Consider the following 62651-nt stretch of genomic DNA (forward strand, 5'->3'; position numbering starts at 1 on the left):
TCCAATAAATCAAGCAAGGATATATTTCAGAAATTTTATATTTCATTTCAACATTTTACACAAATTCTGTATGATTCTAAACAATCTAGGTGATTTTTTTCCTTCCTTGTTAAAACTCACGAATTGATCTTTATGACAAAAACTGATATTACGATCGAGTTATTAATTTGAGAGATACAATTTGAAGTAATGTCCCTTGGGCTTAACAACAGTAAAATTAGCTATTATCGGATCCTAGCTGGTCATTTTTGTTGAATTTGATGTTTTCAATTGTTTGGGGGTACGAAAATATGGTGCATTTTAGCAACCTATAGTCTACTGATAGATTTTTTCTCGTTCTTTTCATTTGATACTACAAAAGGAACAATATGTCGTCGGTTTGAAAGTATCAATGCCCTGTTTATTTCTGCTACAATGAGAAAAATAAATACAGGCATAGCATTAAAAAAAATAAGCACTCAACTTGTCTTGATATTTCGACGAAAGAGCGATAAAGGGGTATATCAATATCCTGTTAAAATCACCCATGCACCCTATATGGGTACACGTCACCAGTTCGACACCCACAAGTAATACAGCCCATGAGCTCAGCATGCACAAAAGGCGAAAAATTAAGGCCCACGATAAAAATACATTTGAATTTCTACTTTCGTTGATTTGTTCATGTGTTTTAAGGGTTACTGTGATACAATGTCGTAACAATCTCCAAATTTCATTCGTTTGCTTCTTTGGTTCCTTTATAATAATGATAATATATCAATCTATAAAGCGTGAAACCTATAGACATATATTCTTCTGCGCTGCAAAAGCTTCTGATGTGCCTGATAATAATGAACAGTTAAATGAAAAGATGTGTTTTGAGCCGCGATCTAAAGACTGCTATACGGTTGGGGATTTCCGGACTTCTAATGGTAGATCATTCCAGAGTTTGGGAGCTGCACAGGCAAATGAATTTGTAAGAGAAGAGTGTCCTTAGAACTGCGCAAATTGTGAGTGTGTCTATGAGATTTAAATACTAATAATTCGGATATGTACCTGGGGGCTTGACCGATAAGTGACTTATATACAATCAACAAAAATCTTAAACAATATTCGTTTACGAATCGGAAGCCAGTGTAAATCTTTTAGAAGAGGAGTAATCCTTGAAAACCTGGGTTTGTTACAGATAAGCCTTGCACAGGAGTTTTGGACTCGCTGCAGGCGCCCAACTTGAGAATCAGGGAGTCCATATAATAACCCATTGCAATAATCCAATTTACTGACAATACATGCTTGGACGATCATTTTCATACTGTTCTCATCAAAATATTTCCTAATACGTCTAAGATTATATATCATATGGTATGATGATTTACACACATTTGTGATGTGTGCTTCCATGTTCAGATGTTTTTCCTTCAACTCATTATTTTCGACACATTTCCGCGGGCAGTCGCATCTTGAAAAAGACCCATTTTCCAAACAAAGGACATATCTTTTGGTTTCAAGTTTGTAACTGCTACGTGTTTTCTGATCTTTGGCACTGGGTCGACACCCCGTGGCAAGCGCGGGAGCAAGAAGCGGCCCAATGATTTCAGATGAATTTTAGCTCTTTGCAAGCAAAATCCTACGAACACATCCTCCCATGGAAACAGAGGTAAAGTGATTGCTATTCCATACACCTTTTCCGCCACGTCTGTGGTCATTAAGTAGGCTGGTCCATCCAAGTAATTTGGGTACCTTTCCTTGGGGTAGAACGTCTTAGAAATGTAAAATTTTCTTCTGATGTTGCGGACGACCTTTGGCGACACCCGAATTTTCCCGCCGGCGAAATTGGAGTACGGTGACAATCTTTCGAGGCTCTCGAGCAATCTCCTTTGATTGATCTCCGTGTCATCGTCGATCTTCATTACGAAGTGGGCGTGTCGGCAGTGGTTCGTCACCCACTTCAACCCCATGACCGTCTTACGTGTCAGGTTCATGTAGCTGTCGACGAAGTCCTCCTGTACGATGTCATGGTGGCGATCGAACTCGACGTCGATCTCCTCTTGCAAGCTGGCATTCGCCACTGAGCCGAGAAGAAACACGGCTCTTGTGCCCAGGTTACCAGCTGTTTCCCATTCGCTGGCATTGCCGTAAGTCCCACGAATAATCTGTCGCCGCTCAAAATTTTGCGGAGCCGAAAGTACGACAAAGACTATGGTGATGTTTGGCTCTCTGTCACTTTCAAAACAAATGCCTTCTGGATTGTGTTTTAATTCATATTCATGAGGATCGACTGCTTCTTGATGATAATCGCCTTTTGACGGCTCCATCAATTCTTGACCAGCCGCCCCTGAGTTGTGGCTTGGATTGATCTGCGGCGAACTAGAGTGTTTACCTCCGATAGCATGTGGGACAGGTCGCTTGATGGCGCCTCCTTCTCTAACCAGGGATCCTGGGTCGATTAATACGCTGGAGTTTTGAAAACAGCAAATCTCTCTCGAGGCGGGTCTCAGAGGTGATGTATAGCAGGCGAGGTGATCGCAGTATCGATCGATAATCCAGTTGTTCATCGTGCGAGCGTAGAGAACAATGAGGAGTAGAGTGGCCAAGACGAGGATGCACAGGCCAGAGTACTTAACTGATGGCACCTGTGTCATGGTACGTGTTCACGTGGTGTCCACGGAGGCATACAGGGTGCACCACCTGTTACAGATGCAATAACTTCTTCAGCTAACATTTCATATGGCAAGGTGAATTCATCTATAAGATTTGCTGTTTATTTTCTTATTCCTTGTTCACGTAGAGATGTCGAGAACGGTTGATGGAACTAGTTGTTCTGTGACAGACCTAGGCATATCCGCTGGACAAGTTCGAAGGGCCAGCGGGTAATCTGTGACGACTGAATGTATTGCAGGCAGTTCTTGTCAACGTATCTTCCCTCGTAAATATACGATACACTGAAGCAGTGCGATGGTTCTTTCTCCAAGAGTGAAGAGAGGATGGTGAAAATGGCTTTGGATGTTTTCAAATCGAACGCGCAGCAGAGGTGAAAGCCTCGACCCTTTCCTTGATGAAATACAGAACTCTACAATGACTTGTATGTTTGAGCTACACCCGACCCTTCCTCCTCCCGCTATTGATTGTTCAGTGTTGCATAAAAAAAAGAGAAAGAAAATAAACTTACTAGGCAATGTTAGTGATTATTCCCTCAGCCGTAAAGTACGCACACCATTTTTTCTGTATATCACAGTCACATTCACCGATCATAGTTATCTATAATAGCAATAATAAACTCTGGAGCCGTCCAGTTTGATTTGATCAGTATTGCTTATTTTCAATAATACAAAATTATAACAACGGAAATCAACTTTGACATGTTCAATACACAAACCTGCACTTTCATTTTGAATCTCAGTTTGCAACACGAACAAATTGCCCCACAGAAAGCAAGAACTGATTAAAGTTATCAGTATGTCAAATCGAGCCAAAAGCCATACAAGACATGATCATCACAGAGTGTTGATATGAACAGTACCGGCATATAGAACAGTCATCATCTAAATATTTCCTTGATGGGAATATAATATGAAAACGTTGACAGATTGCCATCTGGACAAGTTTAAGGGCCTCCGTTGAACCATATAATTTGGTAATATACACAAGACATTGACAATAAATTCGGGTGACGACCATACCGAAGGTTCGTTAATCCGAAAATACAATAACGTTCGTCATTCCGAAGGCTTGTTAATCCAAAGATGATAAGGTACATTCTTCCGAAGGTTATATACTAGCCTATCCGAAATGAATAAGGTTCGTTTGTCGGAAAATGGAAAGAAGGTGCGTACTTCGCTTTCGTATATGACTACAAAAAAAAAAAACTATCTGAGTCGCAACGAAAACGTACCTGAAATAAGCAAAATAAAATCATCTGGTTCCGCCAACCTTGCCATGAGCGCAACATAGCACTAATTAGATGAATGCTTGCATGTTATATCTCCGTTCCACAGGTATTTTTTTTTTCTCGTCGGTCATTCGTCGGAAGCAAAGTTTTTGTTTTGCTTTGTTTTGTTAATGTCGTTGTTGTTGTTGTTGCTTTGCTTTTTTTACGCTTCCAGCCGGAATGTATCGCATCTCAGTCTGATGAATCCGACTTGTCAAAGCTTGCAGTGTTGGTCAACGAGATCAGGGGGGGGGGGGGGGGCGTTTCATGAAGCGGTTTGTCAGATATTTCGTCTGACAAAATGAAGGGTTTGTTTGCAAAAACCGATAAGTCCATTTTTGAAGATTTTGAAGTACGATCTCTGTCATAAAGTACAAAATAATACCTTTTAAATGATATATTGGTCACTACATATAATGGTATATTTTGGAAGTTATGGTCAAAAGAAGCCAAATTTTTCTTATTATTCTCTTTATTTTTCTTGACCTTTAATTGCAAATATCTCCATTTGGCAAATATGGACTTATCGGTTTTTGCAAACAAACTCTTCAAATGTTAAAAGCTACTGAAATCCTTGCATCTGACTGAGAGCAAATTTGTCCGACAAGTTGTCGGATAAAAATGCTTCATGAAATGCCCCCCAGGTCAGTGTCAGACCCGTCGGGCGTGACCCAATGAGGCAAGATTGTCGGATGAAGGAACAAGACTCGATCAGAGCTTAGTTCGCCATCGGACGTCATTTCCAGTCGCAAGTCCAGTCAGTGTAGAATACAGTTGTCACGTCGCTCCGATAAAGTGCCGAGTCAATCCGATGTGTGTTAGACTGGTGTTGCGCGACTATCGGGCCTGTCCAGCCGACGTCCTATGACAGTCTGTTGAGTTTCCGACGATTAAACAGTCATCGTACAGGTTAACTTGAGCCTTGGTTCTATCTGGGATCTAATCTGTCGTTGGTATCACCCTCAGTGAGCCTTGGTACGAGTCTCTGGAGCTTGTCGGAGCAGATTTCATCTGAACTCATCCGAACGCCAAAATTTTTACATTATTTCAGTTGGGGGATCAGATGAAAATCCTATGGTCAATGGCATGGGGGCGTTATAGGCTTTCGTAATACTCCAGACAATAGAGAGACAGTGGAAAGAAAGAGCGAAACTTTGGTACATAACGAAGAGGATTATACAAGGAAGGAATTCATCGCATAGTAAACTCATCAGCTGATGCGTAGGCCCTATAGTGTTCTACTTTATGCATACCCTAAAGAGAAAAAGAAGAAAACGAAGAAGAAGAAGAAGAAGAAGAAGAAGAAGAAGAAGAAGAAGAAGAAGAAGAAGAAGTAGTAGTAGTAGTAGTAGTAGTAGTAGAAGTAGAAGGAAAATAAAGTTTCACGTACTGCCCAGTACTGCCTCGTACTGCTGGTGACTATTGACGACTTTGAATAAGGAACTAGATCATTATGGAGAGTTGATTACTGACGTAACTGTGAAAAAGTGACAACCTCGTACCTGCAACTTCAACTACGTCGAGGCACCATTTTTTCTTTCTACAAAGCAAAGTCCGTCATAATTATATAACACTTTTGTGAAGTAAACTTCGGGCTATTTAGAGACCAGCATTATGCTTGATGGGTTTGAAAGCCGTACGAGCACACCAAGCCAGATTCCACGCAATGATACTTATGATGGTAATTATTTGATTAAGGTTGCATGCGGCATCAATAAAATCAGACGAGCTTGCCCAGTGTCACAGTATAGAGAAAGTTAATCACAAAAATCGGAATATAAGCTTATTTCATAGAACGATGATATGTAACTGAGCATCACCATACCAACAAAAATTCGCCCCCTAATAATAATAATGATAACAGTGCTTTTATAGCGCATATCACTACGGTAGTGTCTCTATGAGAGGGATGAAAATAGGAAAAAAAAGAAGAAAAGAAATGTACTGTACAATGTATATACCGTAGATGCAAAGCAAAACTCATTCTTAATACTTTTTGAACAGAAATGTCTTAACGCCCTAATGTTGAGTTGTTCATATAGCATTGTTTCATGAAAAACTCAATAAGCAAAAAAAAAAAAAAAAAAAATGGAAAAAAAATCGAGATTATGTAGTTCTGCCAGATCACGGCCGCACAGGGACCTCACTACAGCTAATGAGGAATATAATACTTTTGTCGCAAGATGGCGCTCTTCAAAATTAGTAGCAATGCTTCGTTGACCAAGTACATAGACCGACCATTACTGGGCCAGCAAGCTAGCTACGTAGCTACACTGTAGCTGCCGCTGAAACGTATACTAGTACAACAAGCACGGTAACTAGCAAATTGTACAATTACAACCGACCGTGTAATCTTTGTACCATTTTTGCATTGTGTGGCGACCTGTACTGCTGTAGTCCCTGAAGTGCATGACTGTGTATCAAATTTTCTTCCACCATCTGCCTCCAGTTTACTTCACGTATTAGACTGAAGTGGCACAAACAGCTAGCCAGCCAGGAGTGGTATGATTGGCGTTCTAGCTTGGCAACCGATGCTGGTTTTGAGAACGGAAGGTATAATTTACTAACAATCTAACGCAGTTAAACACTGTTAACACTAACAGTCAATTGATGTGTGTTCTATACAGCCCAGTCGCTGTAAATCATGATGTGATGTCGACTCTGTAAAAACGTACAGAGTCTAACAGTGTTAGATTTCATATGATATGAGAGTGTAATGAATGTGTTTAGTAGACAACACATAACTAGATTAGAGTAGGGCCTATGCTTTCTACATTTACATACAATTGTAGATCTAGAGGCAGTAGATCTAGAGGTAGAGCTCTACACATTGTTGTACGTGATCAATGTCGACAATATATTGTCAATGATTAAAGTTGAACTGATAAAGAGGCTGAGTAAAATAGAACAGAAGACTCCTGCTGAGTGCTGGATCGACTGCATGGCTTGCGGTCATCTTCTAGATTCTAGTTCTATTTCTTGTCTCGTACTAAGACTATTAACGACTCGTAAGAGTAAGATGTTCCTAAAATTCTATGGTAGCCTTCAAAGGCAAAGTAGTGTCTGTAGTGTGATAGAAGCATACCAAGTTCAGTGAAACATGACGGTGTCCGTGATGACATGTCGGGCAAGTGACGTAACTGAACTACCATACTTAAAGAAATTAGAGTAGGCCTATAGGCCTATGTAATTGTTAAATGTTATAATAGGGGCTAACCCGGCCTGGGGCGCTCCTTAATTCACACAGTTCGCGTTCGAACTGGTCGCACGTAGTTAGGGGCCTGTCGTAATTCATATTCCATGGACTGTTAGTGGTGGTGGATGAAGGCTGTGTTGATTTATTTAGTAGGCCTAATGCTATTTGGATGCACCTTTTGCACCTGCCTGAGGTTGAGCTCATCACTCTCTTCAAAGTAACTAAATTGTCCTCTTATTTGATGGCCTGGCCTCTTGCTGACGTTATTGAAACTGTCGGTGAGTTGGTTGGCCCCTCATTTCTTATTTGTAGGCGGTAGGCCTCTTTTTATTGCACTGTTACAGTCTGGACTGAATGGCCATGGTCAGCCCCTCACTGTGAGGGGCCGACCGTATCACCGACTGTACAATTAGGCCCAGGAGCTAACCATATTATTACCAACTATATACTTTACTCGTGTAACAAGAGGCCACTGAACAAGAGGCAGATTTATTGGTCTAATCAAGGAGTTAATAACTCCTTGGTCTAATCCATAGACATACAGATAGAGGTTCATAGCAAGACCCTATTTTGGTCTGCACCAGCACCAGGATCACTCGTATGTTTCACATGGATCCGTATATTCACACTCACAGAATGCATCTCCCGGCCCGGTCTGTTTGCGATAGAAACATAATATGTTGCTGAAGTAATTGGCATTACAGATTCATGCCACAGCACAGGCCCCATATTGCCGTAATCCCAACAGGGTCTTACTTTACAAACATGAAGCTCATTCCAACATCATGTGGCCTAGACATTTGTATCTAGGGAGTCTTATATGTGTACAATGTAACACAATTTTGTTAATGTCCTTCTTTTGTATTCATCATCTCCTTCAATTTCACCCTACAGCTAATGTATGGACCACAAATTGTGTAGACTATTCAGTGGCGGATTGTACACTTTCTACTTAATTAACTCAACCCATTATTTGATTTACAAAACAGATAACATCATTTTGTCTTTGTTTACATTCATCTTGCCCCAATGTCTATTGTTTTTATAAATTGTATGAATACCATCAAGCACTAAATTATATGAATACCATCAAGCACCGGCTTTCATGGTTAATGATGGTAGCTGTAGACACACCAAAACAAAAAAAATATTTGTGAAATTTCTGTTCTATGCTTGTGAGCAGTTTGGAATACATCATAACAAGTCATTTAGTGAGACCAAGGAAGATACACATAATTGCTTGGGATACAGTACCTTATTGCAGCTGTTTGGAGGAGGAATGCAGAGATTTTTGAAGATTTTTGTCAGTTCTGAAAAAGGCTCTCTGAGCATGCATGAAGGGTTATAGTGTGCATCACTAGTCCTTGGTCCCATACCATGAGGATTGTATGTTGTGATGCAGGTCCACAAATTTTCACAAAAGGCAGACATGTCAAAGATCAGAATATCTCTAGAGGTAGTAGAATTCCAAAAAGAAAAAAAAAAAGGAAATGTACAGCCTCTAGAGGACATACATTTTCTGTTAAGAGTTTAGTTAGAGAGTGTTTTTTCTTTTCTTTTCTTCCTATTCAATTGCTGATACTGTCTATACAGTTTGATTTCTGACATTCCAACTGAACTACTTGTAGCCTATAGGAAAGATATTGACAGCCTACAGCTCTTGGAAAACAGGTACAGCTGTACACATTGAAGGAAATCACTCAAACAAGAGGAAGTTCAAAAAACCACATCACAGTCATTTAGCCACATACACAGCTTCCATTGGGATGCTACTGGGGGGTCACATTTTCATTCATTGTTATGAGTATGTGATTCTGCCCAACTTCTGTACCTCCTATATTGAAGCAAACCAAAACCTAAATATAAATGTGGATTGAGAGAAAGTAGTAATATTAGTAGAACAATTCAGTGAAAGTTTGGGGAAGATCAGACAACGGATATTAAAGTACCGGTACTGAATTTTTAAGTTTCAGTAATGTCATTGCTTGTTATGGAGACAACTACAGTTCATGACTTGATTACCTGGTATTGACAACAGTTACCATAGAAAATATAAAGACAATTCAATATATCTTCACTTTTTTAGCATAATGAAAGAACATGTGACTTCGTTTGTACTTCTGTCAGAAAGCAGGGGAAATAATGTCACCCATAACATAATATGTCAGTGACAAGTTGATGGAATGTGTACCTTTCATTAAAAGTGAAATTTTGTGGAATTCTCCCTATATATTTTCCTTGTATTATTGTCTGTAATGATGTCATGAGATGCAATAATCTTCTTATCCAGTTATGGAGGCACCAAAACTTTAAGAATTTGTAAAGTTTTGAATTGATTGTCCACTTTTCCTTCGAACTTATTTTCCTCACACCGATACATAATGTGTTCTACATTGCTGCTTCCACTCAATCCACTTTCATATTTGGGCTCTGGTTTCCTTTAACATGCCAGGTAGACAACTGAGTCATGTTCCCATCCCTTGTTGACTAAATCCCATGGGTGAAACAAATTTGGCCTGGGCCTGGTCTGTCTTGATTTCCGCTCCTCCTCTTGTAAACTGGATGAAGTTGTCAGATCTGCTCACTGATACATGAAGTGGCAGGAATTAATGGAAAGTTCTTTTTTTGCTCTGTTAAATCCCATGGTTGACTACCAAGAAGCAGATTAGAATTCAAAGTTTGAACCCTTGGAACCCCTCCTTCTTCCACCTTTGATGATTGATGTAAGATGATTGATCCGGATATGTCCTGATGTGCTAAGGACTCCTAAAAATACATCCATTATGTGTTAAAGGCAGAGACTCCAACTCTCCCGTTTTCGACGGGAGATCTCCCGCCGAAAACCCATTTTTGCAAAATCTCCCGTTCTCCCGCTTGAGATTTAATTTCTCCCGCCCTGGCTCTGTGTCTCCAGTTGGAAAAGATTTCTAAATACTTATTGCTATTGTACAGTATGTTGAAAAAATAAGCCTTAGATAGCACCAGAGAACATCTAGAACCCTAGACACTTGGCGCTTCGCACACATCAAGTTGGAGTCTCCCGTTTGCTAAGGGTTTCGGGCGGGAGAATCTCAAGATCAGAAGGTGCTTTGGGTTGGAGTCTCTGTAAAGGTACTGTTTACCATTGGGAGCAGTGATTTAAGAAATATTCAGGATATCATATTTTATGCATATGGGGAGGTCTGTTGTATCACATAACATCTTTACATGTATACGATGTAAAAAATTCGGAATAAAGCCTAAGATATAAGGAGAAATCACTATTTTTCTCACTAAACCATAACTGTAGATGGTTTAGTCTAGATGAACATTAATTCTACTGATTCAAATTTTTACATTGGTTGTTTCTATTCCTAACTCACATGTTCAAATTATTTTGAAGCACCAAATCTGGATTTTGTGAATAAAAACAAACTTTTATGATACACATGGACTGAAATTGGTTGAATTTGCTCAGGACCACTGCTGTGGTTTACTGTCAGTATCTTACTTATTCAGTTTGCCAATGAAAACACCAACAGTATGCAGGAAATGCATGTGATACAAAGAGTTTACCTTAGAGGTATTTCTTTGATTAAACAAGTGAATGCAAAAAAAAAAAATGCATTTTCAACGGAGAAGATGTACCGTGCAATTTTGATGGGCCTTATAATGATTCAAGCTTGTATGGAAGATCTGTCTATTTATATCTGATATAGTGTCTATGGCAAGTTCTGTTGTATGTAGTGGACACCATTTGGTCTGGCCAGGGGGGTTTAGCCGGATTAAAGGTTTAATGCAAGTATCAAGCTGTGATTAAGGGGATCAAAGTTTCAGCTCAGATTTGCTGTCGGCCGGAATTCTCTAATACCATTGGAAATAAGTTTGTGTACCTTTTGATGTTTTTACATATTTGTGCAGTGGTAGAAAATCTGACGATGGTTTCAAAAAGCACTGGAATGAAGATTTGAGAAATAGGAGAGGAGTTAAATTAAAGTCTCAATTTTACTATCAAGCTTGAATTGCCTTCTCAGTCTTCTTCTTCTTCTTCTTAGTGTCACAATAAAATTAGGCTTTTCTGGTAAGATGAAAGATACTATCATTTTGAATCAGACACTCATTGCATTTTTCCCAGTTTGATGATGGCTTTAGGTTTTAGTTGAGCAGTACCTTTCATTGAATTGAGCTGTTCACATTGCACCATAGCATTGGTTAACTTCGTGGTTTTAATCAGTCGTCATGATCACTCGCATGATGAGTACTGTTTTTTAATGGCAAGCAATATGCTGTAGGGATGAGGCCTACCATGGAATCATGGATCTACAACGAAAGGTTCATGGGCCTACTGAGGTTCCAGGGACATATGTGATAACTACAAATTTCATAGTAAATCTGATGTACATTGTACATTTGTACATAAGGCATTTTAGTGATATGTATTGTGACACACCTTATGTGCTGGATGCTGTAGATTTGTTTTCTTTTGCTTTGGTTTTTTTTTTTTGCATTTCCTTGTCATCTTACCTTTCTTTTGGGAGATCAAGTTTATTTGTTTGAATGTTTTCAGTATTGTACTGAATTAGAATACATAGGGGCCTACATGTAGTAGGCCATGATATCAGCATCCCATCCATTATAGATGACTCCCAATGAAATTCGGAATAATACACCCACGCCCACACACACACACACATACACAAAACACCATTAGTCATGCCTAGAGTGTGTAAACTCCCTGCCCAGCTTGATAGTGACACTCCCATGCCTCTTTTATTTGTAATTTATAGCAGTAGTTCAAGGTTTGCTTCTTTATTTTTTCATTGCTGAAAATTAACTACCAACTAGTAAAATTGACATGTGTTTATTAGTTACTCAGTATACATTGATACAGAATTGTGTATGTGTAGATAGTGCTCACGATATCAGCTAGCCATCTCTCTTTTTTCTTCTTTTTTTTGAGGGGGGGGGGGGGTGTGCTCCCAAGAACCATATTTCACTTGTCTCTGACTTAATCCTCATATGGCCCTAAACTTCAAGGGCAAGTTAGTCGCAATCACTGTAATGCAAACTGGAGGAAGTGTTGATGTCATCAGCTATACAAGTCTTCCATTGACCTATAGATCATAGTACACAAATCTTCCTTTGGAAACTTTCCTTTTTGTTCTGAAATCGTGAAAGATTTTTGTATCTTTCACATCAAATAACTGAAATCTTTATGAACTACATATGTACATGTAGCAGTTTGCTGTAGCTGGGATGACTTGCAAGGGAGAGGGATTGTAGTTGCTATTAAATTATCAATCATTTATCATTTTGGTATCTGCATTGTGTGGTTGGGTAAAGATATCACTATTTGGTGGCAAACATGTGAAGCTTTGCAAATCCATAACATTCTTCTGTTTTTGTCAGATTATGATAAATCATTGATATTCTGTATCATTGTAGCTAGCCATTTGAAATGCCACCAGAATGTGGGCTAAGTACAGGACTTGATATTACAATGTAGCTCTGTTATGGTTGAAAAGTTACATACTGAGTTTTATGTGCGTTCCTGTTCAGCAAACTTTGCTGCATGTGATATGTGGGCATAAATGTTTGTAGCCCAAGCATTGAGAGAATGCAGGAAACACCATTTTGATCTTTTTCAGTTCATTGAGTACCACCATTTGTACCTAATAATGAGTTTTCGTGTTTAAAAAACAAAAAACAAGGGGAAAATAATACTGCTTTTGTGTCATTTTCTATTTGAAATTTGACAAAGTGATTAAGATAAGAATCAGTAGAATGTGATGTTTTAAAGAGAAGATGCATTTGATAGTGGGGGGGGGGGGGGGATAATTTGTTTAGACTGGGCAAAGAAGAATTCTTGGGGATAATTGGACCAAAATGGGTGCAGTCCAAGGGACACACTGTATGCGTGCCAGTTTCCCATGCATTCTATTGAATAGGGATTTATCCTTCATGACTCAATTATAATCTCAACTGCCTTTTTAACTGTAGCAATGAAGCAACACTAATACCCCTGCTGGTATGGCAAATAAATGGGGAAAAATGCTTTTGGTATTTATTTCTGGGGGAATGATGGGTAGGGCTGCAGGAAAGAAAATAGAAACTATTTGAAGTGCCAGTCATTTATCATTGCTGATGACACTCGGCACACATGATTTGTGGCACCCTGGGTTTTCCTTGAATTTTTTGGGTGGAGGAGGGTAATCCCTTGATCCAACTAGGAGCAGAGTAAACCAGGGACCCCCCTCCCTCCTTCCCCCCCCCCCCCACACTCAAGTCTTTAGCCCATCCCCATTGATTAAACATTCTGCAGCCACTGTTGCGCAATGGAATGTAATTTTACGATAATTTCTTTCCTCGAATGTATGCAACATGCACAAAGTGAGTTTGTACGTCAGTGAATACTGCTATTTACAGTGTTTATCTCGTTAAGGCCAGCTTCAACCGTCGATATTCACATGCTGTATTCTGTCTGTTGATGGCAGGGTGAAGTTACAAGACCCTCTGGTAGTAGTTTAGCTCATATCCCCATCAGAGCCAAAAATAAGTACATGGGTTCGTATTGGGTAAAAAAGCACAAGCCTTGCTGGAAACTTGCATCTTGACAGAAAGAAGTCAGGCTGGTAGAACTTTATAAATCATCAAGGAGCTTGTTCTATCTAGTACAGGGGCCATTTCTTGGGGGGAAGGGGTAGGTCCACCTCGATAGTTATACACTATACAGTATCTCTCAAAGAAATTACCATCTGATTTCCGCATTGATAATTTTCATTATTATTCAACTGATTGAATGCTATTTCAGGGTCTAAAAACATATATTTTGCAGAAAACCCCATTCAATTTGGTTAAGTGGTCACAGAGAAATGTGGATTGTTGTAAAGCATGTCATGGGTCTGTTTCTTCCAAGTTTAGCACTTGGATGCTCTTGGAACTGCGTATAGCATGTGAACACAATGGACAGAACTTGGAGGGAAGGGATTCCTGTCATACTCTGCAAAGATCCTCATTTCTCTTTGACCACTGAAGCAAATCGGATAGGGGTTTCTGTAAGATGTGGGCAAGGAGTTATAGTTTCATACCCCGAAATTGTATTTGGATTGATTCACTATTTTTAATGTTAATTTATCGGTGCGGGGGGTCCTGTTGTAGTTGGGGACATACAGTACAACATGTAGCACCTTACTGCCTACTTCATTGCATACTACCAACATTTGGAAGATGTAGAATAAATGATACCCCCACAAATGTAATGATTAGAGTTAGGCTTTAATCAGTCTATCTTTGAGAGAAATCAGAAATCATTGGTGACATCAGACTTTTTTTTGTGTCTAGCTGCAAACTTTTGCTCCTGTCGACCTCCATGAAGTGTTGAGGTATTACAGCATTCCTTGAGATAAATTTTTGCACAAGATCTTTCAGAGAGTTGTTTTGTTTGTGTAGAATGTGTGTTGCGCTGTGCTTTGCATGACATTAATTTGGTAATAACCCAAAGAATGCGGCCAAAATCCATGTGCCAGAGAGTTGATAGCTTTTGACTCGAGAGAGCGCTCATACGGTACAGTTTTGTATACATGTAATATGCCAGCATTCCTCAGTGATTATTGTATGGGTCTCTACTCATATGTGGACTTATCTCCAAAGTGTGCCTCTACTGAAATGGACAATGGAGAAGCCAGCGCCGCTACAATTGTACAGTCATATGTGTGATGATCGCTGATGCGAGGAAAGGGTGTCTGTGCACCCGGTATTGTCAAGGCGCGACATGAGGTCTGTATTTGACAAGTTGTAACCCTTATTGTCCACAATGTCAACATGCACCTGGACAACAAAAAGAGAGAGCGAGATAGGGAGTCTTGCACTTCCACATTATGACCCACCCCCACTCACCAGTTCTCTTTTGACAGGGAACTGATCTTTGAATCATAGGCAACTGGGGAGAGTACCTGGAGATCTGCTTGAACAGGCAGGCTATCACTATAACTATCTCTGCTCTTTTCGCTCGATATCGTGCAAGCACACACTGATGGTTGTCTCCCCATCAGCCACCTCAATCAGCGGGCATGCATGAAGTACCCAAACCCAGGACTTTTTCATGTGGTATGACACAAGGGGTACTTGTATGTCTCTTTGAAATGATGAATTTATACATTTTTGAACACAGCAATTATTTCAAGCTCTGTGTTCATGTAATGATACTTCTACCTTCTTTACTGCCGAGTAGATCATACAAGTACAATTGTACATCTCTCTTTGCAATTGTATGGGAAAAAATGATCATGCTTGGAGCATTGTATTTTGTAACAGCAACAGTGGTAGTAAAATTTTGTAAAGCATTTGTAATAAACGTAAGTGTTGTATTAGTGACAGCTGAAGTAATAACTAGCTGTAGTTACAGCAAAACTGGAGGTGTTGGTGGTGGTAGCAATGCTATTGATAAAATGGTAGGAGCTGTGTTGGCAGAGGCAAAACAACCTGTAGCAATTCAGATACCAGTAATGGTTTTCATGTGGAACTCTATGTATGTTGCACAACAAAATAGCGTACTAAAATATATTGTCCACACAGGCATATCTTTACATCCACTGTGTAAACTTCTTTGATAATTCACACTGTAACTCACCGAATTCTCGCGACCGGGAGGCTACGTCTTCCATTCTCATGCCGTCGAGGGCAGCTGCAGGGTGGGGGATTTTGAGGAGGCGGAGCTGGCTGGGTGAAGCGCTGCCATGTTTCCTTGAGCTTGTCGGACGCGAACATCATCTCAGGACTAGTTGGTACGGCTGCCCTTCAGTCCAGTGTATTGATATCCACGTGTGTATATGTGATCTATATGTGACGGGGTAAGTGGTCCACACATTCAACTGTCCTGTCTGATCAGAAATTTTGTTTACAGCAACTTGTGGAATATATTTGCCTCCTCTGTGATGTGACAGAGTGGATTTAAAGGTGTACAGATTATCAAGCTTCCTGCTGTTGTAATTGCATGAGCCAAGAGCTTGTAATGCCAATTTTCAGATACAACCCTTTTGCCGTATAGGCAACAGCATGGATGTAATATTGTTAGGTCGAGGAGAACAAGTTTGAGTAGTTCTATCAAAAGGTGTACTCATAGAGAGAGGATGGAGTTTATACTGAAATACATTGTAATCCGGATGTCAATCACAGGTTCTGGCTTGCTGTCCACACTTCTCAACACAACAGCCACAATCTGGTTGACAAATGCCCCTCATTCTTCAGATTTGCACAAGTATGTGATGACTCTTCCACAGAATTTGCTTCTCATTGGATATGATTTGTCAGAAATCTATTCTGAGTTTTGCCGACAAGAGTTCTTCGTGCAGACTCTCTGTTGATGGTGCATCAGCTCAAGTGTTCCGTGCTAGAGGGAGAGTGATCACTGGGGTGGTGGTTGGAGTTTGCTGTGAACCTGGCTTCAAACTCCCTTCCGGCAGGGAAGTCCCCCCTGTTAAGAATGAGAATATGACCAAAAAAGAAATACCTAATCAGAGCTGATTCATGCCAGTCAACCAGCTAGTGGCCAGTCACCATTGAGGTCATCTGCTTGAACACTGCTTTGGCCCTTGGCCTGTGAGACAAGTGATTCACAGTGCACGTGCAACGTCTCCACGGCTGCGTCGTGATCGCTATCTCGACGATTTGTAAGGATCCCTGGGCAGGAGGAGAAGACAAGGACCCCTTATGACAGAGCATGAAATCTACCCATCCGTCAACAGCATCCGTTCATACAATGTGCTATAATGTCAGCTTGGGGTTTTGCCGTCACTGCTGTCCTATCTCTGTGTACTTTTGAAAGGCATCGCGTGCGTTTGAGAAAAACCTAGATGATCGCCAAGGTAATTATCTCACTTCTTTACTCAAAATACGATGTGCTTCTACCTTGGATAAAGATGCATGTGGAGCAGCTGCTTGAATGTTGGAGATATCAGTCACATCGAATCTGTCTCTGTTTGAAGGGATGACAACCCAGTGATTTCAGTGTCGTCTATTCCCAAATGTTATCCCTGATGAAAGGATGTTCTAGCTTCTTCTGAAGTTCACTGTGCTTGTGAGTCACCAGAGCAAAAAATAGCTCAGTCTCTGGAATACAGCCATCATGCCAGTGTGTGCCTGCGCAGACGACAATGTATCAGCCTTGAGGGATTATTTTTGGCTGTTTGAGAGTTTGTTTAATTAGGACCAGCTTGTCGGGTCTTAATGTTGTGAAAAACCCCTCTCCTTGAGGTTGGAGAAAGGGTCTGGAAGCATTTATAGGTGGAAAGATTCGGGATTCATGAGGAATCCCGATTCGGGATACGGGATTACAACGACCATACCAGATTACCTCATACCAGCTATTATTTTTGTAGTTAGACGTTGAAGAGAAGTCAGCTGTTTGTACGCTCAGTTGAAAATGTATGTTGAGATGACTTTGTACAGAAAAAAAAAAGCAATCTTTGAATCATTGGAAATTAACTGAATATTCAACCTGAGTTCTAGAAAATGCATTGCTGCACATTGTAGGTTGCTGTAGATAAACAATTTGGACAAAACTTTATGCCCTCATTCAGGTGATGATGAGATAGAAAATCTATAACTGATCAAAATGATTCTAGATTTATCTTTTTTGGTTCACAAGTGATTTAAGTGGGTGTCCACCTAACGTCTTGAAAATTTTAGGGGATAATATTTGAACTCAAATCAAAGTAGGTCTCCACTACAATAAGACATGCAATAATTCTAAGACATGGCACAACATTTGCTCCGGTCTTATTTTTCTCCAAGAACTTTTTAGGGTTAGGTATGTGATAGGGTTTAAAGTTTAGTTTGATGTGAGGATTACACTGTAGGATTAGGGTTAGGCTTATGCTTTTTGGTAGGTTTTATGTTTGGCTAATAGTGTGCAGAAATTGCATAGGAGCAATTGTCGAAGGAGCAAATGTCATGGAAGTGACCAAACACAACTTAGATTGCAATTAGTTGTCTCCATTACCTTTGCATTTCCGACTCGGTGTCAGTAGATGAAATGCAGGATTGGCTTTTGAATTACAACTTAGGGACAACATGTGCTCTCACAATGCCAGCAAAGTGAAGCATTTTAGGTACAATTTTCGAAACATTTCCCAACCACACCTTCATTGCAAAGATATGTCCAGTCCAATCTTCTGCGACACAACCCCCCCCCCCCCCCCCCCCCCCCCCAAAAAAAAAAAAAAAAATGACATTCTGGCAAAAGTTCGACAAGTGTAGTTCTCTGCATGTTTGCTGAAACAACCCTGTGACTGGCTTTGGCTGATGACAGAAGATTACATCAGTAGCACCATTGTACACTGTATGTTGTGACCATATACATACCATTGTGTGATGGCAAAGGAGATCACAAGAAATAAAGGAAGTTATGCCACGCTGCCATTCAATTCATTATATTTCCCGTAAGATAAGCTATGGCAAGACGATACCATAATATTATGACCAAAAGGGATTTTACTATTACTTTTTCAGGGATGAGTGTACTGATAAGGCTGATACACTGTAGCTTAGAAATGGTGTACAATGTAGTTGAATTCATATCAAAGTTTTGCATATTATCTACACACAAGTACATTTTAAAGTGCTTTCAGTTTCTAAAAAGGTTTGTTATTCAAATGCACACAATGTTACAGATCTATAGATTCTCTCTGCTATTAAAAACAAATTTGTGCTCTACAAGTGTAAGATGATCTGATTATCTGTTACCTAATTAACATGTTATGAAGATACGACGTTGTAACTAATTTCAATGCATTGTGTGTCAGTTTGTACGTAGACTTTGCTTTTAAAGTTGATTATGTACCCATCATCGTTTCTGGGAGTTATTTCAAAAATTGGTTATTGCGATGTACACATGTATATTATATACATGCTCTCCATGCAAAGTTTCAGTGAATATAACAATAATTGATTGTGATAGTGCCTTTAAACAGTCTTTTTTGTCTAGAATAGTGTGCCACAAAAGAGCAAGCTTGTTTGGATCTCTCCTCTTGCTATGAGTTTTCAGTGGTGGCTTTATAAAGGCAGAGCCGGGATTCGCCACAGTGATTGGCGTGAACTTGACTTCATTCCCGCTTTGTTGACGGTGTGATTAGCACGTTTGTCATGTCATCTTCCCGGAGACACGAGACACGCACCGCCATTTCTCTCTTCATTTGGACAGGAAATGGGTGGTAATAGGCAGTCTGACACGGCAAATAGGGTGAAATAGAGACTCTTTTAAGCAGACGGACAGACAGACAGACAGACAGGGCTTGCAGACATGGAAGACTAGTGCAGCAGGTATTTCAACATTCAAGGTGCCCCCTTGTGCCTATCTTTGTTGTTAATTATTTGTGTTTGGGTTGTTTTTCTTCATGTTTCAGGCTGTTAGAAAGTAAAAAACAAGCCAAAAAACAAACAAACAAGCAACCCTCCCTGCTGGTTTAAAAAGACCAGTATAGATGCAATGCATTATACTTCAATGCCCGAAATGCATTGCTTGTTTATAAGTAAAGGGCAAGTTGAGGGCAAGAAGGTTTGTGAATCTTTGTTTCAGGTTAGGCTGTGGATGGGTCTGGCAAGTAGAATATCTAGGAAACAAGACTGTATTTGATTTTGCACTTGTCTACAATGAGACTTGTAGTAGATTTGTTGACTTCTCAAACAACTACCTTTGTCTGCATCAAGTTATTTTTTTTTCCCGTGAGAAATGAATGGATTGCTTTAAAAGCAGGAGAAGGACAAATTGAAAAATATCTGAGAAGTAAGTGGTAATTCAAATTCAGAGTGAATAGATTCAAGGAATGGGGGGGGGGGGATGGATGTCTCGTTCTTGGCTGAACAAGGGATGACTTGGGTGCCCCATCTGAGGAAGCGACAATTTATTAGCAATTTTATCACATGAGTGTTGTCAAAAATACGCCAGCTGTGAAGTCGCCTGATACTGCGAAGTCAGTGAGCAGGATGTGTGATGGTTGCATGGCCATCCTCCTATGACCTCTTGCTATTAAACCAAATGCTGTGTAAAATGTAGTGGTGTATAGTGTCAAGTGACCATTTCTCAACTAGTCTTGCTTCCAAGACTGCTGAGTATTTTTTTTCCCCTTCAGGATTCTTCCACTATAAAGGAATGGTATAGTTTGTGTTGAGATGGGTATTCAGATATTAACTTTTTGCGAGATAATCAGAAACCTCTCGTGAAATATTAAAGAGCACACAATTCTAAGAGGAATTAAAAGTTTACTTGATGAACATTGGTACTGAAATGGCTGAGATATCAAAAAGTGAAGTAAAACAAAGTTGTCCTAATAAAAGGGGGAACCCACCTTTATCAGGGCCTCTTTGTCTCTGGATATCTCAGCGATTTAAAAGCTGATTCTTGTCAAATGAACTTTGAATTCCTCGTAGAACTATATGCTCTATAATATTTCATGTAAGAAGTGTCTATTATCTCATAAAAAGTTAGAGCCTGAGTTCCCATCTCAACCAAAACTATACTATCCCTTTAAAGGGCATGATGATGATTGTAAGAATACATGAAGGAAGTCCCCACAGGGTTCTAGCAAATGTGAATGCAACACTTTATAGAGGCTAATGTGCATGAATGTGGCACAGCAATGGTTGCATTGAAACTGATGGAGTTGTTTGTCATTTTGATATAGGATCACCTTGCTGGATATCAAGGAAGGAGGAAGGATTTCATATATCAAATGGTTTTGTAGATTGGGTGTGGGTTGATATGAATGATACAGCTATACCAGCTTTATTATTTCCTTTACAAGTTTGTTGTCAGTTTGTGCTGCGATGTGGGAGGGATGGTCATGTAGGAAGCTGAAAACATTTAGTTCTTCTGTCAATTACCTTCTCAGATTTTGCTGCAAAGAATGATATTCAACTCAGATTATGTGTAAGCAGCTTGTTCCCTTTGAAATGACATAATACAGACTTTGTGGGATGGATATATTTGATGAGGATGTGGTGACAATCTCAAATCAATGCTATGCAACTTTGTGATAGCCATGATACGTTCGGTGCAATTCATTACACTCGTTCTTCACTGTTTGTTGCTCCATCCGCTAGGATGGCCCAGTAGCCTTCCCTTAGCAGATCTAAGGCCTTGCCGTGTGGCTGTAGTTGCGTTTACTTCCTGTTGTTCCCATGGTTTTGTAGTGGTCAGTCTGAAATAGCCTAATAAAATGCTGAGTTAAAAAAAGAGAGACACTTCTTCCTCCCTACCCCAGAAAGTAGCATGTGATGACAGCAGACATTTGACCAGACATTTTTGCAGCAAAAGTGAAAACAGAGTGTAATCCTGACTTTATTTCATTGAAATCACATGACATTAGTCTATACACTTGACTATTGAAACACATGAGCAGCACCCCGTTTGGAACTCTCATCTGGTATGGTTGTCCTTGTGTCATATCTAGTATGTGTGGGTTTTGTCATTCAACTGAAGGATTCATGGTTTTGAAATGAATCAATTATATGGCTTCCCTGAAGAACGTGTACAATTAGCACATTTGACGAACATGAAATCACTTTTTAATCCAGAGTGTATGCCTATTACCTCTTCGTTGGTAGTGTCCATTTTAATATGAGTATTTTACGATCCACAGATGTGGACAAAAGGCCACTTGATGCACGAACTTCAACAGCAGTTGTCTTCAATAGACTTGAAGGCAACTATAGAACGAAAAGTAAATTCTTAGTCCTACAGCCACATTTAAAATGCATATCACCAGATGTGTAGCTGATGCTTAAAGGACAGTAATCCATCAGCATTATCTTCAACAAAAATGATGACATGAAAATGACAAATGAAAAGTATATCATTTTACTGATGGCAAAATTGGAGTGTACAGTGTATGTGAAACAGAGATAGGACAAAGGAAAGCCTGTCAAAGAAAAGAAAAGAAAAGTAATGCTCAACTAAAGCATGGATTACAGTTGTTTACAAGACACCTGTGGTTAGAAAGTCCCGGTCCCTACTGTTCATGGGGATTTAAAGCAGGTTATGTACATGTCCCTTCCGTTGAGTCATGTATTTTCCTTGGGTGGAGGAGAAGGAAAGGATTACGATGGTAAATGCTACCAATCTTGTGATTTACAAAACAAATAATGGATGACTATTCATATGTTTTGTCTTTGTTGCTACAGTAGGACTGTCTCTTTCATGTATGCTACAATGCACACTAAATAACTCTGAAGGAAGATCACACAGTAGCATACAATGTACTATGTCAAAAAGTCCAAATGCAGTGTTTCCAACCAAAAGTTTATTTCATGCATCAACAACACAGTCCGTTAAAGTAACAAATATAATGTGAAGACAGTTTTCCAATGTATACACGTTTGTACTATAGACCATACATTTAAGCTGTTGATCATATAAATAGGCCATATTCACTTCTGAATAACTTTGCTTGATTTGCTTATAAGGATGTACTGTGAATTTTAAAGAAAAAATGTGCAATTGCATTCACATAGAATTTGTGTTTCGTCGTGCTTTGTGTGGTGTTTATGTGCTTTTGTCGTGTTCGACTTTGCATCCATCTTCCTCGTAAGCTATCCATCTTCTTGGAATTAAAATGAGTCATGTTATGTACATACAAATGTATTCTACATCGAATGAAGCTCCCTCTTGCTGTACACGGATGTTTTCTGTGCCTTTGTCTGGTCCCTGAAGGACAGGTCTTTCGGACAATGGTCAGCATGTAAGCCTCTTATTGTCAGTGGAGTAGGAGAATACACCGTGAGTTATGCCAGCTATGCAGACAATTGTGCGGAAAAACAAGGGCAAGGGAGGATAAAGCCAATGTTTGAAACCTGTCCTGCTCGCCCCTTGAAGGTAAATAGATGTTATGTAGACCTACACTGTGCATCAACACTCTGCAAGCTCTTAAAAACTTCTGTCAAAGATTTGAAGTACATGTAGGCCTATAAACCTGGACAGTGGTTAATGGTATTAAAATATGCTCTGTGCTTGTTCTTCCACTGATCAGTCTTGTGGCTTTTTTTGGCTCAATCGTATGAACTATCAGATTGGACTACTCTTCTGGTCAAGTACACATTGTAGGCATCCACCTTCTGGGGGTGTTTCATCAACGTTTGTCGGCGCTGACAACTTGAATCACCATAGTAACAGTCAGTGACCAGAGCATCTTAGCCAATCAAAACCAGGGATTTTGCTGAAATTGGTCAGTGCCGACAGTTGTCGGCGCTGACAAGCGTTGATGAAACACCCCCCAGGTTGTCATATTCCATGCTGTTCGGCTGGTAAGTACACTGTGTGTGGTGCTAGGCAAAAATTCTGATTTTAAGCGTAATGTGACAGCAGGTATTAGGTCTATGTGCAATCGGTTATTTGAGTGTACAGCATGTTTGAGTATTCAAATGCAGGACATATGGATAAAGGGGGGCAGCAGGTGTTGCTATATAGTTGAACCATACTTTTTATTTGTTTTTTTTTTTACTTCAACTTGATGGTCAGCCGTATCTAAAAATGTATTTTAGAAATTGCTTATTTCGTTTTTGTTTTGTGATTGCTAGGACCACAGTGCACACTCCCCCCCCCACACACACACATACACACACACACACACACACACACACACACACACACACACACACACAAAGGGACATTTAAAAGATAATTAAATGGTTTCCCAGCTAGACAAATGTGCCCATATATTCCATTTGCTTCAACAGCATAGTTTAGTTTCATACAATGGTAGCACTGTTACCCCCCCCCCCAAAAAAAGGATAAAAATAGTCAGACAAACAAACAAGCAAACAAACAAAATTTCAGACTTGACAAATTGGCCTTCTAGTGGATAAATCAGTGCTTTGCAAGAGTCATGATCAGTTGTTTTGATGCAGTGTAGCAGAAAGAGCCTTTGTATAGCTCAAGGTTCAGACAGTGTAGGGGATAATGGTAATGTCGTTGTTTGTCATCTGCTTTTGTGTACATGTTTACCAGATGACCCCTCCCAATCCGCTGGTAAAAAAAAAAAAGACTTAGCGAAATAGTCATTCAAGTGTTAGTAAACTGCTTTTGAATGAAAGGGTGATCAAGAAATAAGATATTTTTCTATGATTTCTTTTAACCATAATTAAATAGGTATATAGTGTGAAACATTGTTCAAAAAACCCGGACCCGACAAAAGATTGTGATTCAGCGTGATTCCTGGTTGGCATTCTGCATATAAGCAGGATGTGCGCAGTGTACTCAGTACATCCGAACGAAGAATCGCTACAATGTTGCGCAATGTGATGTAGAATGTACACCTTTGTACATTACGCTTCGTTATATCAAAGCTAGATCATTGATTTTGCAGTGTTGCTTTACATACTAGTCTCTATAAAAATGTCTTGCATTGCCAATAAAAAGACTTGACCTGGGCTAATTCCTAACTTTTCCATATGTATAATACACACACACACAAACAAACACGCACAATTAGTTTAGGGGATGCTCTAAAGTGCAGATTTTTGACATCCTTCCCCCGCTTGGTCACTTCGACGCCACCTCGCTGGTCATACCTCCCCCAGTCATGAACATAAACCCACACCCTTGACTACCAGTGGCGGATCCAGGGGGAGGGGCGCACCGGGCGTCCCCCCCCCCCCCCACCTTTAATTTCCAAAGCGAAAAAAAAAAAATATAATATAGCTTAAAACGGCAGATTTTGGACAGTAAAATGTCAAAATTTTCAAGCTCGCACGGTCCGCTCGCTCGCATTTAGTCGTAAAGCCATTTTCCTGAAGTTGCTGCCAGTGTAATTGCCGGCATTGCGCCTGGTGCGCCCCCCCCCCCCCATTAATTTCCAAAGCAAAAAAAAAATATAGCTGCAAACGGCAGTTTGGGGACTGTAAAACTCTCGCTCCGCTCGCTCGCATTTAAATTCTCCTGATATTGCTGCCAGTAATTGCCAGCAGTTGCGCCCGGTGCGCCCCCTTAATATCGAAAGCAAAAAAGCTATAGCTTCAAATGGCAGTTCTTGGACTGTAATATGTCAAAATTTTCAAGCTCGCTCGCATTTAATCTTTATGCCATTCTTCTGATGTTACTGCCAGTAATTGTCAGCAGTTGCGCCCGGTGCACCACCCCGCCCCCCTTAATTTCCAAAGCGAAAAGTATAGCTACAAACGGTAGTTTATTTTACTGTAAAATGTTAAGATTTTCAAGCTCACTCTCTTCGCTTGCTCGCATTTAATTGTTATATAGTTATGCAATTCACCTGATGTTGCTGCCAGTAATTTCCTGCAGTTGCGCCCGCGGTGCGCCCCCCCTTAATTTCCAAAGCGAAAAAATATGGCTAAGAACGGCAGTTTTTGGACGGTAAAATGTAAAATTTTCAAGCTCGCTCGTTCCGCTCGCTCGAATGTAATCATTATGCTCTCCTGATATTGCTGCCAGTATTTGCCAGCAGTTGCGCCCGATGCGCCCCCTTAAATTCTAAAGCGAAGAAATATAGCTACAAACGGCAGTTTGTTTGTTTTTTACTGTAAAATGTCAAAATTTTCAAGCTCGCTTCCTCGCTCGCTCGAATTTAATTGTTATGCAATTCAATTAATTCAATTAATTCAATTCAATCAATCATAGTTTATTTCCAATCAACGAAAATCAAAAACATAGTACAAAGTATACGTGTCATTAAATAATATTGTTCAAACATTTGCAAAACATTCATGTAATATACGAGACAAATTACGGAACAACATAATGTAACAATTCTCCTGATGTTGCTGCCAGTAATTGCCGGCAGTTGCGCCCGGTGCCCCCACCCCCCCTTCTTTATTTCCAAAGCGAAAAAATATGGCTCCACGTGGCAGTTTTTGGACTGTAAAATGTCAAAATTTTCAAGCTCGCTCTCTTCGCTTGCTCGCATTTAATTATTATGCCATTCACCTGATGTTGCTGCCAGTAATTGCCAGCAGTTGCGCCCGGTGCGCCCCCCCCCCTAATTTCAAAGCAAAAAAAATATGGCTACAAACGGCAGTTTTTGGACTGTAAAATGTCAAAATTTTCAAGCTCGCTCGCTCGCATTTAATTGTTATGCAATTCTCCTGATGTTGCTGCCAGTAATTACCGGCAGTTGCGCCCGTTGCGCCCCCACCCCTCCTTTATTTCCAAAGAAAAAATATCGCTCCAAATGGCAGTTTTTGGACTGTAAAATGTCAACATTTTCAAGCTCGCTCGCTCTCTTCGCTCGCTCGCATTTAATTATTATGCCATTCACCTGATGTTGCTGCCAGTAATTACCGGCAGTTGCGCCCGTATTTAACTGTTATGTTGTTCGCTCGCATTTAATTGTTATGCAATTCTCCTGATGTTGCTGCCAGTAATTGCCAGCAGTTGCACCCGGTGCGCCCCCTTAATTTACAAAGAAAAAAATATGGCTACAAACGGCAGTTTTTGAACTGTAAAATGTAAAAATTTTCAAGCTCGCTCGCTCCGCTCGCTCGCATGTAGTCGTTATGCCATTCTCCTGATATCACTGCCAGTAATTTGTTGTTTCACACCGTCATTCCATAATCCATTTATAGGGGGTACAACCTCCTCCGGCACTTCCACACCCTCCCCCCCCACCCTTGCTCGCTCCCTGCATACTAACATCCCCCCCCCCCCCCCCCCAAGATGAAATCCTAGCTACGCCGGTGCCCTTTTCCCGCTTGGTTTCCCTAAAAAAACAGTAAAAGTCTAGGGATTGAGAGCTTCCTATATTCCAAATGTCTGTCCAAAAATCTCGTAAACATTTAGTGTCAAAACGCACCCCCCTTGAAAAAAAGCTGGTGACGCCCCTGTGGTAGTGACACAAAAGTTGTGAAGTCTGGGAAAGTAATATTGCGCAAACTTGTAAATTCTCCTGAAAATTTTCAGAAAGTCAAGATTGCCTTGCAGGGTATATTTAAGCAGTCATGCATCATTGTTGTTGTAGTTGAAGGTGTTGTTGTTGTTGTTGTTGTTCAGATGACTTATGGATCATTATTGCTGCCGGTCTTGCTTGTAATTAGAATGAAGATGACGATTATGTATAGTGATCCAGAAAGTACATCGCCTGTGTATCACTTGCAGATGATGAAATTTATATTGTTTGTGATTTCATCTTTGGATAGGAAATGTATTATTATGTGCGATGTACATGGGAATGTCACATCATGGGCTAGCCACATTCGTGTATCTTTTTATATATCTATTTGTATCTTTTTTCTTTTCTTTTCTTTTTTTACTGCTCCATGACTTGGAGTCTGATGTAGGATTGTTGTGCATCGGTGCTGTGAGTGGGCGTGCAAATGAAAACAGCCTTCTTCAGCCTAAATATAGCTGACATTATGAAACATGTTTTTATGCGCTGTGTGCGTCTATGTTTGCGTGGCTAACTGTCCTACATTGTACCTTATTGGCCATATGATCGCATCACGTTTCACATCCACTTGTGTATGTACTTTCACACAGTGTCAGACTTGATATTAGTGTCATGAGCACCACTGTGGAGGCATTTCATATGGTAAGTTTATTGTCTGCAGAAAGCTTCCTTGCTTTGATATGAGTCTGTTGCAACCTATACATTTATTGTATGCTTTTTTCTTTACTATTCTTGTATGCAAGTGGTGCTGAATAGGGTAACAGGTGGATGGAATACAATATGTGTTGCTGTTGTTCAAAGATAACACGGACAAAGATAACCACGGATCAGAAACTTGTGTTCATCATTATGCCTTTGTTGTGCCAAGTTTGATGAATTGAGAGCTTTTTATGGAAACCTTGTATGTGTTACAGTCTTCTTTTACATAGTTATAGTCATTTATTGCTTGCACATTGTTCTGTCGAAGGAAATATTTGGTCACATGGTTATGCAGTATATGAGATTACATGTGTCCATGTACTTGTATGTAATGTGTATCATGTTCATGAGTTTTACAAGCAGGTGGATGGATGTCCATTATTGTTTGGATACCAGTAAGGCTAGATTTGTGTTTCTTTGAGTGCTGTGAGCATGAGGAGAGCATTTCTGTTTATATCTAATGGGGACTTGACATGTGCCGCTTGGACTTCTTCTTGTGTCTGTTGTACTGGTAAAGGAGTACTAAGGATTATAATGTTACGACATTTGTGATCTTCCCACCAATTTTCAAACTTTAGACAAAGCACAAGGACAAGAGACATCTAGGAGAACGACCTTGAGCCTCCTGACGATGAAGAGCTCAATGCGAATACATTGTACTTTTATGTCACATTTATGTGACATTTCTAAGAATCAGATTCAAGAGGTTTCCTGAGGCTGAAGCTGTTGTCTGCTGAATTTTCTTCTTCTGTTTTTTGTTTTGTTTTGTTTTGTTGTTGTTTTTTTTTTGGGGGGGGGGGGTGGAAGGGGGGAGGGGGGTGGGGGAAGGTGTAATTGTATGACTGCTAAGTGCACCATTGATTGAGCAGCATCACCATTAGTGGTTGACAGTAGTGATATCTTGTGTGGAAGTGTCTGTAGTGGTTGATTGTGTTGAGGAACTAGGTTATCTGGAATATCTCGCTGCCCGTCAAGTGCTGCAGGAGTCAAAATTGCAGAATCAAAGTGCATTGAAAAGAGGCCATATACCTGCTGGGAATGCACCTTCCAATAGTGGGAACAATAGTAGGACTGACTCAAAGGCAGGGAAAACTTGATGGAACTGGTGCCACTTCTTTGGCAGAGTAGGCCAGATATGTCGTCGTCGTGTTGAAAGTGGTCTGTATTGGGCAATATTAGTGCCATTTTTAGAGTTTATAGTGATACACTGCATGTCATGCTCAGTGATTGAAGACTTGATGTCTGTAAGTTAAGATGCCTGTGCAAATTGTGTTCAATGCCGTGCGGTTTTGTTCATGCAAGGCATCATAAAACTTTGGTGTTATTACCCCGTATGTTTATTTTGTTTTCTTCGTAAACTTTCAGGGAGTGTAAATGGTACCTTGCAGAGTTTCTCTATTGTCTGTGTTCAGTTGGCTTGTCGTCTTGTGCAAATTAATGGTCTCCTTTGTTGTTTTAATGTGCATTTCAATATTTGTTTTATTTGTAATGCACTGATATTTGATGGTTGCATTGTCTCATATCATAAATGTAGTGCATAGTGCTGGGGATAATTCCTATATTCTGTAAAAGTGTACATTTTCGCCCAACTAATTTTCGCGCTCGGCGAGAAAAAAAGAGTTTTGGGTGTTTTTAATTCCGCTAAAACAAGACATCAAATACTGGAACGCATGGGAAGCAACAATATTTGTGTGCTTTTTATTTTCGTGCTAGTTTCTGTTTGCGCGAAATGCATGAAAATTTCAGCACCGCAAAAATTTTCACTTTTACAGTAGTTGAACAGGCTATGGGCTTTACAAGTGGATTTGAGGGCTTTACAAGTGTATGTCACTAAAATGCGGCCGATGTAATTATGATTTTGTTATGTAAATGGTTTTGGAAACCCTGCTGTGGCACTCACAGAAACTTTGAGCGGATCTCTTGTCATTTGTATATATTGCCGTCTCATGCATGCTGTCACCCTTTTTGACCTGTCTCCGCAGATCTTGACCACTGAAGGGATTTTGGAGTGACCGGTCAAGATGGGGTACGAGGTTGCCCGCTTTGAAGGCGAAGTGGACGAGGAACTCATCTGTCCAATCTGCAGCTCAGTACTAGAAGATCCACAACAGGTAAACAACTTGAAAAAGTGCTATGCTGTTGTAACTATCCATACAAATGGAAAAGCACTTGGAGAGCACAGACCTCCACCAAGTCAGCAACTCATTTCCAACCTTACACGCATGCCATCTCCCAAAATAGAAGCACTTTGTTTACGTCATTGCACGGTGCCTTGCCCGAGCAGAGCATGCGCTTTAATAGTGTGTGTATGTAAACCTCCAGTACGCACAGCTTGAACCCCCAACTTTGTTGACCTTATGTGCCAAAAGATGAAAAAATCCTTCAAAAAATCAATAAAAATTCCTGGATCACTACCAAAATTGAATGAGGTGTTCCTTGTGTCAATATTGACTTCTTATTCAAGTTTCCTCGTAATCCGTACACAACTTTTTGAGTTATTTTGCAAACAGACAAACCAACGCTGATGATCACTTTAACACCCTCCTCCTTCCTTGGCGGAGGTAAAAATGTAGATGTGAAATACCTCTATTCAGACTCTTTCAGACTGTGTTTCTGGATTGTAATTTTTTTTTTGCGAAATAATCATGAACCACTTAAAAGAGCATACAATTCTTTTAAAGAGGAAATTAAAGTTTATTTGATTAAAATAAATTTTTGAATAGCTGAGATGTCACAAAACATGACAAAACAAAGTGGTCCAAATAAAAGATGGATCCCACCTTTTATTAGAACCTCTTTGTGGGTGTCTCAGCCAATTCATAATTATTTCACAAAAATTTAAAACCTAAATCCCCATCTCAACCAAAACTATTCCATCCGTTTGATATAGAGAAAACTGAAGAGAATGCAAACCTCAAGTCCACCCATACACACATGCTGAAAATTACTCCATTTCCTGATGATAAAGTGGCCTTTCTTGTGCCTCAAAGTCTACGTCATTAGCTTACTGCGTGCTGCACCAAATCTGTTCCAACTTTGTGAATTGTTGGGCACAAACCAACGCTGGCAAAAACATAAACTCCTTATGTGAGCTAATAAAGGATGTTCAGGTTGTCTACAAGTTCTCCTTAAAGAGTGTGCAAAATTTCAATCTTGACCTGTAAAAAACTTTGCCAGATATGATTAGCAGTACTTCATGTTGGGATTATGATTATTCAAGTATTGAGAGCAACACTCCATTGCCCGTTGTTTTCTTGTATGAGTAGGGAAGTGCTTTCCATTGTTGGTGATCACTACTTAACCCCGTCACAACCGTTAGCAGTCAGTGCCACAGTCGTCATGGTGGTGAGAGGGTTAATGCTCTGATGAGTGTATGTTGGGGTAATAGAGTACCAAAGTGTGGTGTCATAGACCCCGTTTACAGTGCAGGGCTGGGCCGAGCCAGGGCCGAGCCCCGCAATTTTGTCCATTTACGCTGCCCGGGCTCGGCCCACGCTTTTAATTCAAACCTTTCAATATTTTGTCGTAGTGGTGCTCTGCTTGTAAACAAATGCAATTTGGCATAGTCTGGTTTTTAGACCCTCTGCCAACTGGATTCCGTGGCAACGAAGTCGCCGTTCGGGCAAAGTCCTTTGCCGAAGGAAAAATCCTTTGTAGGACAAAACCACCTTAAACTGTACTAGTTTTCGACGTTGAGGGGGTTAATATCGTGAATAGCGAAATAGTACGGGTTGAGGGTCTGGAAGCCAGACTTATATGTAAGTTGGCTGCGCATTTGGCCCAGTTTGAATTTACACTGAGAAAAGGCCGGGCTCGGCTGTGGCCGAGCCCACCTCCAGAGCGTGGCCACATGTGCGGCCAATTTTGGCCCCGCATTTGGCCTTTTTGCGCGTTTACACCGAAATGAAGGAGGGCTGGGCCGCGGCCGAGCCGTGGCCCAGCCCCGCACTGTAAACGGGGTCATAGCCATTCATTACAATGGAAACTAGGCCTATTGAGACAACCACACCTTTATGGCCAGCATATCTGTGAACACTATTGTTGCCAACCATGCTCCCACCTGGTTCCAACCCAAGATGTAACAAAAGACTGTGACATCATCACTTATAGGTACTCTATAGCTGACACTTGTCTGTAGACAGGACTGTTTACAGACTGTATATACATGTATATCTTCCTTGCAAGTGTTCAGATATTGCACATTTGAATACAATACAACTTGCAACAATGTACAGTTTGTGGGGAGAAGGAATATTATTCTAATGCATGTACATTTTGTACCTTTATGTCAGACCAGCAGGGCCCATCTCGGCTGAATCAATGAAATTGCACTACCTCTTGATTCATGTTATAGGTGTATCCACTGTTTTCTCAAACCCACTAAGCTTCACTCAGAGATTATTATGGGGTGGTGTCTTAGTTTTTTGAAGGCCTTAACTGTTGCTGTAGCCATGGATCCGTCTTCACCAAACTTTTTTTTTTTTTTGACAGGAAATAACATGTTAGAATACTGTGAATGTGTGTGCGAACTTACATGAGTTCATCCCTGTTTAATACAAATGTAGCAACAGCTCACAGTGGTGTGACTTTAGGGATTGTAGTGCACTTGAATGCACATTTACAGTATGTGCAGTTAGATGCCATATGGTGATAACAGTTGTATCTTCATTTTTATGCAACTCTGTTTGTTGTATTCAGCAGACAGGTAGATCAAATTTGACCTGTTGCCCTGAAAGCCCACAGGAGTCCCTGAACATTGATTTTCTGACATTGTTATTAAAAATTTCCAGACTCTTCTTAGCTTTCCGGCGATGTATGATTTGTTCCACTTGATTTCCCCCAAACCTACCTACCACCTGAGTGGTGAGAAAACTGAGCATGGGAGAGTATGCAGCCATGCATGTAAGAGATCAGTCAAGCAATCTCTGTAGATTATTTCAGTGCATTTGTAGTAAAATACTTCATAAAGACCGTAAAAGTTGTCAAATTTTGGAATATTCTTAGTTTTTTGAATTAGGAATGGAAATAATAGATTTTCTAAATTCTCAAGTCCAATTGAATGTTACACATTTCATACAGGTCTATTTGCAAGGGATTCTGTTTTGTTTTTTCTGGCTTTAATATCTGACATCAGGTAACATGGTGAAAGGTAATGAAGCATTCATAGTAAGATGACTCTATCTTTAACCATACATGACCTGTTGTAATGTTTGTGGCATGAATGTTGTCTAGATCTATGCTTTATTCTCCTTACGTTGTATATTTTGCTGTAATGGGGCATGTACATCAATCAGCTCTCCTCTGCAAGATTCTTTTACCCATGATTCTCCAAGTCTTTGATTTGATTCAAAGTGACATGTTTTTCTCATGCATTGTATCAAGATAGTGTTGACCTCAACTTAATGGCAGATATTACTTTTAAATCAAGACATTACCAACTCTCTGTTTAATGTTCTCTTGCAGGCACCAGAATGTGAGCATGCCTTCTGCTCTTCATGCATCCAGGAGTGGTTGTCACTGGCAACACACCTGCCCTGTGGACCGCAACCACATCACCTCCCAGCAGCTCAAGCCAGTGCCTCGCATCCTGCGCAACCTCCTGGCGCGGCTGCAGATCAAGTGCGACAACGAGAGGGCTTCGGCTGACGTGGCCGTGGTGCGGCTGGACTCTCCCTCCACCAGCATCTGCAGGAATGCGAGCACAACCCCAAGCGCCCCATCCAGTGCGAGGCAGGGTGTGGCATGGTGATCCCACAAGGACGAGGTCAAGGACCACAACTGCATCCGGGAGCTGCGGCTGCTGGTGCAGAACCAGTCCAACAAGCTGAACGAGCAGGAGACGGAGATGACGGAGATCCGCAACCAGCTGTCCGAGCACCGGCGCGAGATGCAGATGCTGAAGGAGTACATCCGCGCCATCCGCATCTCCAACCCAAACACCAGCCCGTCGGTGCGGGCCATCGAGGACGAGATCGAGAACAATGAGGTGGTGCGATGGGTGAATTCCATGCCGCTCGCCCGTGTCACGCGCTGGGGCGGCATGATCTCGACGCCCGATGGCGTGCTGCAGACGGTCATCAAGCGCTCGCTCCTGGAGAGTCACTGCCCCGCCCACATCGTGGCGGAGCTCATGGAGAACGCCCACGAGCGCAACTGGCCCCCTGGACTGAGCACGCTGGACGTGTGACAATGCCCACATGGGAGAGGACTTCACCCTTGACCCTGGCCTAGTCATGATTTTCGCACATGGCATCGAATAGCAATCGGGACAACCTCCCACAGGTGTACAAGTTAGGACACAGCGAAAACTTATTGCAGTATACTCAGCAAGTCTGTGACGTGTGATGCAAAATGATGTAAACATACTTGCTGTGACGACATGTGGTGGTGCAGTAAAGTCTGTGATATTATGTCATCATTTCCATGCGAACTGCGTTCATTTCTGTAGAGAGGAGAGAAACAAAAGAGTCTTTTTTAGGGCTCTCTGATGCAGTTGCATCTAGTCAAGATCTGATGTGTGTGGTGTTTTCGTAGAATTTGGCATTTGATAGGCAATTCTTCATGATATGTTGCAGGTACCTGTTGTCATAATCTGTGCATTAGTGTGATCAAATGTGGTAGCTGTTTGTGACAACAGGAATGTTCATACGTGACGACCAGTTTGTGTTTTGTTTTTGTTTATATTGCCCTGGAAGTGCGTGGATGGCAAGTAATTAATGTCATGATGCTACCCAAGAGTGTCACAGAAGCAAGAACTGCTAGTCGGCTTGTTACTCTAAGTACTCGAATGCCTATCCTTGCTTTTGCCGGCCTTCATATTTCAGAGCACACTCGCTAAACTTTACTCCTGGTCTGACAAACCCTCAGCTGGTCTGCCCTGAATGAAAGGGGAACTCTTGAATTGGCCATTATGTAACAACTACTACATTCACTTCATTTACAATGGTGAAATGTTGGCTGCTCTGTTTATAATTTGAAGTGAACTCATTACACAGGGGTTACTGTAAAAGTGGATATTTTCATGTGAGTACTTTTTCACGCTCAGCTGGGTAAGATGAACTTTGCATGTTTTTAAATCCGCGTAATCAAGACATTGATTACTGGAGTATATGGCATGCAAAATTATTTACATGCTTTTCTTTTCATGCTAGCTTCTGTTTGCGTGAAATACGTGAAAATTTCTACTTTTATAATATGTCTTCACTATTATAAGGGTTTAGAGTGTAGACCAGTTTTGGAAAGCAAAAGCAAACCAATATACCACAAATATATTGACTGCAATGATTGTTATGACCATCATGCATTTTTCCTTTCTTTAATTTTTGCCTAAATGCCTGGAACAGCCAACTAGTGATGCTGCAAGCTTCATGTTTCCAAATCGCCCATTCATCATGATGTCCCGGCAACGGTCCATACACTCTTGTTTTGCATGACCATGATAACTTTTTTTTTTTTTTTTTTTTTTGCAACAAGAAAACCTGATATGTGTACAACCATTTCTCTGCAAGATGAGACTATGAACAACAGTTATAAAGGTCAAAATCCAAATGGCGCATTCCAAGCAGTAGTTTGAAAAAGCATATATGGCAAAACATACAAGCTGCATAGTGTAGAGTTAAACTTCTGTTAGGCAAGTTGTTTGGCTGAATCTGGATAGATCTTGCAAAGGTAAAGTCATAGCATTCACCAATATTTGCCCTAGAAACTTGAGAATCACAAACTTTGACAGGGCAGTGTGCTGACATGATGTGGACTTGATCTGATGGGAGTTGAGGTGAAGGCATGATCCAACCTGAAATGTTTCCATGTGCACAAAGCATGAAAAAAATGCCTAACCTAGTGAGTTGAAACTTTTTAGTCTGCAAGACTAGACGCATTCGACCAGTCAGATGTTCAGCAAAATATTTCGATGGTAACAGTGATGTTTACACCTTGAATACGGGTGGTATTCTGTGCACAATGTAAAATGGTTCTAAGTCATTTTCCTGCTGTTTAGTATTTACATTGCAATGTTTTGTTTGTTTGTTTGTTTGTTTTCAAAATTTTTTTTTTGTCAACTTTGTTGTTGTTCATACAGCCATAATTTGTATTGGGCAAGAGGCTGTGTTTGAGTAGAAATATTCAGTGCTGAACACTAGATTTGGTGGCAGCACATTTTGAGTCCGAATGAAAGTAGCAAGTAAAGAAAGTGCATAAACATGAAACAGCTATGAGTGTGAAGACTGTAAGGAAAAGAGCCACACTAATCCTGAAAATGCTTTACTTTGCCCAGCATGATCTAAACTGAAATCCCACCAATCTGTGGACACCAAGAAATTGATGCACAAAAAAAGAATGAAAAAATAGACTTATCTTGCTGTGAAAGCCATTCATCTCTTTCAGCCATTCATTATTTTACACAGTGTATGTTTTATTACAGAGTCAAAACTTGAATATTCCCATTCAATCCACATAAGGAATAGAATGGCATATATTTCCTACATCAGTGCTGCATGAATACAAATCATCATTCATGAATATGAATTATAGCCTTTGGAGATTTTTTTTTTCTCGAAAATGCTTTATACGAGTATGTTGTCTTTGCTGTTTTCATTTTGAATGTTACATACATGTCATTGGCAACCAAATAAGAATGAATTGTTTAAGCAAAAGCAACCAGTAAAATTTACATTGTAAAGCATGCGTAACGGCACCTACAATTGTTGCTCTACTTGTCTATTTGTCGTACAAGAACAAATTTATTTTATCATGTGTATCTTGCCTGTGGCTGTTGCAACATACTGTATTTTTTGTTTTTTCATTTTCATAGCCTTGCCGTTATGTTTTCTGTGTGTGTTTGCTAGAAATATATATTTACCTTATAGTTACAGCTTAAACTTGCACCTGTTATGAAGCTAATTATTCGTGAACTTATGGTCTTGCTTGTATGAATTGCAGGTGAAATATCTCCTTTTATTTTAAAGTCCTGCAGTTACGCTGTAGATAAAGATTAGTATATAAAAGAGAATGTAAAGCACATGATGCCATGGTAATGCATGCGTCATGGTTCTATGGCTAGAAATGGAGAGATTGCAGTGAGTTCTCATAGAGATATTTTCATACCAGTGTGTAATTGTCATGTATTGTAGGAGGATTGTGCAAGATGCCTCAAAACCTATTACAGGATGCATCATACTTTTTTCTCTTGGGATGAATTCACACAAATTGGAAAGAAGTAAAAAGGGGAAAATCTGTCTGCAATGCAAAGAACTTGAACAGTGTCAAATCTCCATGGTACATATAACTGTTGATGTATTGTGTACATACAGGGACCTCCCTTGTACATCTATAGCACTGTTCAAATGTAAATTGTAGAGTGACAGGGAAGATTTTGTCTTGGTCGTCTTTAGGTTTGGATAAGCAATTGATTGGGGTGGAGTTTTGTCACAGGGGTGTAGTGGGATGTACATGAAAGGGTGGGCTCAGAATGTGTGCAGTCGTGGGCCTTGTGACAAGACTACATGAGCACTGTCATGCACGGAAGGAGTTCGAAGACGGGACAGGCTTTTGAAGGTGATTCACGCTTGAACGGACAAATAGGGAAGTCCCTAAACCGTACCTTTTCCACGCTGTGAAGAAGAAAGAAGGTAATAAAACAACCTGTGCATTAACATTAGCTGCATGGAACATTAGTAGCCAAGGCTGTGGTTGAGGTGTGTTTCCATCTTACTGCATAGTCAAGACCGTGTTTGCGGTATAGAATTTGACTTCATATTTCATATTTTCTCAGGGCATGTTTGCATAGACATTGGCAATGTGTGTTCTTGGATGAAGTATTAACCACCTATTGAGGACGAGGTGACTTTGTTATAACAGGCATTTCCCATTGACACTTGCCCAAAAATACCCAGGACTCGTCCTCAATGGAAAGGAAAGGGGGGGGGGGGGAGGGGAGGGGGACGAGACTGTTTCGTTAGGGCATCTTAAAATAGGGCTTATATGGACTTCTTCATCGCTGCATGGGTGGCAAGAATGATGACCCATAACAAAACATCAGAAATGTAAGAGATGTGTTTAATATAACAAGAATAACAATACAAACACAAAAATTACTTCATCTGATATCGGCAGGCTCAATAGCATTGTTGTACATAAGAACTTTTTGCCTAGATTAATTTGCGTGCTCTTATGGCAGCATATTTCCTAAAGCCAAAGATGAAATTGTATTTATGCTTCTGATATTAACTTGGAATCCTGCAGAAGTACCTAAAACAAACAGCAAAAGGCCAGAACTTCTAATATTTCATTTGCGATTTGTGAATTCAAGATGGATATTTTGATTTTTTCCCCAGATTCCCAGGAGTACTTTGTATATTCTGTTGAAAAAAAATGAAAATAAAGTTTGAATTTGAAATTCAATTGTAATTGAATTGAAGATTGGCTTTTTGCATCTTTTTCACCAATCGTCCCAAAGCATCTATCATAATTGGGTTGGACTCACCTAGCTGGGATGCAAAATAGATTTCTATTAATTTCTTTGCATGTTTGTTTGTTTGCTTTGTTTTCAATATTAACATTGCGATCTCTATTCTTTGGGTAAAAACCTAAAGGTTACTGACCTTGTTGGAAGATGATGTTGCTTGGGTTCACTGTTCACTAACTGATAGAGTCATTTAAATGCTTGCAAGCATGAGGATATCTGTGTTTTGTATGACTCTGAGTGATATGTATATTTGTGTCATGTTGATATTGTTGAATTATTGATATTTGAGGAAAAAAACAACAAAATCCTTGCCCATGTAGTGGTCTTATTCCCATATGAATTACATGCAGGTGTTCATGTATGTCTGTTCTAGCCTAAATATGCTTTGTTGGATTTTTTCTCTCTCTCTCTTTTGGAGTTGTGCAAATGAAAATGTATTTCTCTCTATTTTCCCACTCATGTTACTATGTACTATGTCTAAATTCAGTTGTATAATAAAGTGTATTTTGTAAACAGAATGCAAATATTTGAAAAACCAACAGTTCTTGTGCCTAACTCTGAATTGTGTTCTCAGCATAATCAGAAGATGCGATTGCCTGTGGCTGTGTAGTGTACTTGTGTGTGTAGAATGATGTGGCTGCCTGATTTAGATAAGTATTTTTATGAAGGGATAATTCATTTTATGAATAACTGCAGTCTTAACAATGCAATTTATTAATGTCACTATGCAAATCTGTGGATAAGAAAAAGAGAAAAAAACTTTAATCAAATGTATGAATTAATTTTTGTCTAGATGTCACTGTAATATCTGAACATATGTGATTGAAGCGAACAGTAATGTATTGTCTGAGATCAAAACTGCCCCATTTTCTCTTCATTATTCATTAGCACATTTGTGTATTTATGTTATTACAATATATCAGGTAAAACTCACAATGGTATACTCTTTGATAGACTGATGTAAATTCTTCACAGTCGTTCAGTCAGAGTGCAAAATACTAGTAGTTTCACTTATTTGAATAGATAAAATGGAAATAAAGTCACAACGTTTTGGGATGTTTCGTCAATCAATTTGCTTCTTTGGTCGAATGACGCTCCCGTTCATGGAACGACCCTTATCACTTGATGTAGTGCGAGATTGTGCACAGCTAGCGCGCACTGGACCTTGTCCAGCGCACAAGATGGCCCCATCCATGCAAAGTCATTTCCATTTTTTTAATTCAAATATATATAACGATCTTATATTCGTTGATATAAACCATGTTATGTTCACTTCAGGACACGAGATGAATTGAATCGTCAGTAACCGTTTTCTCAAAATGCCTGTACCATATGTCCCCCCAAAAAAATTACAACGGGACCCTCCGCAATGATATCTTTAAAAATAGTGAATCAATCTCACAGACTCATGACATGCTTTACAACAATCCACATTTCTCTGTGACCACTTAACCAAATTGACTGGAGTTTTCTGCAAGATAGAGCTAAGGTGTTACATTTTAAGACCCTGAAGTAGCATCTAGACAGTTTAATTATATCGGGTGTTATCAAAGTGAAAATCCGATTGTATTTTTTTTTTTTTTTGGGGGGGGGGGGGGAAACATACTGTAAAGTTGGCCTCCAAGCCTCACACCTCCCAGGCAAACTTTGATTGTCTTTCTTTCTTTCTTTCTTTCTTTCTTTCTTTCTTTCTTTCTTTCTTTCTTTCTTTTTACTGTTCCTCTCTTCCTCTCTCTGCCACGTGTCTCTTTACTTTCTTCTCTTCCTCTTGATATATTTTCATGATAATTCCACCTAACATGACAGGGATTTTGTTTGTCAGCATTTATTGCTCAGTTAAATATACATAAAATATGCATCTATTTTGTTTTCATTACAAAATGACCTCATACATATACACATTTATTCATATTTTTACAGCCATACACTAAAGAGGCCAGTAGGCAGTTAGAATGTCAGTAGTCGGGTTTTAAGGGCCTGAGTACAGCTAACTTCTTTGAAGAGCAATTCCAAACTGTACTTGTACATGTATAAAAAAAATATTGTAGTGGTGTTTACTGGAGTCATGTTTTGGCAGTCATCAATCCAGATAAACAGTAGAGGTGTGTTAACTCTGGGGCTCCGTACTAACTTCTTTCTTTTTTCCCCCTCTCTGATGGTTTGTTCGGGTTACTCTCTTTACTCCCGAGATTTTGGTGGGCCAAAATGAAAAAATATGTATCTTAATTTGCCCCATCAGGCATAAAACTTAACCTTTTTCGGAAGTTTGGTGGCCATAGGGGCCTACATCTATATAGTGGCCATGGGCCACCGGTTTATGTCGGGCCCTGAATAACCAACTGTTAGGAATAATGATAAAACATGAAAATGATGACCGTTGCATACATCATGGACTCTATTATTTACATATCAAAATGCACATGAAAACTGGTTTGCGGAAAATCCTCATCGTTTATCACCAGAAATGTCAGTGCCTGTAAATGCTTTAACACTACACTCAGTGGCGGATCCAGGCGGGGGCGCACCGGTCGCGCGCCCCTCCCCCTTTATTTTTTGATAAAACAAAAGAAATAAAACGAACCAATGGAGGGGGCGTGCCCCCCTTTAATTTTGTAAAGGTACCCCCCCCCCCCCCCCCCTTTATGGAATTCCTGGATCCGCTCCTGGTAGTGGTACTACACACCTCACCTGAGAAATTATTAATAATTATGTGTTTCATGTCATGCATGTGGTCCTTTAAACGGTAAGCAGGTACACGGAATAGAGATCACCTCCCTATGTACTTATTCCGAGTAGTATTATGGTTATCATGTTGATATTCCCTTTTGTGTTGTGTGAAACGACTCGGTTTAATTGCTGTAACAAAAGTATATGTATACGTTTTGTTGCTTCGTGTAATATCTCAAAATTTCGCCTTATTTTCTATTCATTTCTTTCTCAATTTCCAGCAGAATATTCCCTTTCTTGCACGCTTTAGTTGGATATTTATGTCAACTTCATAGTCAACTGGAATTCACGGTGAAGAGCCACTTTAAGTTAATGAAAAACAGCGGATCCTGCAAACACACCCTCTCGAACCACAGCCGCCGAAAAATAGGGTGCGGTCAGTATGCCCGAGGAGGTAGTTATCAGCGATCTCTTACGGAGATCAGTGGTGGTCTAGCCTTGTTCTTCTCTTCATTATGAACCAGTCGCTATGTAGGTAGATCTTTCTTGGTGAAATAGTGAGAGTTTTATGCAGCGACGTTAAACGGATGACGTCGAAGTCACGTGGCTCGCGAGATTTTTCATCCCTAGGGTGTCTGTGACAGGAGAAAAAATTAGAAAAGAGTCAGTTTGCAGGTGCGATTCAATAGTATCATTCATGCCACTTTAGTCATCGGGGATCTGACAACAATTGTTTGGATGAGATGATTATGATATATCCATGTTCGTATAGAAACAGAAACAAATGTTTTAAGTTGGTTTCTGTGCTCATTCTTGCAAACATTAATGGGTTGCACCATTTTTTTAACCCTCTTTACTGGACCATCAGTGCTCAGCTTTAAATGCCAATGAAATTGCACACAAACAACCTGCAAACAAGGTACATTCGGTATTGAATGTGTTCATCGGAGGGCATACGTTGGCTTTGTCGGAATACCCATCCAAGCACTGAGCAGTGAAAAAATAAGGAAACCCTCAGTGGACAATTCCTAGGGCGCCCTCATTTGGGTCGTGACACTGATCTTTTTAAAGAGGGGAGTGGGTCAAAATAATCCGTCGCGTATATTTGCAGTTCTTACTCCTTATTGGTCAAATTAGATGACTGTTGGTTGATCATCAAAAGGACCTTAATACGCAACGAACTGTGATTAACGGATCTTAGATTGGTGTCGGTATAGGTCCACATAATCATACTCGATACAAACGCAATGGCTACTTAAACTGTCAGCCGAACAAATTAATTCAGATCACACATATCTCGATTGTAACAGGGTCCCTAACTGTTTTAGTTGTAATCATTACGTTATAGTCTTTCAGATTCAATTTGCAACGATATGAAACGAGAATGTATTCGGAGCAGCAACTAAATACCGTGTGGGTTTGTGTGTTCGGCTGTGCGTGACAACTATTTATGATTTATGACATTGTACATGCTCGATGTGTTTCTACATTATTTACAATTTCAAACTGGTTCACGCAATTTGATTCGTGTCAAACAGAATGGACGAGGGCAGAATATAATGATATTATGTCAAGTATGTGGGATCGCGATCTGCCCGGAGTGTTTTTCCCACGAAATAAGACCTTCTGAGGTCTTCATGGTACAATGGCAGCCCTCATATTATTTACCTTCAGACTGTTGTGCACGCAGACACCTTTGACCTTGTTCAGTGTAAACTCGTCGGGACATGAATAGAACTCTGAAAAGAGGACAGAAAATGTACACATTATAATAATCTAGGTTGTGGGAAATATGATAATGGGAAATTTTTCGAACCTTTTCGACATTGTCAAGGTGTTAAAAAGGTGTTAACAATGACATTTAAGCACAAATTCCTCTTAATCTAGAAAAAAACAACAACAGAAATGCACTGAAGCACACACGTTATGAACATTATGCACTCACGGGCAAGGTATAGGTGTTGAGTGCCTGTCTTCTTTGCTATCCTACAATAATCTGCAATGAATTGAGTTAAAAATGCCTTGGTGTAAAATTTGTACGTCATTCTAGATATCAGTTGCTCTTGACATATTGCTGGAAGAGGTGATTTCAGTAAATGACAAATCATTTGAATTTCAACCCTTTTGGTTTAACAATGTAAAAATTATGAGTTTTTGCTTTTGAGACCTACTGATCCATCTTTTCATGGATAATGTTTGTTTTTGCTTCTGGTTACAAGGGATGTCGCAAAACCTAAATTGTAATCTCGTTAATTTGTAAATCAACATTGAATCTTGCTAGTTAGGTTTGCTCGTTTTTAGTTTGTCATTATCATTATCATTTATTATTATTATTATCATTATTATAGTTATTATCATTATCATCATCATCATTATTATTATTATTGCTATTATTATTATTATTATTATCATCATCATTATTATCATCATCATTATCATTATCATTATTTTAATGTGAAGGCGCAATATTGTACTGTGAAATGTAAAAAAAAAAACCTTGCCAGATGATCATACCTGCTGTACAGCCACGTTCATCGATACCACTCCGACAATCCGGCGTTTCGTCGCAGAGGGCAGACTTTATCATACAGATTCCGTCACACGCGAACATGCCAAACGCCTCGCAGTCCCTTTGGCTCCGATCTGTACCAAAATTCAGAAGTTGACAGAGTTTGCATTATCAGAACACGAAAGGACATGCAGCTAGATTGGGGGGAACATTCTGTATTCAGTGCACCGATGAGATTCTATGATTGCCAAGACAAAATTTCACAGTATTTTGAATATGTTCATTCTTTGTTTCCTCCTCTTCCTCCTCCTCCTCCTCCCCTCTTCTTCTTCCTCTTTTCCTTCCTCTTTTCTTCTTCTTCTTCTTCTTCTTCTTCTTCTTCTTCTTCTTCTTCTTCTCCTTCATTTGTTCTTCTACAGTTTCTCTACAGCTTTCTGAAAGGACAGGATCTGTCAGAACATGTACTGTGTAGTTAGTAGATATTGTACTTCATGGCCTTTCTGCATTAATTTGTTTTCCGGGTTTGTTGTATCGACTTAAAACTTGTCCCACGTATCGAAAATCGAATTTCTCTTACCGCAATGATTCCCTTCGTCCGAACCGTCCAGACAGTTCGTAAACGCGTTACAGAATAATTCGTCCTTCACGCATTGCAGTCCATCTGCACATTTAGAGAACCCATCCGGACACGGATTCGTACATCTGTTTAAACAACAGTGGATAATTGCCGAATGAGATTACAACATGAAGTTGTATAATCATGAGGTAAACATTATAATGGAGCTGCAACTACGCCTGCTATACTATACTGATAGCAATACTAATTCTTCTGCTACTACTGCTGCTGCCGCTGCTACTACTACTACTACACTTACTATAACTATTACTACTACTACTACTACTACTACTACTACTATTACTACTACTACTACTACTACTACTACTACTACTATTATTACTACTACTACTACTACTACTACTACTACCACCACCACATCATCATCACCACAAAATGTTACTATGCTGCTGTTGCTTCTTTAGCGCTTCTGCTGGGAAAGATTATATCAGACAATTTTTGTTGGTCTAGTATATTTTTTTCATAGATCCTTTTACAACCATTTCTCTTCATCTCATCCTATTACAACATTTTAAGGGCTACTGCTTCTCCATTGCCATCATTATTGTGGGATTACTACAGCGCCGTTTTAACTCATCATTTCTGCCACAAAGTGTGGGGCGTTATCAAAACGTTATCATGGCTATTGATATCAGTGATAACAGAAAAATTGCATTTGTGATGCTCCGTACAAAATGTAGATATATAGACAAATCTATAAACGAGGCGTTTAGAAGACAAAGGGCAGACTTTGCATGAAGATGAGGAAGCTGCTCATATTAATTTACATAAATTATAAAAGAAGTATTTTTCATTTTTAAAAACGATTTTTAAATGAAGAAAAACAACTATAAATGAATATGGTAGAATCACACCAGTAGCCAGCTCTATGCATGAAATCGAATACACCAGCATTTTAAGACCCGTTTGTTATCGTATATTTCTAGCCCTTATTTTTTTTTTTGCCATGGTAACAGCATCCTCACCTCTCCGATGTTTCGTCACTATTGTCGTCACAGTCCTGAACCCCGTCACAGAAATCTTCGATCTCCAGATATTTTCGGTCCCCATAAGACCCGATGCAAGTCACTGTCACAAAATTAATCGGATAATACATGAACTTCAGTATCAAGTTATAACTCTTTCATAGGCATCTACACATTCACTTGAGTTGTTTGTATACAGATATCGTTTATCAGAGTGCATATTATCCTAAGATTACGCTGGACCTGTTGTAGAATATAAAGTTTAATTTTGTATCTTCAATTGATGGAAAAATGCTTCTTTGCTCATTTAATTGTGTGAGGATAGAGTAAGCTTTCTTGGAGTTACACGGTCTTCATTGTAAGGCGCTAACTAATCGTCGTAAATTGTTTATTGTGGTGCGTATGTAACATGAACATTTTTTACTTTCAACCAACATAATGAATCACACTCCCCTTCCCCCTTCCTTATACCTACAGAAAAAGCTTTCAGATTTGCATTTATATTCTTTACTGCGATTTTTCGATCCATACCGGTCAGATTTAGCCTTTTGACAAGGCCCTCTCGCTGTGTGGGGACAAGCGAGACCCATAGGGCCTACTTTCGCTCTCGGCTGGGATCGCTTCGCGCAAGAGGCCTTGTCAAAAGGCTACGTAAGGTTTAGCGTAATTGAACCTTCACCCATAGTCCTGACACTGTGAGCATTATGAGTTCTGCCAGTTTTTCGAATGAATACAGATCATTTACCCAGAGCTTGTAGATTTACGTTTCCTTATTGTGACCATAATGATCACACAACTTGCAAAACAATGCCTTCGATGAAACTTGGTCCGGCCTATCATTATCTCGTTACATGCTCTTCGTCAACGCAACACAGAACTGAGCGTTAACGGCTTCCGTTTCTCGTTTCGAAAAAAACTATACGTAGTGTAAAGTGACCCAACCTCCACTTTCGTCCGCGCTGAAATGAAATTGAAAGCAAAGTGCGTCCCGAAGGGTCTCAAAATTTGACTCGTTAACAAAACTAAGTGCGGAATGATATAGTGAATTAAAGGAAAAAGAAAGAAAACAACTTTATTTTAACTCTGTGACATCGGGTTACGGTTACTATAGTATCGTCGTAGCCTTCTTGCAGTGCACACTTAAATCCACGTAGTAATGAGTTAAAAACTACTTACAGCAACTCTTCTCGTCTGCCCCATTGTAACAATGGAAGATTCCATCGCACAAGTCGGTGTCCCGGATGCACTGAGAGGACCGCCCACATCTGATGAATCCCGTAGGGCATTGTCTGTCCGGTTCTGTACGTTGGAGAGATGATAAATAGGCATTATTTACCATTTGCAGACGAATACAAAAACACAGCTTTAGTACTTCAAAATAGTTCCGAAATGTGAGTTAGGGATAGAAACAACCAATTTAACAACGGTAATCAGTATAATCAATGTTAAGTATTGTTAAAGATACAAAATATGAACAGTTTCCAGAATACACCGTCTACAGTTATTGTTTATAGAGAAAAATAGTGATATCTCCTCATATTTTAGGCTTTATTGCGAATATTTAATATGGTAGAAGGTCTTGTTTTATACTAATGACCTATACACATATGCATCAAATGTGATAACTCGAACATTTCTTTAAATCACTGCTCCCAATGGTAAACAGTACTTTTAAAGTATTGAATCATGTCGAACCTAAAAGCACAGTAATCCCAGTCTAAAAAATTCAAGCAAACGTCCTGATAATAATAATATTTGAACCGCTGGAAAGATTCCAAGAAGTAACTTGTCAGGCATTTTCAAAATCACCAGTCCTCTTACACGTCTTATATTCTAATGTGTTCTGACGTAAATATACCTGTAAAACTTTGAAATTCCCCTCACAGCTCCACTCTATTTGATTCATTCATTCGATTTTACAATCAAAGTTGAATAATCAATGGACTATACAAAATGATTCTAAAACCAAGAAAACACTCACTACAGATATCTTGGCTTTCGTCGGATCCGTCAGGGCAATCGAACATGGTATCGCACACTGTGTCTGGCAACACGCACTGACTCCCGTCTGCGCATGCGTAGCGACCTCCTGAACACTTTCTGTCTGCTTAAAGAAGCAAAATGAAGACAAAACAAAACATCATGAAAAAAAAATACGACATTCAAAATGTGTCATTAATAGCTAGGGAAAAATGAAAAAAAAAACCACTTGGCTACAGGAAAACCCAAACTGCTAAGCTGTTCTGTTCTATCTCGAAAATTATACATTAATCATGAAAGAAAGCACCAAACAGATTAGTAATCGAAGAATGCAAATACATGTCTAGCCTATTTGGTACTTCGTTTCTTACAACATGCGCTTCCCCAGAAAATGGAGTATTTAAAATTTTGTTCTGTTTATATCATATATCATATATACATCACATATACAACCTTCAGAGAGGAAATTAAATCTATATTTTTTTTCTATGGACTGGCAAATGGAATCGGGATTATTTTAAAATGCTTTGTAAAGTAAAGAACAATAATGTCATCTTTGACGTACCTTGCAAAAGATTGTATTAAGCTTCTACACATAAGTTTATCGATGAAGACATAATTGCAAAGGACAACAAGCTTTAATTGGATTATTGATATTACATGACCTACGAAGGAATTAGCTGATCTCAATACTTTGTAATACATCTATACACATGTGCTGTGGATGGTGTGGCTTTCTTTTTTAGATTGCTTGAACCATGCTTGAATCCTCGAATCTTGTCACAAGTGATGCAAACCTTCAAAAACGCTACAATATTTTTGTTAATCTTTTTATTTTCTTTTATTTTCTACCTGTTGATGGTTTGGCCGTTTGCATGTCCGGACCAACCTCTGGAACTTCCGTGGATCCAAGAATCGTCGGATATGGTGTTGAGAAGACAAACGTTGGTTCTACGCAAGGAGGCAGATAAGAAATAAATTACCTGACATGATCTGCACTCTTGATGTTAAGGAGCCATTGTTCTCATGATAACTATTCGTGGCATGTTTTCATTGTGTTATAATGTCATAATTTGTTGTGCTGCTCCATGCAGAGATTGGGCCCACGCTCAAAATATCTCTGGTTTTCCATCTGAAGCATGGGATGATTGTGGTCGGGGTATGATAATCCACTTTTGTTTTGACAGGTACAAGCACGTGATTCTCATCGATTCACATAGATTCACATAGATTTTGTAATCGCTGGAAGTGTGTTTAAAGCTCAACGGATGAGACTCACGATATCTCGCATCCTGCCCGCCACTATACAATGGAGGCAGGTAGCCAACATAGCGGTGATGCAATCCTAGTAGACGTATATTGAACCTGATACTTCAGATATGAGATTTGACAATAACCAACAGGTTCTTTTCTTTCTTTCCTTCTTTCCTTCTTTCTTTCTTTCTTTCTTTCTTTCTCTCTCTCTTTCTTTCTTTCTTTCTTTTCTTTCTTTCTTTTGGTTAAATTAAATCATCGAGGAAAAGCATGCCAAATGTATAGTAGGATAATAATGATCATTTCCCTCCTCCTGCTCGTTTTCTGACTACTACTGCTACTACTGCTGCTGCTACGTACTGCTTCTGCTACTACTACTACTACTAGAAACTGCTATTTTTTTGTCATTTTCTTCTTTTCAGAGCATTATAACCTTAACCCCTTTTTTACTTCTTGCTTTTACCAGGTGACATCTAAGTAAAAAAAAAAGTACCCAGAGTAGACAGAAATGAAGCAAGCAATACAAATTATGATCCCCTAAACCATCACAGCTATTAAACAGCGTTGCTTCAATTAACTCTGTCTCTCTTTTTTTTTTTTTTGGTCATATCGTCACCAGATATAGTCTGTATTGTTCGCAGTTGATGTTAATTTAATGTTTCATTTGCAGATGTACGAGTACACTTACCATCATCTTCATCATCAGCGTCCGTCACTGCAACCAGTTCATCCAGTTCCATCTCCAGTTCCCTGTTATCGGATGGCGTCGTTGCCACGGCGAGATCGCTGTCCATACTTGTAGTCGAGATTCTTTCCTGTCCTTCATCTCCAGATCTGGCTAAGTCTCTCAGTTCACTCGCCAGGGGGTCAAAGCCGAGCTCGACATCGGTTTGATACTCCGTGACTACTTCGGTAACAAGAAGACTCGCTTGATCAATCTCCACTGTACTGACATCCAGGGGAAAATCAAAGCGCTCTCGTTGATTTTGTGCATTCATCGACAAGGGTATCCCAGTGGCTGGTGTGCCCATTTCAGTCATCTGGGTTCCTGTACCAAGAGGTTGCTCCATCTTAAAAGGGTCATCATCATCATTCACGTCTTCATGGATGACGTCGTAAATGATTTCGGTTACCATTGTCACGTCTGTAATGAGCTCATAGTCGCCATCGATGTCGGTGGCAAGATTCTTATCGGTTCCTTCCAAAGGAAGTTTTCCTTCCTGCCGAGTCCCGCTCCCGAGACTCTGCCCGGGCTGCTCTCTAGCATCGTCCTCCGATACATCTGCCGTTGTCGTGCCTAATTTAAGGTGTGTTGATTTATCTGGGACGTCGGTGTAGGGCCCTTCCGTGACCTCCACAATATCGGTGACGACTTCGGTTAGGATCTCATCGACAATCTCCTGATTCTCCAGCTCGTCAACCACTTCGTCACTGGCAGTGGGTGCATCAGTAGGACGAGGTTTAGCATCGGAGATAAGGGTTTTGTCTTGAGGTGTATTCTTGCTGGTATCGTTTAATTTATCTACCAGCATTTTCAGCTCATCGACGAGTTCGTCGATACCGTCGACGTCCACCCCTTGTATTACATCAGGCATCGACGTCGGAATTACTTTATCGATTTCATCGAAGTTCAAGATATCCTTTTCATCGTCGGCGTCATTGTGGTATCCAAACTCCATCAAATCGTTCACCACGCTTTCTCCTGGATCATCCTTCACAGTTACGACAAGTTGGTCTCGAAGTTCGTCCACGAGATCATCGCCTAAAATATCGTCATCTGTATCTGTCTTTCCTGCTATGGCGTCATCGATTATAGCCTTCAGGGCCTCGAGTTCTTCAACAAATCCATCTGGGGAAGAAAATAAACCAATTAAAGAGGAACTAGATTTTTTTCTTCACTTATAATGTAACATTTTCGCAATTGTAGACTTGAAGAACCGAGTATGATTTCTTTTTCTATAGCGTCCCAACATGGAATAATAAACGTGATAACAAACTTTGGATTATCAATATGATAAGTATTTAGAGGTGATGGCAACATGACCTCATCTTATTTGCAAATGTGACTGAAATCGAAATCACAGTCTCAAAAAAAGGTAGGAAACTTTATATGTCCACTGAAGTCTATTTTAAGTCTTATTTCTATGAAGTTTGTATTCATATCATATAAACAAATGAAGTCATCTAGAACATGAAGTGGCAGGTTACTTTGAACAGACAAGATAGGAGTTAGGTTCGTTATGTTCGTGAAGTTATTGTTTGCATTGCTTGTCTGCTGGACTGGAGGACAGGGATGCATGAGGATTTAACCTCTACCTTGACGATGATGTTGCTTACCTCTGCTTTCACGTACAGGACTGGGGGAGGTTAACGTTGTCACGGCAACCAACTGCACCACTCCAAGAACCAGGATCGCTCTCGGTAAGCCCATTGCTACAGTTCTGCATAGCAACGAGAGAGAAGCTCAAAATGTTAACATTTTGATGGCACCATAAAAGAAAATTAAGAATTTCAGTCAGAACATCAACTGACAGTATTGATATGATCATTAATCTAATTTCGTCATATTGTTGATTATCATCAATATTATAAAATCTATCATTTCATTCTGAAATTCAAGACATGCACTGTGCACAAATGATTTACTCGCATTATTCAAGCGTTTCCAGTGACGGATGCACCGAATTGATCGTGCCAAGTTTGAAAAAGAAAAAGCTAAAAAATCGAGAGGTGCAAATGATCCGTAGAGCTTTCTTCCTAAACCCCTGTTCGGTCTTCTAGACATCAATCATAAATTGCCAATTATAAGATTATAGTACTTTAAAGAAAATGCCCGATTAAAACAATTTACAGTGGGTGGTAAGACTTTCTTCATATAATTAATCTTTAACCACATATCCGGCCTACTTACACGACATAAGCAGAGACAAGATAGTATAAATCGTGTATGTAATATCATAATCACAGGGCCTGCGCATAATCATCAACCCAATGGCATGCAAGGTGTCCCAAAGAAGGCTACTAGAATTATAAATATACTTCTGTCAAGTTCAAGTTCAAGGTCATTTTTTTTCTCGCCACATCTTAACATAATCAATACCACATACAATGCAAATAAAAGGAAAGAGATGACAGCATAAGAAGTAAAGAAGCAAGGTACATGAAACCTTTGATGATGATTACAGAAGTGAAACATTTGAGTCATTGATAAGTGATTTGGGGATGGAGGGACACTAAAAAAAGTGAAACTTGCATATTATGGGTCCCACACACCAGTTACAACGACTTAAAAAAGGAAAAACGTGTAGTTACCAAGTCTAGCTCATATTGCTTCGGATCTATTGACCAAATTAAACATTAAATTATACCCATAAATATATAGTATTGTTAAGACGGTGAATAAAATTAGATAAAGTTTATAGGTGTCCCATGTCTATACAGATCTTATCGCAAGAACAAAATGATTGAAAACGCTGTGAAGTGTTTATCAATGCGGGGTACCTATCTTAATCAAAGATGGCACCCTTTCATCTAATATCATCCTAGTTGGTTGATCTTAGGGTCTCTATTAGTTATATGCGAATACACTCGCTGTACCACAGGGACTTTTATAGGCATTGTTCATTGCGAATTGCAAATTCTACCTCTTAACAATAGGTATCGATCAGAGGTATCGATCGCAACGTTTCCGTGTGGTAAGACAAGGTGTAACTAAAGACGCAGGAATTTCGTGCGTCATAATGTATAAGGGAAACAACAGCATATCCCTCTTGAAGATGTTGGAATTGTTTGTTGAGTGATTTTCGTCTAAGAGATATTTTGCTTCTTTCATCTATTTTTGCGTCTTTAACATTTGTCAGCCTTCATCAACAAAATCCACAAAGCATTGCTGGCGATTCAGGATTATAAGTTTAAACCTTGACATTGCACGCTCATTCACGTATTATATTGGGTTCCATGACATTTGCTCCAGCGACAATTGCTCCCATGAAATATCTGCATGCTAAGCCAAACATAAATTGTACTCACAAACATAACCTTATAACTCTAAGCCTCATCCTCACTTCAGACTAAACCTAAAACCCTATCACAACCCTAACCCTGAGCCCAAGTCCATGGAGAACATAAGATCGGAGCAATAAAACTTATTGTCGTAGGAGCAAATGTCGTGTCACCAATATATTGATTCATGATTATGTCATCTATCGCTGGTAAATTGCTAGCTGATTTCAAAGTTTTTCAATAGGTTTTCATGCAGACTATCGCAAAATTTCTGGGTTGGTAACTGGGGAAAATCAAATTAAAACGAGATAAAGAATGAGTTCAACAACAACAACAACAACAACAACAACAACAACAACAACAACAGCAACAACAACAACAAAAAATGCAAAGTGTTATAGGCCAAAGATAAAAAAAAAAACACCAAATGGTAACTTTGGCAGAAAATATTCCATACACCAAAACAGCAAAAGACCCCAAATGCATACTCATAAATCAGCTGGTGCTACTTTTTAGATAAGTTTTTGATAAACGGTCAAATTTTTATTTTTAAATTTTTTTTTTTTTGTCATTCATGTTTTTCTGTATAGTTTTGACGCGACCAAAGTTACACCAAGGAGTTATCACACAACTTTGAAGGGATGGTATATAGTTTTGGTTGAGATGGGGATTCAGTTTTTTTAACTTCTTTTTTTTTTTTTGGGGGGGGGGGGAGAGAATAGAAACCACTTACATAAAAATATAAAAGAACATACAATTCTAAGAGGAATTAAAAGCTGCTTATATGAAAATCGGTTTTGTTAAAACGACTGAGATATCCAAAAAAAAAAACAAAGTAAAAAAACAAAGTGGTCCTTGGTAATCTAAAAGGTGGGACCCACTCTGGCATGGTAACATGAAATACAACGAGTTTGGCATTCTTCAGGAAATCAAGGATCATATGGCGCAAGAACTGACACTTACCTCGCAGAACTCAAATCAGAAGAAATAGGAGATGATGTCTTAGTCCAAAATAATTCAATCCATGTTTCGGATACTATCCCAGTAAGATGTCTAGGCCCCTCATCATCTGGCACGGCCGCGGAAAAGCAGATGACACAGGTGCCTCACCACTGGTGGACCAAGAGAGAAAAAGGTACAGACAAAAGCCCCCCTCCTCTCATCTGTAAAAGCTTAACAAGGACGCGCGGGGAGGGAGCAACCTGTCACCTCTTTATAGCTAACAAATGGCTAACGTTGTCTCGCGGGTGGACCAAAAGGGAGAAAGGGGATTGGGGGGGGGGGGGGAGAGCTGATGGGGTTGAAGATGATGATACTTAATTATGTTTTTTTACTTGCGTACTCATGTGTGACGACGACTCGCGTGGATTTCTGTTTTTTTTTCCTCCGTAAAAAGTAAAGTTGCAAAAGTGATTCGGAAAAGATAAAGGTAAGAACAATACTTTCATGGAATGTACTCTTCTCATCCCCCTGCTCTCCAAAAATCTCCTGCTACGCCCCCTCGTCGGAGGTGAGCTCTCTATATTTGACACTGCAGCGGACGGCTTTGTCCGGAACATTTCGTAGATGTATAACGAGACATATTATCTCAAGGACTGTGGACCTTTCCTCTGATCGATAATATTGACGAGGATTGACACAAAGAGTTGAGTGGAGAGGGAGACGGAAGGGGTGCTGGAGATCGATATGTCAAGGGGGGGGGGGGGGTGATTCCACCATCCGCTTTGACAAATGCGCTCATGCCCAGAAACAGACAGAATGTAACAACTACATAACTATAATTTGATAATGTTATTTACACATTTACAAACATAGTACATCCCAGCTGAACATTACATTAGACAGATCGTATTCAGAAACAGAGAAAAAAAAAAAATCGATTGCTGTGAAAGTTAAGTAGGTTAAGAGCAATTAATGACACATTTAAAAGTACACATGCACAAAGGGAATAGATGACTACGGTAAGCTTAGTTTCTCAGTCAACAAGGTTATAGATAACTATAGATACAAGTCAAAATTTTATTATAAGTACATTGACATCTTTATCGAAGCTTAGCTGTATTTTCTCTTTTAGAATGTCATTCCACTTCCTCGTCATTTTGTTTATGATATTTTCTATACCAGAGAAGCTGTTTGTTTGCTGTTTCGTGTACAATACAGGAGAGCTGTCTTTGCGCACAGCCCCCCCCCCCGAATGTTTTTTCATTGTTTCACTCAAGGAGCAATGTATGCCTAGAGCTGCCTAGAGTGTGGAGCATTTAAAATCTACCTGTGTATATTTTTGTTTGTTAACTTTTACTTTTTGTGATGATTAATCACTGAATGATGCTGATTGGCTTTAATTTGGGGATACCATGGTTTTTTTTTAGGTTTTTCTTCCATAAATAATTCATTGTATAGATTATTTTTTGCTGATTCAAGAAGAAACTGTTTAGTATCGTTGATATTATGTTTTGAAATGTTTTGGTAAATGCTGTTTTAATTTGATTATCATTTAAAGATATGATGAAGAAAATAACCAAATGAAAATGAAAATCAAATAATATATCAAAATATGCTACAGTAGATTACATTTATCATGATAATGAGATGGTCCTATTTTACCCACGGGTTTTATAGATACTTAGATGCAAACTACCAGATAAGAGGGTCCCTGCCATTACGATGACATCATTGCCCATGTGTCTATTTTTTGCACCTTGATACTTTATTTTCTCTATAGTAAATTGGCATGGTGGGTAGAAAACATCCGGTCCAAGATCATTAGCACTTTGACAGGAGTCGAATGCGGGATATCTTTTTTGAAAGTCAAAAAGTCCTCCTCCACTATGCTTCGTTTTACTATTTTGTGTGTGTGTGTGGTGTGTGTGTGTGTGTGTGTGTGTGTGTGGTGTGTATGTGTGTGTGTGTATGTATTAGTGTGTGCGGTGTTTTTTTGTTTTCAAAACAATACTTTTATTTCGATTCCCATCATCCATCCTTGATTACAATTGAAACATTCAGTTGTTTGTTTGCTAGCTGCGTGACATTTCAAACATATTACAAAATATTACAAAGTAATTAGGACTGTCATTGTGTCAATTTCTGATTATTCTACTACACACAAATAATATACAGTAACTGCCTCACAAATATAGTCATCCCGCAATAATTATGAAATCAATTTTTGATAATGGGTCAGCAAAACCAATATGTATGTACAATACACAATACAAAATATACCCATTAACTGCGTTCATATACTCGTCACAGCAGTAATTATTAGATAATGAAATCAATTATTGTTAAGGGGTCAACAAAAAGCCTACATACCTATGTACACACATATACACACACAAAAGCTTTACAAACGTACATGATCAATGTCTGTACATAATCCATACCTATAAAACATTACCCCTCCATCGCTCACCCGAATCACCTCATCAACACTTCCCCCTCTATATATAGGCACACTCCAGGTATACCTCACTCCAGCACAGATACAAGCGCATATAAGCACACACATGTGTAGATGTAGATTCTATGTAGATTCTATGTAGATACCTCATTATTTCACATGTTTTATTGTCTTATAAGCTGTACGTGACAATTCATCCAGGCTTTTGTATTGTGATGTTTATGTTTTATGTATTTGTTGAAATGTGGAATATGGAACAATAAAAAACAAAACAAACAAAACACACACACATACACACATACACACACATACACACACAAACACAGAACCTGATCACCAACAATCAACCACACAACAAACATGCACAAAAGGAGAGAGAAAGGAAAAAATCGATTCAGTGCAATTCCGGAGCGGTTTAATGTATCAAACACCCATTCATCAGTTCTAATTTTGGTAGAAAACACACGATCATGTAATGCTTGAAGGGAACCCAAAAATATACATTTCGATACTTTGATACACTGTGTGAATCGGGTGTTTAGGTGGACATCATGTAGGCTGGAGTATGTTTTTGGACAAGGGTTCTTTAATTTCGAAGCATGACGTGGAATTTCATGAGGCAGACAAAGAGAGAGAGAGAGAGAGAGAGAGAGAGAGAGAGAGAGAGAGTGAAAAGCTTCCGTATTTTTTACCAACTCGTGTATTGTTTACCCTGTATAATGCCTTAATCTTATCATATAATCGTATTGCAACATTATCTGGGCAACCCGCAAATGTAACACAGACCGTGTACTTCTCCTACAGAAAAAAAAAGCAATTCGAGTGTGCAGTCGAGCACGCTCTCGAGATCACACCGACCCACTGTTTTTCCAGCTTAAATCCCTTAAGATAAATGAAATAAATTTTCTCCAAAATGCTGTATTTATGTTTTGTCTCAAGTCAAACCTCTTGCCTCCGATATTTAACAGAATATTTCGGTCAAATTCAGAGATTCACTCTCATCCAACCAGACAATCCACAAATTTACATTTATTTAACCCCAAAACCGCACTCGCGCATCATTCTATCAGACACTCCGGCCCTGACACTTGGAATTCCCTTCCCATCGAAATTAAAAACATGACCATTATGTATTCATTTAAGAAGGCTGTAAAACTTCACCTCCTTAAGCAGTATTCCCCAGGATAACATTCTGATTCTTTTATTGTATCAATAATCAAATGTATATGAATATGCACGTGGTACATGATGCATGTATGTGTGCATACATACAATGTATATCGATTTATTTATCTATCCATATTATGAATATGAATATATATGTATGTATAGGATAGGTACATCATGTATATCGACGAGCATGTATAATGATGTATGTGTACGATGTGCCTTACCATATACTGCGTACATAAAATATGCACGATATATTTCATTCCATATCAGATTTGTATAGGATACTGTGTATTCACATATTATTATTTTCATAGTGAATATTCGGTCATTACTCCGGCACAGGCAACTGAACGTGTTAACTTTAATATCATTATCATATTGTATTTATCATCATTCCTATCATCATAAAGTAGTTGGAGTGGTACACATACACTCTTTAACTACCCCCTACCCTTCCCTATTTCTCTCTTTCTCTATTCCCTATTCTATCCAGAGTAGGTAAGCATATAGTCTCCATACCGTCAAGCCTCGGCTTATTTTGGAGACCCTTCTGTTGAAGTTCCATAAGCTGTTTGTATTTGTCTTGTATCTATTGTACTAAAAACTATGTGTCGATATACTGTTTGTCATAAATGACATGTACATAATCATATCTGATGTAACGGAATTAAGCAGAAATAAATCAAATCAAATCAAGTCAAATAAAAAAAAAATCCTTGCCTTTGGACAACAGATTGCGCTTTTCTCTGATATGAGAAAGAGCCTGGGAAGGAGACTATGAACTTACAAGTTGATCATTGCGAGGCAAAAAGTTCGTGTAAACCTGCATTATGTTACACATGTACTTGAAGAACACTTCGCGTCACGTGTTAATGTTCATCACTGCGGTACAGCACACAGGGTTGAATCTCTCAACGTTACAGTGGAGGAATAGCATTTTTGGGAAAGTTATCTTGCTCATGGTTAGGACAGGAACGAGCACATCAGGGCAAGTTGATTAATCGTTGCCGAGTAGGGTCTCGAAAGTTAAATCCCGACGCCCTCTCTTGGCGAGATAGTGTCAATGTCTCCCCACATTCGCACCCAAATTTCTGCCTCTCCCTCAGAGAGAGATGGAAGTCGCGCCGCGGGGATTGTGTCTGAGGCTGAACTTGACCCCGTGAGTCACCTGTTGCTCATGACATCACCATCTGTCAATTAATGTCCGGACTCCCAACTGAGTTGCTGCAAAGCCATGCCCTTCCATAATATGCAATCGGTCAGCTTTAGGCCTATACTCGATATAATCGCTGATAACAATGACAGGGTTGTTTTTGTTTTTTCTTCTTCATCATCTTTGTCAGAAGGAGATACAAAGTGTATGCAGTCAGTTGTCTTCAAGACACATACCCAAATACCTACACACACTAAGACACAAGTGTGTATATAATTTGATTATGTGTGTATCTGTGTGTGTGTGTGTGTGTGTGTGTGTGTGTGTGTGTGGGTTTAAAGTTTAAAGTTATGAGTAGTTGAGGGTTGGGTATGGTGGAAAGGTGGGAATGAGGGTGGTTTATGTTGTTGTTGTTGTCATCGTTCTTTTGATATAATAGAAATTTCATTTCCTGTTTTTTTAGTGTTTGGCTAAATTGCTCACAATTGCATGTATGGATTCTGCTTGTTTGTTTTGTAGTTAAAAAGGAATGATCGGATAATTCATTCTATTTCCTCTCTTCTGTTTGATATCTGCGTTAAAATGAATTGAATGATTATTCTTGTTTTATGGATTATGGATTATGTCTCATAACTGTAGGAATATCTACATGATTTATGACAGATGTTATGTAGAATGTGTGTAATTTTTTTTTGAATTGTTATATTCTCAAAGGAAATGGAATTAATAAAAAGATCACTGAAAACAAAAAAAAAAGTGTGTGTGTGTGTGCATTTACCTACTATTCCGCAACACAAGTGAGAAGAACAGCTGCTTATTCTTTTTTTTCAAATGATAGAATTTATTGATTTCTCGAAGCAACATAATTTTACAGAGGATAAATGAATTAAAAAGTTATTACTTCAACACAAAAACATTTCTTTGATACAAACAATTTAAACACTTATCTGTGTTTTTTATGCTTTTTTTCAAATATTTAGATAACTTCTTACTAACAAACATACTATAAAGGGTCGTACATGCGAGAATACCCACTAATGCAAAACATAACTGTATATACCCAACCAAAAATGGTTTATTCTTGTTTGAATTAGTATTATTGTGAAAATGAGCCTGACGTTGAATGGCATTCAATAAAGAATATCATTTAAAAATGTATGCATTTAAGGTTCTATATTATGTCATTTGCTCCTGCAATGATTATTGCTCTCATAACTGTTTGCACGAGTTAGCCAAACATACCAACAAACGTCACCCAAACCCTAATCCTAATCCTCACATCAAACTAAACCTAAAACCCTATTACAGCTCTAACCCTATGTCTTTGGAGAAAATAAAACCGGATCAATATTGTGGCAGGAGCAATACTTATTATCATATGAACATTTAAATATAAGAATGTCTTTCAAATTTGGCTATCATACTTGGAAAACCATTCTTAAGTATGTAATCAAAATGTAAATAGTCATTCACGTGACTGTGTTACATTTCAATTTGTTATCATAGCATTCCTATAACTGAAAATAAAAATATGACAATGTTATTTGGTATCTTTGTCTATTTTTTGCTATCAGCAATTCCATACAATTGTATATATCACTTTCTCGTCACTTTCAACGCTCTACACTTCTAATATGGCTGATAGTCTCTGTTGGTTTGATCTTGAATGTACCGATTGATCTAGGCTTTTTGTTCTTAGTTGTCTCGTCTCTTTACTTGTATTTCTACTTCTTCCCTTTTCCCCTTTCCACTTCTTTTTTCATCCCGCACACTTGTAGTTAAGTTTTTACTTTTTTTTTTCCTCTTGTGAGGTGCCCACGTTGTACATGCATAGTCTTTTAAGTGGGTACCTCCACTTTTTTTTCGCACAATGTATAAATATGTCTGTATGAAAAATGCCTAATTTTGTAATGATTATTGACAAATGTTATTCTTTGCTATCTATGTATCATTCCTTCAAACGCATGCCGAATCTATATTTTTTTGTACATTCTGTTGAAAGAAGTGAAAATGAAACCTTTGAATTGAATTGAATTGAATTTTCTCGAAATTTTCTCTTATGGACTCGGACCTTTCCTATATTCAGGTATTCATAATATCAACCAGAGGTATTTGTGGCATGTTTGTTGAATTTCGTTTGAAAGCGTACGTCTTTTAATCAAGAGGCGTCGTATTGTATTTGGCAACTTTGTTGATTTAGGTCACTGGGTAATCATCACCATTCTTCACATTGTATTTGACATTGTTATTTCTTTCTTTCTTTGTAGTGGATCTTCACCCTTTTTCATCAGACTTTATAAAATCTGTCTTGCATTGAGAAATAAAAAATTGACCATTACTGTTGGAGGGACTTTGGATAATGGGTACAATGTTATGAGGTTTTTGGTGTCATCAATGCGCACTTAAAGCACACCGAGGGTTACTGAAGTGGTTCATTATCTTTGCGTGTCTCCTCCGCGATTAAAAACATGCCTTGTTGTATGATTTTGGTTCTAGAATGTCCTTTAAGAAAATGCGCGTCATACGGTTTATCATCCCACCATCTTATCAAACGGTGACATCATATTTTGACAAGATGGCCGTAAATCACTTTGAGGAATCTTTAATTTACAATCTATTTCCCCCTTTGACTTATATGATAGACAATGTACCTTTTTGCAATTCTGCCACCGTTTCAAACGTCACTCATGACGTGACCTGAATGATGATTTTAGTCAATGATGAAGATGATTATAGTGATACATATTGCTGATAACAGTGAAAACGCTTGTATGAACAATAAAAGTAGACTTACGCCACACTTATTCTATAAAGGGAAACAGTAATTGTTTGGGCTGCCTCGTTCTAGGCTTAGAGCGGAAGAACAAAAGAAAAGGAGCAAAGTATCCATCATTTTGTGAAACATTTTACGTGAGCTCGTGACTTGCACCCATTCATCATATCTTATCCCCCTTCATGAGTTGTTGTTATATTCAATGATTTAAGATCCCAAAACCACCAACACCGTTTTCAGGTTTGTAATTACTACGTAGACATTGAATTTCAGCCATAAACGCGTGACGTCAAGATCCTATTTCACTTTTTCTGTTTAATCGGTATGTCTTGTCAGGTTTTTTTTTCCTTGCCGGCATTGCCAAGTTCCCTGGTTGTCCTTGAGAGAGAATGATTGCACCAGAAGTACATCCATAGGCCTACAAACGTCTTTGCTGGGGTGAATGTGTTGTTGTTGTTGTCGTCGTCGTCGCCGCCGCCATCGCCTTTCTCGCTCATGTTATCGATAGCAGACACTCCAAGACTGTCACATTATTCGCATACTAGAATTCTGTGATAACAATTTCGCGTTATTCTTGCAGATAAAAACATTGTATTTATAAGAAGTGGCAGCGCTTGTCACAACTAGAGGAACTTAGGTAGAAAAAGAGTGGAAGCCCTTTCTAAAATCGTTCGAATCCGCCTGTGACCGCTTTGGATTCTGTTTTGAGTGTATTGTGAACTTACGGTCAGTGACTTTTTCAAATGCGTATTATACACCTGCACTGAATTATATGTTGTGACAGACGTATAGGAGGCAAATTGCTATGGCACACAAAAAGGACAAGAAAATAAATAAAGATGCAAAGAGACATAATTAATGGGAGAATTTGAGAAGGAAACGCGAGGAAGGATATAAGGAGCAACATAAAAATCAACTGAGCGAAAGAAAGGAATTGCAGTGAGACAGAGATCGGAATGAAAGTAAACCTGCGTAGTCTGAACCTGTATACTGTACTATGCAGATTAAAGTTGTTATAATGCATCTCTATAGGGCTTTTTACACTTGTAAATTTTTGCTTAGCCCCGGACCAACGGTGGGGCTAAGGGGGGGGGGGGGGGGCCTTAGCCCCACCGTTGGTACGGGACTATCCTTAGCCCACTTTCTGTTTACACTCGTTTTTGCCAAAGTGGGCTAGCCCCACCGATAGTACGGTACTATCTGGCCCTGCAAAATAGCAGGGGTTAGCACCGCAATTGCGGTGCCAAGCAAGTGAGTGTAAACAGAACGAAAAAATAATCCTGGGCTAAGCGACGGAGACGAAGTCCGACCCTCACTGACCAATCAGAAACGAGGTAATCAAGTGCTGCCGGTGCGTGCGTGTACGTGTACAGTACACAGCGTAATTATGAATATTCATGTGGTTTGGAAAGTCCGGGGCTAAGAAATACGAGTGTAAAAAGGTCAGTTTTCTCCTTAGCCCCGGACAAGAGATAGTACGGGACTAAGTGGCGAGTGTAAAAAGCTGAAAAAATTGGTACGGGACTAACGATAGAATCAGGGTATTAAAGTACCATTCAGTGACCGGTCGAAAACTGGTGTCGTAAAATAGAATATTGCGTGAAAATCCCGTCGCCCGTCGCCTATTCCAACGGAAAAATGAATAAAATATCAATATCCTATTTTCAACTGAAAATGGAACACAGGATAATGGATTTGCTCTCAAATTCTGTTTTTCGCGTTTCATTATAATGAAATGTCAAAAAATGACTCAAAATCCTATTTTCTGAACATTTCAAAAAATAGGAAATGGAAAACAGGATATCGGTTCGATATTCGTTTTTCCATTTTCCATTTGCAACGAGCGACGGGATATTGAAGACCGCCCCCAACGGCCACTTTATTTCGACACATAAATCAGTGGTAGCGGTTCCGTATTATTCAGCGTCTAGAAGAAAAAGACTATACCTTGGCTACGATATGCTACGCACCTCATCAAACTATCCAGCAGGCACAATCATGGCGTG

The 62651-nt window shown here is 39.4% G+C and overlaps 1 pseudogene; it reads left to right on the forward strand.

Annotated features, from left to right (window-relative positions):
• The first annotated feature begins 6341 nt into the window (after positions 1–6341).
• LOC139745186 (E3 ubiquitin-protein ligase NRDP1-like) lies at positions 6342–34849 on the forward strand (annotated as a pseudogene).
• Positions 34850–62651: the final 27802 nt, after the last annotated feature.

Source organism: Diadema antillarum, unplaced genomic scaffold, assembly GCF_040938485.1.
Source record: "Diadema antillarum isolate AM-2024a unplaced genomic scaffold, OU_Dant_1.0 seq00001239_RagTag, whole genome shotgun sequence".
NCBI classification, from domain to species: Eukaryota; Metazoa; Echinodermata; class Echinoidea; order Diadematoida; family Diadematidae; genus Diadema; species Diadema antillarum.